Below are 72,089 nucleotides of genomic sequence, written 5' to 3'. Positions count from 1 at the left end.
AGAGTGATGCTGGAAACCTGTTGCTTTCACATGAAACTCAACTGTTTTAATTCTTTTTGCTACTGCCAAGAACCGCCAAATTAAGAGGAAGCCATGAATATACGTGTCACTAGTGGCTTTTAAGTATCAGAACATCGCCAACATAAACAGCGAGGGTCCTTTAATATTCATTTTTCTCTGGGGCACTTCAAGCCATATCTACCTCTTGCAACACAAGGAATGGATAAAAACTAAGATGACTCAGCCTTTTCTCCCGGACCTCTGTTGAGCGCGGCGCTGCCGATGTGTCACTGGGGCATGCAGGAAACGACTGTGTTTGCACTGCACACTGAACAGACCGCAGGAAGCTGATTTGGAAGCCTCTGTGTAAATATGATGAAAAAATGTCATTACATTTTCTTCATAGGAAACAATTTGAAAATAAAAACAAAATACAGAGCTTCAAGTGTAGCATTTGAGCTGGGCAGGGAATGCGCCATTCTGATCCTTCTTCATGGACCAGGCTTAACCCTGCAGGAATTAGACAGTTTGGGCTGACAGCTCCTTCAGGGATTGCCTCAGCTTGCCCACAGGCACACTGGTCCGTGGGCAGCCCATATCTAATGACCAGTCAAGCCAAGGACCGATCAAGGACCCAACCATATTGGCCCAACTGGGAACAACTCTGAGAGTCCTCGAAGGTCAAGAGGTGGGGGTTGGGTAATGGTGTTGACTCAGACTTTGAACTAACTGCAATCCAGTCTCCTCTGCCCAATCCTGCTCCTACCCCCTTCTCTCCACAGGGGTTGATCCCTAATAAATACCCCACCCCCAAAACTCCATTTCAACATCTGTTTCTGAGGAAGCAAACCTGTGACAGTGTTCGAAATGGATGTACATGAAATTTCAAATAATCTTTTCAAAACATTAAGGTGCTTGAGTTTGATTTCCTTATTTCACCTTTTCAATTACACCTTTTCAGTTATCATCTTTGCTTACAATGGCTCTTTATAATTTTATCAAACTTTAATAATGAGCTTTTCAAATACTTGTTGATCCCATCCAAGAAATCTTTGTTCATACATGTAAATAAAATGTTTAAACATTTTATAACATTCAGAAATGTGCAATTAATGAAAATATTTCTTGAGAGTATCTTTTCACCCTCACAGGTGTGGCTCAGTTGGTTGGAGCACTGTCTTCTATACCTAAAGGTGCAGGTTCGATTCCTGGTCAGGGTACATACCTGGGTTGCAGGTTCACTCCCTGGTCAGGGTGTGTGAGGGAGGCAACCAATCAATAATTCTCTCTCACATTGAACTTTCTCTCTCTCTCCCACCCTCCCTCCCCCCATTCCCCTCTGTCTAAGATCAATAAGCATATCCTCAGGTAAAGATTTTTTTAAAAAAGGATCTTTTCCTTTTCCTTCATTGCAATAAGTAATACTGAAAAAGCTTGTGAAATATTTTGTATCTAGTCAAGTAATTCTTCCTAAATAATTGAAAATAATGACAGCTCTTGTAGACAGCACCCATATTGTTAGAACTGTCATCAGGAAATTCAATTAGATGTTACTAAAGCAAACAGAAGGTGCACAAAGGACACCAGTTATCAGATATAAAATCAGAGGTTCAGGACTGCTCCTGATAATGATGCTCATCATAAGACCCCATCCCCGACCGGCAGTACCCCTCTTTAGGCTTGTGGGACATGAACTAATCCCTCAGCAACTCTGGATGTAGCCCTTGAGCAGGCTGCTCAATGATAAAGCCCCTTCTTCGCAGTGATCAGAGTATCCCGGTAGAATTGCAAATGCCCAGTTTTGCCCATAACCCTGACCACCTGGGTTGACTACTGGATTGTGACCAGATCTCACTCAAGCCGTCCCCTGCAAGCCCTGGAGGAGGCTGCTCAAGGCTAAGTGTGCCAGAAAAAAATATAGGGCACCCAGTTAAATTTGAATTTCAGACAAAGAATAATTTTTTCCCAAACTGTTTATTTGGAACAACTGTTTCCCAAATATTGTATGGAACTTAATTGTACTAAATATACATGTTTGTTTTTATCTGAAACTCAAATTTTACTGGGTGTCATGTATAATTACTTGCTAACCCTGGAAACCCTACTTGAATTCCTGAAGGCTCTGGTCAGCCCAGGCCCAACCTGGTCTGGGATGAGCTAAACAGATTGATATCTCTTTACATACCTATAACTTATTTTCTTTGTGTATCTTGGAAATGCTGTTACCAGATTTGATATTGTCGATTCCTCCAGTTTTTTAAAGCATTTCTTTGCCTTCCTTGATATATTATCTCCTTTCTTTTACTTCTAATATCTGACTAGTCATTCTCTGGATTCTAATCCTTCCCCCACTGTCTAAAGCAGAGGTTAGTCAACATTTTCTGCAAAGGGTGAAGAGTAAATATTTTAGGCTTGAAGGGGTACACAACATCTGTCAGAACGACTGGACTCTGACCTTGTAGAGCAAGTGCAACCACTGACATGATTGAGCATGGCTGCACTCCAGGGAAATTCGATTTATACAAACAGGTGGTAAGCCCATTGCCCATCCCTGCTCTAAATTTGCCACCCTCTGCTCCGAATGCAGATGTACCTGGTGTCTCTTCTCTCTCCATTTGTCCCCTTGTCGATCTCATCCAAATACATGACAAACACCACATGTATTTCAGTGACACCCACATCTGCATCTCAAACACTGACCTTTCTCCCAGTCTAGTCTTATATTCCAAAAGCATGCAAGACAACTCTTCCTGAGTGTCCTATAGGAACTTTAATCCCTCAATCCCAGCTTCCCTTCAAAGGCATCTCTTGTTCCTCCTTAAAGTTTTCTATTTCTGTCAATGAAACTATTAACCTTATGGCCAACTCAGTTCAAAACTTCCACAAAAAAATTTGGTTTCTCTCTTCCAAAAGCTACTTATATTCATTCAGTTGACAAGTTCTGTAAATTCAATACAAGAAGCTTTCTGTAGCTCACTCAGCCTATTGCAATAGCGTCCCGATGGCTCTAGACACCAGCATCCGCCTTTTCTAATCAAATTTCTCCAATGCTAGCAGATTGCCTTTCCTTAGAATGGCTCTGATTTTTCTTTCTTCCTCAAAACCTTTTGAAGCCCTCCTAATGCTTTAGCATTAAAGTCCAAGTTCTTTAACCTGACATCAAAGACCCTCTGTGAGCCAGCCCCCCACTAATGATCCAACTGTTTAATATTGCACAGCATTAACAGTAGTCAAAGGAACTGTGTGCAGTTCCCTAGCCACCAAAACACTTTCTTATCTTGTTCACTTTCCTATACTTTGGTTTTTCTCTGCCCTGCCCTTCCCAACCCACGGTCACTTAATTCCTCCTCAGCTGAAATGGGTTTTCTCCACAAAGCCATCCCTAACCTTCCAGCTAGAAGTATTTTCATATTCAGAACTCCTAACTACAGTTAGATTAACCCTCTCTTACAGCTATTATAATTTTCTGCCTTGCATGACACTTGGTCCTGCCCTGTCTCCCCTTATACACTGTTAGAAAACTGAAAACAGATTCTCTGAATCTTCTTTCTTTCCTCCAAGCATTCAGTTATAAACCTTCCAAATATCTTCATTTTAGGTGTTCAATACATACCTGATAAATGAATAAGAAATAGAAGATTAGTATTCTGTACGCCAAAAAAACAAAACAAAAAAACAAGACTACATGAATGTAAGTGTGTGTGTTGAGAGGGGTGGAGGGACTCCATCAGTGGTTAATTTTAGCTCATTCTTCTTTTTGCCACCTTCCCTTCTTATCATTGTGGGGGAGGGAAGAAGGGCACAAAATCAACGTTATTTTAAATTCTACTCAGTAACCTAAAATTCAGTTATAAAAAAACACGTTATATTTTACTGGTGTCAATGATTGCTGCTGTTTTGTTTTATTTTGTTTGTCTACATCTTTCCTTAGGGTTTGTTTGTCTTGTTTTGTTTGAAGAATATAGTTTTTCTGGAGGATGGAAAAATGGAGGCGGAGTGAATAGAAGCTATGCAGACAATCTCCCAGGACCAAACAGGAATTACAACTAAAATAAAGACAAATCCTTGGAAGAAAGCAACAGAAAAGCAGCAGGACAGGACCATATAACCAGGGACACTGGTAGGATCTGTGGAGGCACGAGAGGGTGAAGGGCTGGGAGCCTAGGGACAGCAGCAGTCTTAGCTGTGAGCAGCACCCTTGGGAAATAAAGACCAAGCCCGCTCCACAGCGCAAAGAGCCAGGACAGGGCACTAAAATAGCCACAACCACTTACCTGGGGCTACAGCAGAGGGAGGGCAGAATGGACTGGAACTCTGTGGGGACACCAGGAAATTGGACGGCACTCAGAGTTTTTGCTGAGTTGTGGCCACAAAGGATGGTGGCCAGTGTGCTCATTCCCAGAGCTGTGGGGAAAAGTAGCAGCCCCCCCCCCTTGGAGATTTAGCCTTTCCCAGGTGAGGCAAAGAAATGTAAATTGAGGCTCGTTAACAGCCAGCCTCTATCCCACCCTCTGGAACTCCTCTTATGCAGAACACTAGGGCTACATTCCTAGGCCCTGAGTAACTGAGACTACTAGCCACCAGGAAAAAGCTATAGAATACCTGAACCTTTCTTGGGCTTGCAAATCTACCCAGGAAAGTAAGATTTGACAGTGGTGTTTAACGTGGGCCTGCCCAGGCTCATCCAAACCCAGTAGAGGGAGCCACAAACAGCAGAACAACAACACCCACAGGGATAATTTGACAGGCTCCAAAGCCCACTGAGATAGCCAAAATGATGAAACAAAGAAACAAATCCCAAATGAAAGAACAAGAGAACTCTATCGAAGATGAGATCAATGAACTGCAGCTAAGCAAATTATCGGAGGTAGAGTTCAGAGCCATGATCTTAAGGAAGCTCAACAGCATGAGTAAGGATATCAGGACCATGAGTAAAGATATAGAAACATTGAAAACTAACCAAGTGGAAATGAAGAATGACAGAGCAGAAATTAAGAACACATTAGAAGGACTAACCAGCAGAGTAGAGGAAGCTGAGGACCGAATCAGTGAATTAGAAGACAGGGTAGAAAAAAATCAACCAATCAGAAAACCAAAAGGAAAAAACAGTTAAAAAACAGGAAGACAGCTTAAGAGAACTGTGGAACAACTGGAAACGTAATAATATTTGCATCATAGGAGTACCCAAAGAGGAAGAAAATGAGCAAGGGTTAGAGAATATATTTGAAGAAATAGTGATAGAAAACTTTCCTAACTTGGTGAAGGAAGAAGGCATTCAAGTTCAAGGAGCACAGAGAGCCCCAAGTTAGAAGTACCCAAACAGGCCCACACCAAGACACATAGTAATTAAAATGCCACAAATTAGAGACAAAGAGAGAGTCCTAAAAGCAGCAAGAGATAGGCAACAGGTTACCTACAAAGAAACCCCCATAAGGCTCTCAGCTGACTTCTCAACAGAAACACTACAGGCCAGAAGGGAGTGGCATGAAGTAATCAAGGTCATGAAAAACAAAAATCTGAATCCAAGACCACTCTATCCAGCAAGCTATCATTCAAAATAGAAGGTCAAATAAAGAGCTTTCCAGACAAAAAAAGGCTAAGAGAATATATTATCACCAAATAAGCATGGCAAGATATGTTAAAAGGACTGCTATAATTTAGAAGAAACAGGAAGAAAAATATAACCACACTACACAAAAATGTCAATAAATAAGCACATATCTATTATCACCTAAAATGTGAATGGTTTTAATGCTCCAATAAAAACACACAGAGTAGCTGACTGGATAAGAAAGCATGACTCATCTATATGTTGTTTACAGGAAACCCACCTCACAACAAAACACTCATATAGGTTGAAAGTGAAGAGATGGATAAATTCAAGCAAATGGAAAGCAAAAAAAGTTGGCGTAGCAATACTCATATCTGATAAAGTAGATTTCAAAATGAAGGCCATAACTAGAGACAAAGAAGGCCACTACATAATATTGAAAGGATCTATCTAACAGGAAGATATAACCTTGGTAAACATATATGCACCCAATATAGGAGCACCAACATATATTAAAAATCCTCTGGAGGACTTCAAAGGAGAAATCAACCGCAATACTATCATAGCAGGAGACTTCAATACCCTGGTGACATCACTGGATAGATCTTCTAGACAAAAATTAACAAGGAAACACAGACTCTAAATGAAGTGCTAGAACAAATTGATTTAATAGATAGCTACAGAGAATTACATGCCAAAACTGCAGAATTCACATTCTTCTCAAGTACACATGGGACAGTGTCAAAGACAGACCACATATTAGGGCACACACTAAGTCTCTACAAGTTCAAAAAGATTGAAATCATATCAAGCATCCTCTCAGATCACAATGGCAAGCAACTAGAAATCAAATGCAACAAGAACGTGCAAAGACATTTAAAAACATGGAGGCTAAATAGCATGTTATTGAACAATGAATGGCTTGCTGTGGAGACCAAGAAAGAAATTAAAAACTTCCTGGAAACCAATGAAAATGAACACACAACAACACAAAATCTATGGGATGCAGCAAAAGCAGTTCTGAGAGGGAAGTTCATAGCACTACAGGCCTACCTCAAGAAGCAGGAAAAATTTCTAACAGACTATTTAAACTCACAACGTAAAGAATTAAAAAGCAAACAAAAAGAGCCCTGGCCGGTTTGGCGCAGCGGTTGGAGCATCGGCCTGCGGTACAGAGAGACCCAGGTTCGGTTCCCGCTAAGGGCACGTACCTTGGTTGCAGTTTGTCCCCAGCCCTGGTTGGTCGTGTGGGTGGCAGCCACTCGATGTGTCCTTTCACATCGATGTTTCTCTCTCTCTCTTCCTCTCTCTCCCTCCCGCTCTATCTGAACAAAAAATGGAAAAATGTCCTCGAGTGAGGATAAAAAAAAAAAAAAAAAAAAAAAAGCAAACAAAAAGAAAACCCCAGAACAAGTAGAAGGAAGAAAATAGTAAAGATCAGAGGAGAAATAAATGACATGAGATAAAAAAAAAAAAAAACAATTCACAGGATCAATGAAACAAAGAGCTGGTTCTTTAGAAAGATAAACAAGATTGATGGACCCTTAGCTAGATTCACCAAGAAACAAAGAGAGAGAACCCAAATACACAAAATCAAAAATGAAAGAGGAGAAATAATAACTGACACTACAGAAATACAAAAAGTCATTAACAAATATTATGAGCAATTATATGGCAACAAATTTGACAATCTAAGCAAAATGGACAAATTTCTAGAAACACATAGTCTCCCAAAACGGAAACGGGAAGAGATAGAAAACTTGAACGAACCAATAACAACAAAAAAAATTGAAGATGTAATCAAGACTCTCCCAGCAAACCAAAACCCAGGCCCAGATGGCTTCATGGGGGAATTTTACCGAACATTTAAAGAAGAACTAATATCCATTCTCCTCAAATTATTTCGAAAAACTCAAGAAGAAGGAAGACTTCCAAATTCATTTTATGAGGCCAGCATAATTCTAATTCCAAAACCAGAAAAAGACACTGCAAAGAAAGAAAACTACAGACCAATATCCCTGATGAACATAGAAGCCAAAATCCTGAACAAAATACTAGCAAATCGAATCCAGCAATACACCAAAAAAATTATCCACCATGACCAAGTGGGAATCATCCCAGGCATGCAAGGCTGGTACAATATTCACAAATCCATAAATGTGATACACCAGAAAAATAAAATAAAAGATAAAAATCATATGATCATATCAATAGACATTGAAAAAGCATTCGACAATATCCAGCACCCATTTCTGATAAAAACTCTCAGCAATCTGGGAATAGAGTGTTTATATCTTGACAGAATAAAGACCATATATGAATGACCTACAGCCAACATCTTACTCAATGGGCAAAAATTAAAAGCATTTCCCTTAAAAACAGGAACAAGACAAGGATGCCCACTTTCACCACTCTTATTTAATATAGTACTAGAAGTCTTAGCCACAGCAATCAGACTAGAAGAAAAAATAAAACGGACCCAAACTGAAAAGAAGGAAGTGAAACTGTCATTTTTCGCAGATGATGATACTATATGTAGTAAACCCCAAAGTCTCCATCAAAAATTTACTAGACTTAATAAATGAATTTGGCAAAGTAGCAGGATACAAAATTAACATCAAGAAATCAATGGCATTCTTATACACCAATGATGAACTCACAGAAAGAGAAACTAAGAAAACAATCCCATTTATCATTGCGGCAAAAAAATTAAGATACCTAGGAATAAACTTAACCAAAGAAGTAAAGGACCTATTTGCAAAAAACTACAAGACATTGAAAAAAGAAATAGTGGAAGATATAAAGAAGTGAAAGCACATACCCTGTTCATGGATTGGAAGAATCACATCATTAAAATGTCCATACTATCCAAAGCAATCTATAGATTCAATGCAATCCCCGTCAAAATACCAACGGCATACTTCACAGAACTAGAACAAATACTTCAAAAGTTCATATGGAACCAAAAAAGGCCTCGAATAGCCACAGCAATCTTGAAAAAGAAGAACAAAGTTGGTGGGATCACATTACCAGATTTCAGGTTATACTACGAAGCCACTGTAATCAAAACAGCCTGGTACTGGCACAAGAACAGGCATATAGACCAGTGGAACAGAACTGAGTACCCAGAAATGAACCCAAGGCAATATGCTCAATTAATATTTGACAAAGGGGGCAAGAGCATACAGTGGAGAAAAGACGGCCTCTTTAATAAATGGTGTTGGGGAAATTGGACAGCTACATGAAAAAAAAATGAAACTAGACCATCAACTTACGCCATACTCAAAATGAATAAAAGACTTAAATGTGACTTGTGAATCTATAAAAATCCTAGAAGAAAATGTAGGCAACAAAATTTCAGACATCATACGCAGCAGAATTTTCACTGATACATCACCTAAGGCAACAGAAACAAAGGAGAAACAAAGGGGACTACATCAAACTCAAAAACTGCTGCACAGCAAAAGAAAATACAATCAAAATGGAAAGGCAACCCACTGTATGGGAGAGCATAATTGCCAATGATATATTAGATAAGGGGTTAATTTCCAATATAAACAGAGTGCTCATACACTCAACAAAAGGAAGACAAAGAACCCAATTAAATAATGGGCAGAGGAGCTAAATAGACACCTCTCCAAACAGGACATACAAATGGCCAAGAGATATATGAAGAAATGTTCCACATCACTAATCATCAGAGAGATGCAAATTAAAACAACAATGAGGTATCACCTCACACCTGTCAGAATGGCCACCATCAACAAATCATCAAACAAGTGTTGGCGAGGGTGTGGAGAAAAGGGGACTCTAGTACACTGTTTGTGGAATGGAGACTGATGAAGCCACTATGGAAAACAACCTGGTGTTACCTCAAAAATTTAAAAATTGAACTTCCATTTGACCCAGTGATCCCACTTCTAGGAATATACCCTAAGAAACCTGAAACACCAATCTGAAAGAATATATGTACCCCCATGTTTATAGCAGCACTATTTACAGTCGCTAAAATCTGGAAATAGCCCAAGTGTCCATCAGTAGACGAATGGATAAAAAGGCTGTGGTACATATACACAATGGAGTATTATGCAGCTGTAAGAAAGCAAGATCTCTTATCCTTTGAGCTGACATGGAGGGACCTGGAAAGTATTATCCTAAGTGAAACAAGCCAAACAGAGAAAGACAAGTATCGTATGATCTCACTTATCTCTGTAATATAATGAACATAACAGTCTGAGGAATGGGTTAGTCCTAGAGATGTGGAAGTGGGGTACAGACTGACAATCCCCAGAAGAGGGGGCAGGGGGAGAGATAAATCACAGAACTTATATGCATGTATGCATGAACAACAAACATGGACAACAAATCTGGGGATAGCGTAGGGGTTGGTGGGGGAATCAGTGGGGGGAAAAGGAGAAGCATCTGTAACAAAAATAAATAAATAATTTTTTTGAAAAAGAATATAGTCTTTTCAACATTATAATGAAAAGGGATTACAACTTTTTAAAATAGTTATCATTTATTATTTCCCCTGTGCCAGGCACTGTGCTAAGGGGTTTATATGCTTTATCTCCTGAAATCCTTTCAACAGTACTTCTTCCTATTCAGATAAGAAAACTGAGGTCCAAAAAGTTTCAAACAGTTATAAAGAGTAGCAATCCAACCCAACAGTCTATTTCCTTATCTACTAAGACACACTGCCTCTGGGGGCATATTTGTAATACTCTCAACAATAAAGATTTAAAAAAAATTAATAGTAATCTGAAAGTAAGGATTTAAGATTATTAGTAAATGTATGATTTTATTGCATGTGTATTAAGAAGTGGATAGCTGCCTTGGCCAGTGTGGCTCTGTCAGTTGAGTGTCACCCCATGCACCAAAAAGTCACCAGTTTTATTCCCAGTCAGGGCACATGCCTGGGGTTGTGGATTGATCCCCAGTAGGGAGTGTGCAGGAGGCAGCTGATCAATGTTTCTCTCTCTCTCTTTCCCTCTCTCTCTCTCTCCTCCCCCCTTTCTTTCTTTCTCACTAAAATCAATAAAAAAAAAAAAAAAAAAAAAAACAGTTTTTTATAAAGAAATGAATAGCTAAGGCAGAGTAGCAGCCAGGGTCAGGTCAGGAAATAGAAACGATACCAGTTATTTTAAGAAAGAGAATTTAATGTAAAGAATTTTAACTAGGTATAAAGTTGTAACTAGATAACTAAAAAGTTACAAAGAGAACCCTAAGGTATCAAAGAGGTGGTGACTGAAGGAAGCAGTTACTATCCCTTGGGCCAGGGAGAAAGAAAAGGAACAGGTTGATAGTACCCAAACTTAACTTTAAAGAAGGGCCTCATGGAGCTGACACTAATTCTGAAAAGAGGGGCCCTGTTTAGCTAGTGTTGAAAAAAATACTGCAAATGAATTCAGCTGCATCATCAGGAAAGGCATGCTGCTCCCAGGGAGAAGAAACTTGCTGGGGAGATGCTCACTGGAACAGGAAGCAGACAGGAAGGAGCAAATCCCTTCTTCCTTGTCCAGCCCCTCTAGTGACCCCTACTGGCAGAGCCTGATATAGAAGCAGCTGGCTAAACAAGTCCACTGTGCAGAGTCCCTGCCCCAGCAGCTCAGAGATATAGAGTATAGAAAGATGAGTTTAGAAGTGAGAGGCAATAACTTAAGAAATGGCACAGAAAAGATAAATATGAGGAGAAATCTATTGAAGTGTGACACTTGTGAGCTTGAGAATGAAATCAAATAGGCCAAGATAAGCAATATGAGACAGATTTCACATCTATTAAAAATAAAATTGTAAAGACCTCTAGGTAGATACCTCAAGGCACATGAAAGAAAAATATACAGATAGATTTCTTGACTTTAAAAATCAAATAACAGCGTAGGAAAACACCACCAAGACAAATTACCTGTGATCTTGAGGACAAAAAAGAAAAAAGCAAAACTGTCATAATTGGTAAAGTGCTGTTAATTCAAACCCCAAGGAATGCTAAAATGCCATCATTTCACACTAGAGGTCACCCCCGGTAAGAAAATATAATTATACCATCCTTTATTGTCCCCCTGTAGCTGTTACAATATTGGAGAGCTGCTTCTTATTGCAAAGAGATTGGATTTTTATGAGACTGACATGCTAAGCAGCTTTCTAGCCTAGTAAAAGACTGCATTAAACAGAATTTACTTTCTTACTTTAGTGAAAAGCAGATATATTGAACGGATAGTACAGGAGACAGTATCCGTTACATGCAATCACTGACCTATTTCTAAGGTATCCACTTTAATCAGAGGTAGGTCAACACCGTTATCGAGAAACAATACACTGTATATAACATTCAGACTGATTTGGAGTATTTTTTTAATTGGGAAAAATACTTCCTCATGTCAACAGAAAGCAGGTATATTACATGAAATAACTACACTAAATATTTTAACAAACTCATTAATTTGAGAGTTTATTGCATTAAAGGCATTTACACTTAGGAAATTAGAATGTCATTATCATTTTATGTCAAATTATAATGATTCAAGGACATCTTACAGAAATGACATTTGTTATTCTTAACAGTAAGGACTATTTTTATGTACATAATTCTAATTTTTAAAATTATTTTAATACGCTAGAAATAAGCAGATCATTCTTTAACAAGATCACTCATTGATATGATGCGGAGGGCAGCGTTCCTTTGATATTTGTGCTCCTGGCCTTTACTACCCACTAATTCTCTTTTATTGTTGTTATTTTGTTGTTGTCTGTTTACTATTCTCTACCAACATTCTGGTCTTGCTATGTCATTTGTTGAAAATGTTAATCCCTGACTTTTTTCTTCATATCTACTCCAGTTGACATTCTTGGAGACATCAATGACCATGTTATTTAAACTATCCAAGAGCCTAACTTTTCATGTCCTTGGTCCCTTCACTCACTATGGTCTGCTCCTGTACCCCATTTCAACTGCCACCTCACATGGTCACATCAATTTTCTTTTCATCAAATCAATGCACCACTTCAAAACTTCTGCTACCTCTGCTTGTTCTTCCAGTGCTCTTGTGATAGGTAGATGCTATATAAATAATAGTATTATACTAATATATTGTATTAATGTGTGTGTGTGTGTGTATATATATATATATATATACACACACACATTTTATTCACTTATTCTTTAGCCTCACCAGTACATTCAACCCCTGACACTTCACTTTCTCATAATCCACCACGTCTCATGCTGGTGCCGCCCCTCACACCCTGTTTAGAAACCCATGGTGTATCATTATAGTCACTCACTTGCTACCCACTCAACTCTCTTTCTCCACTTTTCCTCTATTAAATCCCAAACTTGGTTAAATCCAACTATTTCCCCATTCTATATTTTTCTCCATAAAGTTGAATGGTACTACAGAATAAACATAGAACCTGTCAGTTCTAAATTTAAACATCATAACCACAGTTATTTGAAAATAATAACCAGAGAATCAAAAGGTCTCTTGACAATCAAAATATACTTCTATGATATATTTGCTCACTCACCGAAACAGAATTTTAATGTCTTCTCTCTCCTCAAAACTCTAGCATCATTATTCCTTCAAGACACATATACACATCTACTCCCAACTAATGATGTCACCTCGGATTTGACTGATAAGATGGAAGCAACTAAAGAGAAACGACCATATCTCATCACCACCAAGTCCGCTGCCCTCCCTAGACCTGTGCCCACAGTCTCTGGCTGTCCCTCCATCATGGTGGATGTGCCTTCTTTGGGACTCCTCACCAAAGTACACCATGTTTTCAAATTTATTTGACATTCATCTTTCTTCATCTTAATCAAATTCTTGGCAATATTAGACACTGTTGGCCACTCAGTCCTCCTCAAAACATACCATTAATTTTTGTGACTCCACGTGTTACTGTTTTTCTTCCTTATACACTAAGCACTTTGTCTCAGGCTCTTTCTCTGCCCTACTCCCTTCAGTTCAAACCTAAAGCTGAGTGCTCCAGGGTTCCTCCAAGGCTTCACGGTTTCCATCTCCAGTGTTTTCCTTCATAAGCTTTTATATATTCCTATAATCTGAAATACCATCTGGGGATGACTATCAAATTTATATCTCTATCACTGACCTCTTTATTGAGCTCTAAACTCACTTCCTTTCATCCCTCCTCCCTCGCATGCAATCCCTTAACAAGCTACACCAGACTCATCTCCAAAACAGATTGTAAATCTATCCACTCAGTTTTATATCTCTGCATCAGATACTTCAGTTGCAATCATTATCACCTACACGATTGCTGTGGTCTCCTACCTGGTTGTTTTGCTTCCACAAAACATCTGAACTATCCTTTTAAAATATAAATCCTCTCATAGAACACAACATACCCTCAAAACACAGAAACACACACACACACACACAGAGTCCTTACCACCACTTACTAAAGCAGTATGACATGACCTAGTTCCCAGTTTCACCCTCCAGCTTCTGGACTGACCACTCTCCCCCTAGCCCATTATACTCAGGCCCAATGGCTTTGCTTTTATTCCTCAAAGTCACCAAACTTTCTCTGCCTCAAAGCCTCTGCCCTTGTTATTGCCTCTGCAGGGAAGACTCCACTGCACCTTTGTGTGGCTGGCTCCTTCCTGTCGCCGCTCAAACTCCATCTTCACAGAGGCTCCCTCAGTGTGGACTAGAGCACCCCACTTCATGTCTTCATAGCAATGAGCACTCTCCGAAACTCTCTTGCCATCTTTGTTGTTGGGTGCTTGTTTCTTTCACCCGTCAGCTCTCTACAGGCTTTTCCCCACTATGTCTAGAGTCTAGACTATCTAGAACAGCAATTCCCAACCTTATTCATCTCATAAAACACATAAACTAATTACTAAAAATTCTGCAGCACACCAAAATAAGTAAATTTTTTTAACCAATCTGACAAAAAAAAAAAAGTAGGTATAATTTTTATTTATTCACACTGAATGGCTATTGTGTTTGCTATCGTCTTTTTCTCTTTGGCAATCTAAAGGAAAAGAGGTCAGTGCCCCTAAACAGTCAGGTATCGCAAGCTTAAAAACTTTTTGCAGCACGCGGGTTAAAAATCGCTGGTCCAGAGTATAACAGACACTAAGCAACTATGTGAGGAGGGAAGGAAGAAGTGGAAAAAGAAGGAAGCAAAGAAGAAAGGCAAAAGGAAAAGAAGAGAGGGAGAGAAGGAAGAATTAAATCAGGCTCAATGATTTTTCTCATAAACATGATGATCCAACTACTTGTTCTTAAACATCTATCTTTCCGACTTGCCCGACTATTTGTCATCTCTGCGAGTTTATGTGTCACCACGTCCAGCGCACCGCTTAGCTCAGAGGCATGGCTCTGTTAAATAAAACTAATCTGACAGGATTAGACCACTGGGGTTTGGTCATTCACATTCTGGATGGCTGGAAATGATAATGTGCCAAACCTCCTTGGGTACTCAGTGAACCACACTCCCCACCATCTCCCTACACACTCCAGGCAATTACCCATCTGGTTTGACCGGCTCACCCAGTTGTGTTTGAATGAGGTTTTTCAGCTGAAAGTGAATGGTGTGTGTCCGACCTGAAAGGCAGCCTCTGGCAGTTGCTGCATCCCAGGCCCACTTCCATCGGCAGCCCCTCTCCAGCAGGAGTCAGAATCCTCCCCAAAGCAACCGACAGTCCGAGACGGAGGAGGGGAAGGGGGCCCGAGGCAGGAGCCAGGAGACCGGGGTTCTAATCCTCCTCTGCCTCAGACTATGTAACTTCCCAGAATCCTTGTTCTGCTTTGTGTTTGTTTCCCCAGCTGCAAACTGCAGGGTTCATACTAGGTAATCTCGAGGAATTTCTTCCAGCTCTCACATTACAGATTTATAAACCACCAAGTGGGCAGCATTTGCTGGGCTGCAAATTCTCCAACCCAACAAGCCAAGGTCCAACCTGGGATGAGTGGTGACATTACTGTCATTTGGGGTTTTTATATTTACCCAGAACCTCATAATTACGAGGTTGCCCTCACCACAGATGGTGACAAACACTAATTACCAGCTTTGCTGGAGGAGGAAGGGAGGCACAGGGTGATTGACTCACCCTCTGTTCACCAGAAGCGGGGGTCTGGCAGAGACCAGAAATCCACGAACGTCCAAGCGGTGGACCTGAGCTCAGGACACTACGCCACAGGCCTCTGCTGGACATACTGGTACTTTGCTTTGCTTGTGTTTTACCCTGAAATAGATGGGGCAAAAAAACTCATGATTGCATTATTTTTTTCTGAATCATTCACTGCTGTTACTGCTAATGCAATTGGATAAAAGAAAGAAAATTGTATTTACTTCAACGAATAAACTAAGAAAACGGCAGGAGGGTAAAGTAGGGGCGAGGGGGAGAGTATGGACTCTGAAGTAAGAGACATCGTCCTTGTTTTGTGAGCAGATGTTTTTCCGGGTATTAAGAAACCACAAAAGTGATAACGATGTATAAGACTCGAGACCACTCATAGCTCCGCAAGATACATATTCTCTGAGCCGTGGTTTTTTTCATCCATAAAATGTGACTCATAGAACTTGCCCACAATATTCTTACAAGGATGGTATGTGATAAGATGAGGCAGTTACTTCCAATGCAATTCCTTAATTAATTAGCACCTTTCCCTCTTTCTCATCCTCCCTAAGAAAAGCAAAATTGGGTGCTTTCTACCCACTCATTATACACCCATCTACACCAAAGCCTCCTGCTGCTCACCATCAATGCAGGACCACAGGCTACTAAAGCAGGAGGCCAGTTGTCCATGAGGTTAAGGGATCTCCAGTTCCAGCCTCACGAATGATATGCTGACCTAGTACCTCCACCTCTAACATGGGGCTAGCCAAACCGTCCCAGGGAACAGTCTGAGCACCATGAACTAAGGGTTTGTGAAATGCTTATAAAGCATTAGATATGAAATCTAAACTGAGTGCTGTGATTCTTTGCGGGCAGCCTTCACGTTCGTTACTCCCAAATATCTCTACTCTTCTGAATAGCAACTTCAGCCTCCTTGCCCAGCTGCTGGCCACTGTCATTCCACCAGCAGAGTCTGTAGATGCCAGAGGATAAGAACAAAGAGATACAAAAGAAGGAAGGAAGGAAGGAAGGAAGGAAGGAAGGAAGGAAGGAAGGAAGGAAGGAAGGAAGGAAGGAAGGAAGGAAGGAAGGGAGTTAGTTCACTAATAAAGCAGATTTCTTATCTCAGCTTGTTCCCTTTTCTTACCTATCAGAGATTGAGAGAGTAACATTTTCCCTCCAAGGTTTGTCCCTACACAGTAAAAACAACGAACTTAAAGCAGGATGATGAACAGGAGACAAGTTTACATTGAGGTGGTCTGTGAGTCCTTCTCACGATGTAGGAGCCCTGGTGCTGAACCGTGCAGCCTGCACTCAGGTCTGCCCCCACTACAGGTGGGCTGCACGACAGTCTGTAGGAGAGTGAAGTCTGGTACTCGGTTCCCCCATCTGTGTACCAGTGTGGTAGGAATACATTGTTCCCAGCATGCTTACAAGCACTAAAGTCCTATGCATCTTGGAATAACATACATGGAAGCGGACGCACAAAGTCTACACTTGCCTTATATTCACAGTGTTGGGGACCTGTGGGTCTCTGGTTTCGTTACTGTTTTTGTGGCCTTTAACATAGCATTGGTCATTTTTCCTTTGAAATGAAAAAAATTTTGTCTTCCAGAGATAAATATAAATGTATGTAGGAACTATGTATTCCAACACATCTGTATCATTACCAGTTTCCTAGGTATTTTAGATTCAAAAAAAAAAAAAAAAATCTGAAGACCACATTTTGGGAAACTTTGCTTAAGACATACATATGCCAAACTATGAACTGGGGAAAAGGCAAAAGACAGGAAAAGGCACTTCTAATATTTGCTCCATTTATTTGTAGTCCTAGAAATATGCAGTTGTAAACCAACAAACATGTATCTGTCTACTAATTTTCCAACGTATAAAGAAACCATTTAAAAGTGATTATTCTCGCCCTTGCCAATTTGGCTCAGCAGTTAGAGCATCGGCCCACAGACCAAAGGGTTGTAGGTTCAATTCCCGGTCAAGGGCATGTACCTGGGTTGCAGGTTTGATACCCAGCTCCAGTTGGGGTCATGCAGGAGGCAAACAATCGATGTGTCTCTTTCACATCAATGTTTCTCTCTCTCTCTCTCTCTCTCTCTCTCTCTCTCTCTCTCTCTCTTTCCCTCCCTCCCTTCTTCCCTTCCACTCTATCTAAAAATCAATGAAAAAATGTCCTTGCGTGAGGATTAACAGGAAGAGAGGAAGGAAGGAAGGAAGGAAGGAAGGAAGGAAGGAAGGAAGGAAGGAAGGAAGGAAGGGAGGGAGGGAGGGAGGGAGGGAGGGAGGGAGGGAGGGAGGGAGGGAGGAAGGAAGGAGATTATTCTCAAACTGTATAGAAAACTTTTTGAAAATACAGATTCCTGAGCCCTCCTCCTTATCTACTAAAGCAGAACTCTCAGAAGAGAGTATCAGTGAATGGCCCCGATGCAGGTATCTTTGCAAAGCCCCTAAAGTGCTGCTGCTGATTGCCCAGGTTTGGAAATCACTGTTGGAAAGCAAAGCCTCCGCAGCCAAGTCTGGCAAGTAGGGCTGTCCTTCTCCTCAGCGCCCAGCAGAAGTAATCTCTTCGCTCACTTGTGAACACCTGTGATAATCATCGGAGAGCGCCAACGTGTTTGTTAATGGGGGGAAGAAAAGCTATTTACCTAGTTTGCAAGCCAAGGAAGAGCTTAATTAATGTCAGAGCAGATACGATTTCTTCTCTCTCCTTGCCCTAGGAATTCACAGGGATGATGAGAGGATTTTTAATTAATGTTTGAAAAGCATTGTGAGATCCCTGGGCAAGAGGCACTGAAGAAGGGCACAACATGATTATTGTTGTTATTAATAGTCATTATATTAATAGAAATAATAAAGTTCTCAAAAGTGATTTTTTAGAAAATCTATGACATCAATCACTAGTGTGCATCTATGGCAAGAATTTTTGGAGAAAATTAAGAAAAAAGGAAAAAATATAAGAAAAAAATATTAAATGTTCTTTTCTATTCTTTTTTTTTTTTTCTGTCATTAGAACTAGATAACATTTTGAGGTTCTAGCAATAATAACTTTATGAAAAGTTCTCCTTACATTTTTCCAAGATAAATTAAAATACAACTATTAATTTTTATGTTATGAGTGAAAGATTCCGGACATAGTTATAAAAGAAAAAACTCAGAGTTGGGAAACAGAATTTCTAAATTTGGGGCTTGTCATTTGCTGTTTACTGACTTACCATTTACTAGTTATTTAACCCAAGGCAAGTCACATTATCTGTTTCTTTATTGGTAAAACTTGGAGATATTGGATAATGGTCCACATGACTCACTGATTAATGAAGATAAATAGAAACAATAAATGTGGAAAAATCTTGTCTGCAGGTTGTTATACAGATATTATTTATGATGATAATGATAATGCTGATAATAATTATGACAATGAGTTCACTAAAAACTCAAATTGCAAGATAGCAGAAATGAATGTACATTATTTGTGGTGGGTTTTTTTTTAAACATAATTTTTATTTTACAAAGTGAAACTGTTCCACAAGGCTTACAATAAAAAATAGTTTTAAGAAGTTTAGACAACTAAAGAGTTCTTTAAGGCTCACAATAAAAGGCAGCTGCCCCCTATGCATTCTTTCCACCCTAGTCCTTGTCCCCAAAGATGCTCCTTTTAGATTCTTCAGTTTTTCCATTTGATGTTTACCTTTATATTGTTGATTAATGTGGTTAAACTATTATATCTTGTTTTGTAAAAATTTTAGTTATTCTTTATTTCTTATTATGAAATACATTCATTCTGCTATACTACCAACTCCACTTATTCCTCCTCCTTTCTACAGAAATAATTATATTTATTTTTTATAAAATTAATATTTATTATTCATATTTTTACTGTGGCATAGATATGTTTATTGCTGAACCAATTAGTATAGTATGTTTACATTTCCTTTCTTATACAACTCTTTGTTTTTCCTAGAGTTATTAGTTGCCTAAAATTTACTTAATTTGTTTAGATGTCTATCAACTTCATACTGGTTCTTTTAATATATTTGTGCAGATCTATTAACCTCCTCTTAATTTGATGGTATTTCCACACCATCAAATGCATCAGATCATATATCATTTTTTATCTTAGATACTTTCTTCCTCTAGAACCATGTCTTCTGACTATAACTGAACAATACCATGTCAGAGACCATGAAAACAGTAATAAATACTTGAGCCTATGGGCCCCCAATACTGTGAATATAAGGCATGTGTGGATTTTATACATCAGCTTCTCGGTATGTTGCTTCAGGATTAATAGGACAAATGGCCAACAAGTACATGAAAAGATGCTCAGCATCACTAATCATCAGGAAAGTGAACATTAAAACCACGAGATATTACTTCACACCTGTTAGAATGGATATTATTAAAAATAAAAGAGATAACAAATGTTGAAAAGATTGTAGAAAAAAGAAAACCCTGATGCACTGTGGGTGGGAATGTGAGTTGGTACAGCCACTATGGAAAACAGAGTGGAAGTTCCTCAAAAAAATGGAAGGTAGAACTACCAAATGGTCCAGCAATCCCACTTCCAATATATTTCCTAAGGGGGAAAAAACCCACAATCTCAAAGAGACATCTGTACTCACATATTCACTGCAGCACTGTTCACTACAGCCATAATTCACAATATCTCATGCAACATTAGTCATAGGACATGGATACAACTTAAGTGTCCATCACTGAATAAATGGAGTTTAAAGTCAGCCATAAACTAGAAAGAAAACCCACCATTTGCAACAACATAGATGGAGCTTTATGGCATTACTGTAATTAAAATAAATCAAATAAAGACCAATACTGTATAAATCTTAAAAAGCTGAATTCATAACAACAGAGAATAGCATGGTAAAAACAAAGAGTGGTTACTAGTGGCTGTGGGTTGGGGAAAATGAGGAGATGTTGGTCGAAGTGTATAAACTTTCAGTTATAAGATAAGTTCTGGGGGACCTGATGTAAAGAATGGTGATTATAATTAATGATACTGTATTATATATTGAAAGTTGCTAAGAGAGTAGGTTTAAGTGTTCTCCCAATAAAAGAAAATGGCAATTATGTTAGGTTATGCATGTTTTAACTAACCTTACTCTGGTAATCATTTCATGATATACACATGTATCAAATTATGACTTTTTATAGCTTAAATTTACACAATCCTATATGTCCATATATCTCAATAAAGCTGGAGAAATTTTATTATGATGCTACAGTAATCAAGATAATGTGGTACTCTCACAAGGAGTATACACACACACACACACACACACACATCAATATAATAGAATTGAGAGTCCAGCAATAATTCCTTACATTGTAGTCAACTGATTTTTGACAAGACTCCCTGATCAATTCCATGATGAATGGTAGGTGTTGGGAGGAATAGTACTAAAATAACAGAATATCCAAATGCAAAAGAATGAAGTTGGACCTTTTCCTCAAAAAATATACAAATATTCACTTAAAATGGATCAGAGACCTAAATATAAGAGCTAAAACTATAAAACTCTTAGACAAATTCTTCAGAGTAAATCTCTCTAATCTTGGATTTGGAAATGATTTTTTTTTTTTTGGATATAACAACAAAATACAAATTGCACTTTATAAAAAATAAAACCTTTTATGCATCAAAGCACAGTATTAAGAGAGTGAAAATACAATTCACAGAAAGCAAATCTTGTAGCTGATAAATGTCTTTTATGCAGAATATATAAAGAACTCTTACAGATCAACCATTAGAAGACAGCCCAAGCAAAGGATCTGAATAGACATCTCACAAAGAAGATATCTTTTCAAGGAATGCTCAACATGATTAATTATCATGGAAATGTAAATCAAAACCACAAGGTACCACTTTACATCCACTAAGATTGCTAAAATAAAAAAGGCAAACACTAACAAATGCTGTCAATGAAGTAGAGACACTAGATCCTTCATATGTTGCTCATTATGGAACTGTAAAATGACGCAACCACTTTGGAAAAGAGTTTGGCGGTTCTTTAAAAGGTTAAATTAAACATAGTGTTGCCATGTGACCCAGCACTTCTATTCCTAGACACATAGCTAAGAGAACTGAAAACATGTTCACACAAAAAACTGTACACAAATGCTAATAGTAGCATTTTTCATAACCAAAAAGTGACAACCCTGGTGCCATCATCAGATAAATAAAATAAATCATATTCATACTAGGTAATATTATTCAGCCATAAAAAGGAACAATATATTGATATATGCTATCAGTATTTCAATGATGAACATTGGACACATTATGCTAAGTTAAAGAAGCAAGTCACCAAAGGTCATATATCATATATGTATGATTCCATTTTTACTAAAAGTCCAGAGTAGGCAAATCCATAGAGAGAGGAAGCACATTAGGAATTGCTAGTATCTAAGGAAAGAAGAAAATGGGGAGTTACTACTAAAGGGGTTTCTTTTGTGGCTAATGAAAACATTCTGGAATTAGATAGTGGTAATAGTTTTACAACTCTGTGAATACATTACAACCAGTTAACTATATCTTATCATATGCTAGATCATATGTCAAAATCTATTCAGAAATTATGGGAAGATAACAATATGCTATGTTAATAAAGATATAGAATAATTACTCTGTGATAAAAATTAGTTTCTTAGAAACACATTAATTTCCAATATTAAAATGATCACAATAAACATCTTTTTAATGTAAAACACTATTGATGTTGAATAAGTTTGTCTTATTAAATTATAACTTCTTTCATTTTTATTATCTAGATCTTTTCTGACAACATGTTTGGAAAAAAGAATTTTCATCTTTAACTTATCCTTATTAATTGCCTCACTAACTATGTGTGTGTCTGTCAGTGGGTATACTGTCATAGAACAAGAAAGAAGAGAAATTCACTTTATAGTGTTACTTATTTACCCTAAAACTTGACATTTTCACAATTTTTCAGGTATTCACTGAAATAAATTTGGGGGTTTATTTTGGAGTTGTATGGAAATAGCACTGAGTTTTAAAACAAAATGCAATTCTTGGACACAGAACTCGGGGATTTCCCTTCTCTAAACGATTTTACATCATAGAAGAACAATGTTCAGGGCACAGTCTGTGTTTGGATAGTTTCCTGCAGGTATAAAACATTCTAACTCATATTTTCTCAATAATCCCTTGTAATCTTGATCATTGTCTGAATTCCAAAACCAAATCTAAACGTATGAACTCTCATCCAAAACCCTCGGTAGTGAGTTTAGACTCAACACATACTGACAGATAGAAGACAAGGAAAAGAGAAAAGAGTAAAAATTCGAGGCATGTTCACCACTGCAAACAGCATTCTCAAAACTAAATTACAAAAGGAAAACAAACTTAACCACCAAAAGTAATAAGGAGAAATAGTACTATGGTCATCTAGTGGTTATCATGCTCAAATGTTAGCCCACTGAATGGTGTTTGATATACACTGAGAATCTTGAGGGTTTGGGCTCCTCTCGCTCTTCAAAACAATGACATCATCTCACAAGAGACAGAAAGGAAATGCCACCCATGGAATTATAGCCTTTATTTAATATCCTAAAGCTAACTCAATATTACTGTGATCATTTTGTTGTACTACTAGTAATAACTTGCATTTTTACCATGCTGTGTTCAAAGCACTTGCACATTTATTTAATTTTATTATCACGGTTATTATCTAAAGTCAGAAGAGATTATGTATTAGTATCATTTTCAAGACAAATAACCGAATTACAAATTTAACTTCTTGGCTTTGCAATCTAGTTTTCACCAGCTTCCGTACTTTTCTTGAGCCATTTCTTTGTAAAATAATCACAAACACATTGGAAACATAAAACAGTGACTTAGCATACATGATTTAACCTATTCCTTAATAAGCATTCACATGATTTTCAGACTGGTTCCTTAGAACAATGCATAATGCTTTCTACAACTAATGTTTTTATAATAACAAAGAAGAATGCAACAACAGCTGAAGCCCAGAGTATGTGTAACATGCACTGCCATGAAGACTCGATACCTGACCTTTTAAGAAGTTCAAAAGAAAAAAGTTAGCCATCAACTACTGAAAGCATCATCTCCAACTTGTATTTAAGCTTATCTCTTACATAACACTCTCTTGTGAGGCATTCTACACCAAAGATTATTTGTACTTTTTCTTGTGAAAATGGGTGTAGAAGGTGACAAAATGTGATTGATACCACATTTAATAAATGTATTAAGAAAGTATCTAAAAATTGGGGAGAATAAGAATGAAAGGGTACTATGTCAAGTCTCCTTTTGGGATAATTTTTGCTAACATATCAGATAAACATTATTATGCAAAACATTTTTTTTGCATTTATTATTATTCAGTAAATAATTATTATTGATCTCTAACCACATGTCAGATTTATTCTTGGTTCGAGGGATATAGCATTAAACAAGAAATAGAAGGTCTTTGCCCTCAAGGAGCTCACATTACAGTAGGCAGAAAAATAAAATAAACAAATATAAAAATTTTAAATATATTGGAGCACAAAAGACTGAACTAAAATAGGGCAATGTACAAGAATAACTGAGTAGGCTTCCAGTCAAGATGCCAGCGTAGGTAAACGTGGTATCATGTCCTCCCACAACCACATCAAAGTTACAACTAAACTACAGAACAACCATCATTCAAAACCGCCTGAAATCAAGCTGAATGGAAGTCCTACAACTACGGAATTAAAGCAGCAGCCACATCCAGACTGGTAGGAGGGGCGAAGGCGGGCAGGTCCCACACCCACGTGTGGCGGATAAAAATGAGGAGGACACCTCAGCTGGGAAGGTCCTTCCTGAGGACTGAGGGGTCCCCGTCCCACACCAGGTTCCCCGCTCAGGGTTCCAGTGCCAGGAAGAGAAGCCCCCATAACTTCTGGCTGGAAAAACCAGCGGGAACTGAGGCTCAGGGAAGCTGAAGCGGCTGGAGCCCCAGGCAGCTCCTTAAAGGGCCCGCACACGGACTTATCGGACTCTCTCCCTCTAAGCTCGGAGGGGAGGCAGCTCGAGGGGCACCAGAGACACACAGGGGAGAACTGAGCTGTTTGGCACTGGAGCGAGGGCTGGAGAGGGGGCTTTCTCCAGGACAAATGTGCTGTCAGAGGCCTTTGTTCCTTTCGTGAGCCCTTCCCTGGGGCGGCAGACAGCCACCATATCTGGGACTCCAGCAACCTGGCTCACACTGGTAGCCCCACCCTGGTGACTCCCTGAGGCCCTGCCCCGCCCCACCCAACTTTCAGGCCCACCCAACTTTCAGGCCCACCCAAACTGTTGCCACTTGCTTAACCATAGGATTGGCCTGTCTTGGATCTGGCTTCAGGTTTTTCCTAAATTCTTTCAAACGAGCAGCATCTGGTCTCAGCGAGCCCCATACCTCTCGTTAAGTAATACACAGAAACAAACACAGGAAGGCAGCCAAAATGAGGAGACAAAGAAACAGGTCCCAAATGAAAGAACAGAACAAAACCCCAAGAAAAGAACTAAGCGAAATGGACATAAGCAACCTAACAGATGCTGAGCTCAAAATACTGCTTATAAGGATGCTCAATGAACTTAGTGAGAACCTCAGTGAACTTAGGGAATGCCTCAAGAGCATAAAACAGGACCAGTCAGAAATGATGGATGCACAGTCAGAAATGAAGGAGGCATTAACTGAAATAACGAATAATTTACACAGATTCAGTAGTAGAGTACGTAAATCCAAGAAGCAAACCATTGATTTGGAATATAAGGAAGCAAAAAATGCCCAATCAGAACAGCAAAAAGAAAAAAGAATCCAAAAAAATGAGGATAGTGTAAGGAGCCTCTGGGACAACTTCAAGCGTGCCAACATTCGCATCTTGGGGGTGCCAGAAGGAGAAGAGCGAGAACAAGAAATTGAAAACCTGTTTGAAACAATAATGGCAGAAAACTTTTCTTACTTGGTGAAGGAAACAGACATACAAGTCCAGAAAGCACAGAGAGTCCCAAACAAGATGAACCCCAAGAGGTCCACACCAAGACACATCATCATCAAAATGCAAAAGGTTCAAGACAAAGAGAGAATCTTAAAAGCAGCAAGAGAAAAGCAGTTAGTTACCTACAAGGGAGCTCCCATAAGGCTGTCAGCTGATTTCTCAAAAGAAACTTTGCAGGCCAGAAAGGAGTGACAAGAAATATTCAGAGTGATGAAAAGCAAGAACCTACAACCAAGATTACTCTATCCTGCAAAGCTGTCATTTAGAATCGATGGCCATATAAAGACTTTCCTAGACAAGAAAAAGTTAAAGGAGTTCATCACCACCAAACCATTATTATATGAAATGATGAAGGGTCTTTTTGAAGAAAAAGATAAAATATATGAACAAACAAAATGGCAATGAATACATATCTATTGACAATGGAATCTACAAACAAAATGAACAGGTAGAACAGAAACATTCTCATAGATACAGAGAACATTTTGTTGGTTGCCAGATGGGAGGGGGTTGAGGGAATGGGTGAAAAAGGTGAAGGGATTAAGAAGTACAAATTCATTGCTAGACTGACAAACTTCAAAGGGAAAGGGTTTGGGGGGTGGGAAGAAATAAACCAAAGAACTTATATGCATAACCAATGGACACAGACAACAGTGTAGGAAAAGGTGGGAGTGGGGAGGAGGGGGTCAATGGGGGAAAAATGAGGAACATCTGTAATACATTCTACATTCAACAATAAAGATTTTTTAAAAAGAAAGAAAGAAAAGAATAACTGAGTAGATATTTTTGATTGGATAGTCAAGGAAGGCATCTGCTGAAGGTGATAGTTAAGCTGGTATTTAAATGACTTAAAGAAACAAACTGAGCAAAGATGTGGAAAGAACACCACAGTTTTTAAAATGAAATGAGTTGTAGCTTTTCTAGAAATAGTCTTTCAGTTTCTTTTGGGTGTGTGTGTGTTGTTTGAGTTTTATTTGTTTTGTTTTTTTGTTAATTCCCCCATCATCTTTTTATTAGTAAACTAATCCTTTGTTTAAAACAATGTATGGCAAAGTTGTATAATTTTCTTTGGAATATAAAAGATGAATACATATGTGAATTTAAAAAAACACAAGAAAGCCTGACTTGGTGCAAAACACAGATAACCTTATAATAGCTAAATGATAGTGGTTACCCAATAATGTTGAAGAGCTAGGCAGAAGCCAGATTACATGGGATTTGGTAAACCAGAATTAGATATAATTGTTTACTGATGGGAAAGATCTGGCACAGAAGGAGAAACTGATGATGACGGCTAAAGGAGCTTCATAATTCAATATGATTCCAGCTTTCACTTGGCAGTCTTGTTTTATGCACTATTTTGGAGGTGACTTAACTGGAGGTACAAGTATACTGATCACCCTATAAACATAATAATGGTGAAGATTTCCAGTAAAGATAGCTGCATTAGTTCTGACATTGATGCAACATTTCTATGCCAAACAATGAGAAAAAAATACATAAAGATAAAAGTGGAAATACCAAAAAAAGGTATAGACATCTCAAAAATCAAGATAAACATCTCTTGAAGGAGAAAGGGGAAAAAAAAAAATGGTCAGTTGGGCTGAAGCCATAAGCTGTAGACCTCAAAGTCTGAAAAAGATGGTGCAAGCCTGCAGAGAGAAAAAGACAGGGACTAGATTTATGACTTGAAGCAAAGGGCTTTGATGGAGTATCTCCCTTTGGGAATAAAGGACTGAAATATATTTTGCTCATTTGTTTAGAGCACTGGTTCTTCACTAGAGTTGTTTTTGTGCCCCAGGGAATATTTGGCAATGTCAGGAAACATTTCATTTGTCAGAACGGGGAATGTAAAGATGCTACCACATCTACTGTATAATGCTAGAGATTCTGTAAAACATTCTACAGTACATACACACACAAACACACACACACACACCTCCCACAACAAAGAAATACATGGTGTAAAATATCGATAATGCCAATATATAAGTAGTGTAATACTGAGTACCAAGTCTCAATAGTGAGAAACCTTGACCTAAAGGTTTTTATTCACTTAAAGCCTAGAGACATCAGTAAAAACAGGCAAATTTTCTCAACCAAAAATTAAGGCAAGCTGTCCACTGGGCTCACTGACTCAATGTGTCAATTCCCCAATATGGCTTAGAAGCAGGAGCCACAAAATGAATAATGAGACCTAGTTATGAATTGTAGTAATTGCATTTTACTAAATTACTAAATTACTAAACCCATAGGAAGGGAAAAGTAGAAACTGAGTAGTGTGAAGAAACACCAACTCAAACTGAATCTTTTAATCAAAATCCTAAAACGTGAAGAAATGTTAAGAAAGTCAGATAATAAAACTAACAATTAGAATTTGAATGCACTTAAAATGTAATTAATTTTAAGAAAAAATATGATACAGATGATAAATAAGTATACTTATAACGATCAACAGGAAATATGATGTATAAATACCATCAAAAAGAAATAAAGTAAAACAAGAAAAGTTGAAATAAAAGGAAATATCAGAACTGGCCAGCATGGTTTTGTGTTTAGAGCACCAGCCCATGCACCAAAGAGCTGAAGGTTTGATTCCTGGTCAAGGGCACATACCTGGGTTGCAGGTTTGATCCTCAGCCCTAGTCGGGACATGTGCAGGAGACAACAAATCAATGTGTCTCTCTCACATCTCTTTCTCTCTCTCTTCTCCTCCCCCTCCCTGTACCTTCCACTCTAAAAACCAATGGAAGAAATATACTCAGATAAGGATTAACAAGAACAACAAAATTCATGAAATGGAATTCATACTAGACTGAACAAAGAGAACTAGACAAAGAGAACTCGACTATAAAACTGTAGAATTTGCCCTGGCCAATGTGGCTCAGTTGGCTGGACATCATCCCACGCACAGAGAGGTCGCCGGTACAATTCCCAGTCAGGGCACATGCCCAGGTTGTGGGTTCTGTCTCTGGGTGGAGGCAACCAATGGATATTTTTCTCTCTCTCCCTCTTCCTTCTTCTCTCTCTAAAATCAATAAAAACATGGAATCTGTAGATTGCTTTGGGTATTATAGACATTTTAATGATGTTGATTCTTTTAATCCATGAACATGATATATGTTTTCACTTTTTTATATCTTCTGCTATTTCTTTTTTCAATGTCCTATAGTTTTCTGAAAACAGATCTTTTACCTCCTTGGTTAAGTGTATTCCTAAGTATTTTATTTTTGTTGTTGTTGCAATGGTAAATGGAATTGCATTTTTAGTTTCCCTTTCTGAGTGTTCATTATTGGTGTATAAAAATGCCATCAATTTATGGATGTTAATTTTGTATCCTGCCACTTCGTCAAATTTATTTATTAAATCTAGTAGATTGCTGATGAAGTCTTTAGGGTTTTCTCTGTACAATATCATGTCATCTGAGAATAATGACAATTTCACTTCCTCCTTTTCAATTTGAATGCCTTTTATTTTTTCTTCTTGTCTAATTGCTGTCGCTAAGACTTCCAGTACTATTTTAAAGTGGGCATCCCTGCCTTGTTCCTGTTCTTAAGGGAAATGCTTTTAGTTTTTGCCCATTTAGTATGATGTTGGCAGTAGGTTTTTAAGTGTCTATACTACCCAAAGCAATCTACAGATTCAATGCAATCCCTATTAAAGTACTAACAGCATATTTCACAGATCTAGAACAAATACTCCAAAAGTTTATATGAAACCAAAAAAGACCCCAAATAGCCACAGCAATCCTGAAAAAAAAAGACTAAAGTGGGAGGGATCACAATACTAGATATCAAGTTATACTACAAAGCCATCAGAATCAAAGCAGCCTAGTACTGGCACAAGAATAGGTATATAAATCAATGGAACAGAATAGATAACCCAGAAATAGATCCAAGACAGAATGCACAAATATTTGACAAAGGAGGCAGAGCATACAATGGAAAAAAAGACAGTCTCTTCAGTAAATGGTGTTGAAAAATTGGACGACTATGTGCAAAAAAAATGAAACTAGACCACCAACTTACACCATACATAAAAATAAACTCAACATAGATAAAAAAATTTAAATATAACTTATAAAACCATACAAATCCTAGAAGAAAACATAGGCAGAAAAATCTCAGACGTCATACACAGTTGAATTTTCACTGATACATAACCTAAGACAAGAGAAACAAAGGAAAAAAATAATAAATAGGACTATATCCAACTAAAAATCTTCTGCACGGCAAAAGAAACCAACATCAAAATGAAAGGAAACCACTCTCTCAGAGAACATATTTGTCAATGATACATCTGATAAGGGGTTAATATCCAAAATATATAGACTACTCATACAACTCAGCAAAAGGAAGACAAAGAATCCAATTTAAAAATGGGCAGAGGACCTGAATAGACTCCTCTCCAACAAATGGCCAGGAGACATGAAAAAAAGCTCAACATCACTAATCATCAGAGATATGCAAATTAAAATGACTGAAATATCACCTCACACCTGCCAGAGTGGCTGCCATCAACAAATACTTAAACAACAAGTGCTGGTAAGGATGTGGAGAAAAGGGTACTCTAGTACACTGTTGGTGGGAATGCACACTGATGCAAAGCCACTATGGACAACAATATGGTGCTTCCTCAAAAAAGTTAAAACTGGAATTGCCATTGGACCCAGTGATGCCATTTCTATGAATATATCCTAAGAAGCCCAAAACATGAATCAGAAAGAATATACTCCCCTAGGTTCATAGCAGCTGTCTTTATAGCTAAGATCTGGAAACAACCCAAATAACCTTCAGTAGATGAGTAAATAAAAAAGCTGTGGTACGTTTACACAATGGACTACAATGCAGCTGTAAGAAAGAAAGGTCTCCTACCCTTTGAGACAACATGGAAGGACCTGGAAAGTACTATGCTAAGCAAAATAAGCGTGTCAGAGAAAGACAAGTACAATATGATCTCACTTATTTCTTTAAAATCATGAACAAAATAAGCTGTCGACTAAAATAGATCCAGAGTCATTGAAGTAGAGAACAGAATGACAAACCTCAGATGGACAGGGATAGGAGGGGTGGGAAGAACTAAACCAAAGAACTTATATGTATATATGCACAATCAATGAACACAGACATTAGCAGGAGGTGGGGCGGGAGTGCGGAGGAGGGGATCATTGGGAAAAAAAAGGGGGTGACATCTGTAATACTTTCAATAATAATAATAATAAATACATAAAAGTAAAATCAATAAAAAGATTTTTAAAAACTGGAATTTAGAGTACAGCTAAAGGAAATAAAAAGTAATAAAATTATTTTAAAAATCAGCTAGGGAACATAAAGGATAAATTTCATGTTTTAAAATATGTAAGAATTTCAGAAGAAGAAGAAAGAGGATATGGCTGAAATTCAATATCTATAAAGAAGAGCTGAGAATTTTCTAAGATTAGAGAAAGACACAAATCCTCTAATCAAAATGTATTCCAAATTCCAAGCAAGATAAATAAATATGAAACTATTCTTAAATATCTAATAGCAAAACTGGAAAACATCTAGAAATATAAAATCTTAAAAAATTAACAGAGAAGACAGTATACCAATCAAAGGCAAATACACCTATATGAGATATCCAGTGAAAATTAAGTATTTCAAATATTTTTTCATTCCTATCAATTTAGAATTTTATACTCAGCTATACTATCTTTCAAGAGTGGAAGTGAAATAAAGACTTTTTTATGCATACAAAGACTATGAGAGTTTATTTCCCATAGACCCTCTCTAAAATGAATACTAAATGATATTTTTTCAGTAAGAAAATATTTAAATAGAGGACGTTCCTTGGGTTTCAGAATTAATGTAAAGTGAATATAGAAACTACATTTTTTAAATAAAAGACTTCACTCAAACATATTCATTTTCTGCATAATAAGTAAGATACCTTTAAGTTTGGTAAAAGACCTTAGCCTCTCCCATAAACAAATCTCCTATAAACTCAGTCAAAGATAAGTAATATTCAGAAAGGTATTGTCACAGGATCTACCCAGAAATATTATAGGACAAAAAATTATAAACAGAAACCGAGAGAAAAACTAATAAAAAACACTCACTGAAATGCTATGATCATGTATTTTCTTATGACTTTTAACTTTTTTAATGAGTTCTATAAATCTAGAAGGCAAAGAAGATCTATAAGAAGTTGGAGAAACGATGTCAAAACAACAAATAGTGAAAATTTGAATCTGCAAAGATCAAACAGGAAATTAATGAAGAAAAGAAAATAACAACAAAGCATTTGGAAGTAACAATATTGGTACATGAGTACACAAATCATTCAAATAGAATTGAAAATCAAGAATTGGACCTAAATATAATCTAGTATATAATAAATGTAGTATATAATAAATGTAGATATTATTTCAATGAGATATTATTTCAATGAGATTATTCAATAAACTGTTTTGAGCTATCTTGGTTACCTACCTGGATTCCTATCTCACACTTATAAAAATAAATAAATAAATTTCAGACAGATAAAAGATCCAAATATCAATTTTGTATAAAAGTACTACATGAAATTATGGGAGGACCTTTTTTCTATATCATTTTGGAAGAAGGACTGTCCAGGTGCGACACAAAACTCAGAAGCCCTAGAAGCACTGATTAATAAATTTATTAAATCAAAGTGTTTTTAATTGTCTGCTTGCCAAAAAAAATAATGAATTATATCAAAAAGTAATTACAGATGGAGAGAAACATTTGGTGTTATTTCATAAAGGGTTAATTTCTAATTTCCTTATACCTTGAGTGCCTTCAATTCCAGAAAATGGTTAGTGATGCAATGAAAAAATTCTCAACCTCATTGAAAAGAATTTTAGACTATGCCACCACAAAATATGCATTTGGGCATATTGATTATTTTATCCTGAAGACTAATGAGAAACAGCAGATACAAGAAGAGCTTCCTGTTCTTTCCCTACTTGCCTAAAGGCAAACCGTAAGTTTCTTGTGAGAAAGGTGTTCTTCTGTACCAGAAAAAAAAAAAAAAAAAAGGACACCCTTGTTATCAGAGATAAGAAGTCACACTGAGATGAGTGTGCACAAATAGACCTTACCAAATAGCCCTTATCTTCCAGATAAGTTCCCTCAGATACTTTCTAGATTCCTTCATATACTTCTTAGTCACTTTCCTAAAATATATTGGCCTTAGAAGCCTCAAACCCTTTTCTTTTGTCTGGTCACTTTTCCACAATTTATTGTTCTTTGTTAAAAATGGTATATAAACTCCCAAATCTGTTTCTTTGGGTTTTCATTTCTTTTCTGTGAAGCCCATGCACATACAAATATTAAAATCTATAAAAACTGTATGCCTTTTCTCCCGTTAGACTATCATTTGTCAGTTTAATTTGCAGGCCCCAGCTACTGAACCCGAGAGTAGAGGAAGCATTTTCCCCCTACACCACTCACACGCACACACAAATTTAATTTAAAAATACCATTTTTACTTATATTGACCAAGATTTTAAAAAACCTTGATAACGCACTGAAATAGTGAAAAATTGGAAGCAGGTAGGCTCCTGCTTTGGTGGATATGAATAACCTCAATAAAAAAAAATGGGCCATCTCTCTTAATATTACAAATGAATACACTCATTTTTTTCACCAATGTTCCTCCTAGAAATTACTCATAGAAATAAATTTGTACATGTTAAAATAAATCATTTATAAGGATATTCACTGAAGCATTGTTTATAATAGGAAAATGTTCATTAGGGAACAAACTAAATAAACAATGTGAAATCTCATAAAATGGAAAAGGACGTAGTCACTTATAAAAGTTAGTAGGCTCGCCCTGGCCACTTTGGCTCAGCGGTTAGAGCATCGGCCTGCGGTCCTGAGGGACCCGGGTTCGGTTCCCGCTAAGGGCGCGTACCTCGGTTGCAGTTTGTCCCCGGCCCTGGTCGGTTGTGCGGGTGGCAGCCACTCGATGTGTTCCTTTCACGTCGATGTTTCTCTCTCTCTCTCTGTTCCTCTCTCCCTCCCACTCTACCTGAACAAAAGATGGAAGAATGTCCTTGGGTGAGGATTAAAAAATAATAATAATAAAAAAATAAATAAGCCCTGGCTGGTTTGGCTCAGCGGTCAGAGCGTCGGCCTGCGGTCCTGAGAGACCCAGGTTCGGTTCCCGCTAAGGGCATGTACCTCGGTTGCAGTTTGTCCCCAGCCCTGGTCGGTTGTGCGGGTGGCAACCACTCGATGTGTTCCTTTCACATCGATGTTTCTCTCTCTCTCTCTGTTCCTCTCTCTCCCTCCCACTCTACCTGAACAAAAAATGGAAAAATGTCCTCGGGTGAGGATAAAAAAAAAATAATAATAAATAAATAAATAAATAAATAAATAAAAGTTAGTAGGCTCAAAACTGACTGATAAGAAGTGATTCTTAGGATACATTTTTAAGAAAAATGTTCAGTTTCTATGTAAGAAAAAAAAATATATATATATATACATGTGCTCATATATGTATAGGCATAGCATATCCCTGGAACAGTCCACTAGAAATAGTAGTGAAAAAATGGTTGCTGTCATTGAGGACACTGAGTACCTGGGAAATATAAGATTTTTTTTTAATCCTCACCCAAGAATATTTTTTTTTAATCTTCAGATAGAGTGGGAGGGAGGGAGGGAGAGGGAGAAGGTGAGGGAGAGAGAGAGAGAGAAACAGAGAGAGAGAGAGAGAGAGAGAGACAGAGACAGAGACAGAGAGACAGAGAGAGACAGAGAAACATCGATATGAGAGAGACACATCTACTGGTTGCCTCCTAGAGGACCCTGACCAGGGTCGGGGACCAAGATGCATGCCTTTGACCAAAATCGAACCCAGGACTCTTTAGTCCAAGGGCCAACGCTCTAACCGCTGAGCCAAACCGACTAGGGTGAGATATTTTGAATTTTGAATCATATTCACCAATTTCCTATTCAGAAAACAAAATTTAGAATATATCATATATGTAATGTGTATTGTAAGTCTTTATGTGATGTTTTTGAAATGCACTTTGTCATGGAGCCATGTTTCAGTGAGTAGATAGAGGAAATAGTCACCTCTTGTCAGTGTCTTCTCTAGTAAGAAATGATCTTTCCTTCCTTTCGCATTCATCATCCAGCGTGTGCTGTGGCCACACTCAGAAAGTGGGACTTGTTCTCACCTATATTTATGTCTGCTCCACCCCTTCCAATCTTAAGTTCCTTGAGGCCATCCATAGTGCCTTACTCATCTCTGTACTACCAGCATTCTTCACAGTGCCAACACACAGGAATTTGTTAAAGTGACACATCCCTCACCCTTACATTTTGCATTGGAAGGGGCAGTCCTGGGAGGGGGCACAGGGGTGCCCCAGACAGGAACATATGGCACAGCACAGTTAGGCATGGATTGCCCATCCACCCAGAAGAGCTCTGACTGTCCTGTCCCCTGGGTTACTCTGACTGGTCACTTGACTATTCAGCTGCCCTTATTATTGTAATCCCTCAGATGGCCATCTGCTCCGCTCACGTGGGAGAGCTGGCCCCTGGGAGAAGTACTCAGCTGCCCTGCATCCTCAAATCAGGTCAATTACACCACTGCTCCTTAATTGCTCATGACGGGTTGGCTATTGTGTACGAACCATCAGTAATTTCCAGTTCACTGTGGCTAAAGATTCTGGGCTAATGAAGGTTCCAACCTGTCCCCCGGGTCCCTGGCACCACTCGGCTTGTACACGCTGCACAGCATGCTGGTTTCCATTTCACACCCTATCAGCTGCTGAACTTCAAGCAAAACTGCAAGTTAAAATAAAACCATACCACAAAGGGTAAGGCAAGAGAAGTGTCATGTAAAGACAGTGGCTCATTTTCAGTGAAAAGGAACAGGGAGAGCATAATCTTGACAATAGCCCTAATCAGACCTTTCAGCAGCAGCCTGCAGCCCTAAGCACAGGTCATTAGCGTTGTTTCATCTGAGGAATGACCAGTCCCACAGGTGATTGATGTGAGCAACATATTGGGCCAAGTTTAGGGGCTTTTGAAAAATTTCAGAAACGTAAAATTATCTTTCCAAGACTTCTCAACTAGAGTTGAGAAACTCTAGTGTTCATTTTTCATCTTGTCCTGGTATAAATGAATAATCTCCCTGAAAAACCATGACACTATCAATAGTTGTGTTCCTTTCGTCCGATGGTAAACAAAGAAAAAGTTAACAGAAATGTCCCAGGTGGCACATTTGAAAAGGCTGGATTTAAAAAAAAAACAACCACCACCTCTTTCTAGCCCTGAGTGATACTAAGAAATTTAAACCTTAAAGCTCCCCAATTTCTTTCTCTTACCCCCTCCCATATGATTATATATAAAATCAGAATCAATTGCATGTTGGAATACATTCTTAATGTCAAGGAGTCATTGATACCATATTTGATAAAGTTACTAACATAGAGTGGTTGTCCTGTCAACTTAACTTCTGTTTTCAGACAACTGTACTTGGAGTTTAGAGTCACAGAGATGCTGCTTCCAACATGTATGGCACGAAGCCAAAAAGCCAGCCTTTGGCTGTCAACTCACAATATTGCAGCTAACTATTTTAAATCCAACATTCTTTCTTGGATTCAAGAAATCTTCCAACTAAAAGGGAACTTCAAGGCCACTTTGCCCAAAACCCTGCCTTTAAAACTGAATAATCCAAATAGTTAGATGTGTTTCCGAGTCACATGGTTAGATAGTGCTGATCACAGATCTAGCATCAAAATCTCCTCTCTCCTAGGAGAGCACTAAGCCTCACAGAGCTTACATTTGAGTAAGAGACCCTCCCCAACCCCACACAGAGTTATCTAGTGTTTCCATTACCAAATGAAATCATACCAATTACATTAAGATAGTCAAAATTTGTTTCTTCTTTTCTTTTTCCTGAATGTCACTTGGAGGCTAGATTAGAATGTAATAACTTTGTAAAATATTTCATTCAAAGAAATTTTGAACTGCATTTAAAACACACTTCCTAGGTCTTAACATGCAAAATGCAGTCTAGAGTTAAAACATGTTTTGCAGAAAATTCAGATAAGTGGCTTAGAAAAACGAAATGTCGTCCCTTAGAGGTGAGATTACATTTAAATTATCCTCTGCAGAAAAGAAATTAGTATACCCTGATGGATATTCAGAAAGAAAAGCTCACAACCTTTCCTCATGACCCACCTTTATAATACTGTGATGTAGGGAACGCTGAACTAGAAGTAAGAAGACTGAGTTTTAATCAAAGCTATGTTTACTCCTTACTGGAGGTATGACTCAGAACAAAGACCTTCTCCAGCCCTCATTTGTAAATGACGGCAGGTCCTTCCAACCCTGCCTCACTGATTTCTATGGTCGCATGGCTTTACTCCTTAATTTTATACTTTATGACACCTTTAGCACTTCTATACAGACCGTATATACATGTCCCAAAAAGTAAATAAATAAAGGCTATAGTAATGAATGAGATATGCATTGTTTTATTGGGTTTTGTAAAAAAATCATCCCAGTAGTTATTTTTCAGACAAGCATTCTCCCCTTTTAAGTGATTATCTTAAGAGGTTATATGGCCTCAAGTCCATGCATATGGCACTCACAGAACTTTACATTACCTTAGAACTTCCTTTCATTTTTTTTTAACAGCAGTGATTTTTGCCTACATTACTCAATGTATTCACCAGATTGGCCACAGTAACTTAATATTGTTCTTCCAAATCAGAATACCATAGAAGGATGAAGGTGTGCCATCACTGAAGATGCATCAAATAATAGCCTAATATTTGAATAAGAACATGCCTTAAAAATCAGTTGCATGGAATCAAATAGAGAGCCCAGAAATAAACCCCTACATGTGAAGGGGTTTAGAACGTGCCACCCCAAAATATGCTGCTCTCACATATTGATTATTTTGAGTTGAAGGCACTTGAGAATGAAACAGCAGCTGTTGGAAGGGTTCTCTGACCTCTCTCTTTCTACCTAAAAGCAGGTCATAGTATTTCCCATCAAAAAGGTGCTCTCTCTGTCTCAGGAAGAGAAGAACATCCTTATCACCTGAGCCTGGAAGTCAACACTGAAATGAGCCTGTACAAACAAATCTACTAAAATAACATTTATCTTCCATTCATATGCCCCTTATCATTCCCAGTCACTGTTTCATAATTTACTGTCCCTAGCCGAAGCACCTGTGTCCTGTCACACTCCCACAATTTATGACATTTTTATTTTTAAAAGTATATAAGATTTTAGGCCTAACAGCTTCTTTGGGTCTTCATTTTCATTTTGAAGACTCCTATGTACACATACAAATATTAAGGAAAATTTCTATAATTTTCTCCAGTTTATCTTATGTCAGTTTAATTCTTAGGCACAGCCACAGAACCTAATAGGGTAGAATAAAGTTTTTCCTCCCCTACATATATGAGCAAATAATTTTTTATCATACCAACACCATGCAATAGGAGAAAGGACAATCTTTTCAACAAACAGTACTGGAAAAACTGGATTCCACATGCAAAAGAATAAAATTGAACCTTTTTTTAACATCATAAATAAAATTTAATTAAAAATGGATCAATTGTAAGAGCAAAACCCATAAAATTCTTACAGGAAAACAGAGTAAAAGCTCACAATGTTAAATTCGGCAATGATTTCTTGGGTATGACACAGGACGCACAGGCAACACAAGAACAAAAGAGATAAACTGGACTTCACCAAAATTAAAAACATCTGTACATCAAAGCACACTATCAAGAGAGTTGAAAAGGCAACCCACATGGTGGGAGAAAATATTTTCCATACATATATTTGATAAGAGATTATATCCAGATTATATAAAGAACTACAGCATATGCAAAAAATAACAACCTGATTTTAAAAATTGGCAAAGGACTTGAATAGACATTTCTCTACAAATATACAAAAAGCCAATACATGGAAAGATGCTCAACATCACTGATCATTAGGGAAATGCAAATCAAAACTACAATGGTATACTATTTTATACTCATTAAAATGGCTATTATAAAAAAACTAAAATAACAAGCGTTAGTGAGGATAGAGAAATTGGAACTCCTGTGCATTTCTAATGGAAATGTAAAATGGTGCAGTCACTGTGGAAAACAGCATGGTGGTTCCTCAAAAAATTAAACATAGAATTTTGCTTGTAAGTATATACTCAAAATCATTGAAAGCAGGGACTCAAACAGATATTTATACAACAGTATTCACAATGACCAAAAAGCAGAAATAATACAACTGTCTATCAACATATAGATAAACAATATGTGATATATGTATACAATGGAGTATCATTCATCATTGAAAAGAAATTAAATTCTGATATGCGGCAACATGGATGTACCTTGATGACATTACGCTAAGTGAAATAAGCCAGACATCAAAGCACAAATATTTCATGACTTCACTTAGACAAGGTACATAGAATAGTCAACTTTATAAAGACAGAAAGTAGAATGGGGGTGACCAGAGGTTGAAAAGAGGGGAGAATGAAGAATTACTGTTTAATGGGTACAGAGTTTCAGTCCTGGATGATGAAAAAGTTCTGGAGATGGATAGTGGTGATGATTATACAACAATGATGTGAATGCACGTCATGCTACAGAACTGTATATTTAAAATTGTTAAATGGTAAATCTTATGTCTATTTCACCACACACACACAAAATCAGAAGCATGACTTTGAGGTACATGTCAACCATGGAGGTGGCTCAGATCACCCAACAAGAAAGAGTGTGCTATTCAGCTCCAAGGTGTGCAGGTGGTTGAAAGCCTCCAGCTGTCAGCACCCTCAGGATGCACCTCCGCTTTCAAACTGAGACCCACTCCTCCCAGACAGACTCCAGCCAATGACCGAGCAAGCAGGGCTATCAGGCCTGGCAAATATATGCTTTGACTCAATTTTTAAAAATATATTCCCAGAAGTACATATAAGTACTATTGACAGCAAATTTATCTATAGTATATTTGTTACAGCATCATCTATAATAGAAAAAACTGAAAACCACCAAAATATCTAAAAATTGGATTACCAAATTATCATGAAAAATTAAGTTTTAGTAGCATTAATAATGACATAGAAAGTTGTTCATTATCTATTTAATAAAAATTTCAGGTTACAAATTATATTATCCAATTGTTATTGTTTAATATATGTATATGCATATTCATAAAAGCCATGAAGATTTACACCAAAATAGCAAATAACTGTCATATCTTAGAATGATTATGTGCAAAGGTTTTCTTCTACTATAAATTACATTAAAGTAGTCCCCCCTTATCGACAAATGATACGTTTCAAGATCGCCAGGGTATGCCTGAAACCACAGATAGTAAAGTTTAATTTATAAATTAGGGGCTGTAAGAAAGTAACAATAATAACTAATAATAAAATAGAACAATTATAACAAGATACTGTAACAAGAGCTGTGTGTTCCAGCCAGTGTGGCTCAGTGGTTGAGCATTGACCCATGCACCAAGAGGTCTCCGGTTTGATTCCCGATCAGGACACATGCCCAGGTTGTCGGCCCAATCCCCAGTGGGGGGCATGCAGGAGGCGGCCAATTGATGGTCTCTCTCATCAATGTTTCTATCCCTCTCTCCTTCTTCCTTCGTCTTTCTCTAAAAAAAAAAAATAATAATAATAATAATAATAAAGGGAAAAATAAATAAATAAAAGTTGTGTGAATGTGGTCTCGCTCTCGCTCTCTGAAAATATTGTGAGGTACTCACCTTTTCACGTGCAGGACGCACTTCATCCCTTCTCTTTGGTGTGTTTGAATTACCAGCATCACTACTTACGCTTTGTGGCCATTATTCAGTGAAACAGGATTACCTGAACACAAGCACTGTGATGCTGTCACGGTCGACCTGATAACCACGGTGACTACTAAGTAACCGGTGGGGAGCGCATCCAGCAGGGAGACGCTGGACGAAGGGACGGTTCGGTTCTCTCCGAGAGTTCACCGCTACTCAGAGCAGCACCCAATGTGAAACTTACGTGTTTATGTCTGGAATTTTCCATCTAATATTTTCTGGCTGAACTGCAGTTTACCATAGGTAACTAAAACCAGGGAAAACAAAACTGCAGGTAAGTGGGGGCAACTGTATTAGTAAAATAATGAAAAGGTCTTCAGGTTTCTAAAAAGAAAAGAAACTTCATGAACTTTCATTTTAAAATGGCACTAGCAGATCTTGACATAGCTTTCTCTGGGTTAAATGCTAAAATATTGATGTAGAAAAAGGGAACTACATAAAACAAAATAAAATGTTAGGGTAGATCAACTACTGCCCTAACTTTTGGAAGAAAAGTCAAAGAACATAGTTGCCAGGGCAATTTGAGAGAAATCTAACCAGGCTCCTGCTCAGAAAACACAGCCCACCTTAATTAAAGAAAAAAATAAAGATGCTTTTTATATCTCCATATTGTCTAACCCTTGATTTAAAAATGAAGGGACTAAATAGAAAACTAAGCAGTCATCTACATACTTTAATTATTAATATTTTTATTATAAAAACTTCCACCTTCTTTTTGGGGTGATAAATAGTCCTGGAATTAGATAGTAGTAATCGTTGTACAAAATTGTACATGTACTTAATGCCACTGAATTGTGCTCTCTACAATGGTTGAAATGGTTTTATGTTCTTTTACCACAATAAATATAAATCAATTAATAATTTCACAATAAAAGAAAAGAGTAAAATAAACCCCCATAGAGCCATCACCCATCTTCAACAATTACTAAACCACAGCCAATCTTATCTCATTTCTATTCTGTTCCTTCTATCCCACACTGAATTATCTTGAAACAAATAAATCCCAGGCAGCATATCATTTCATCCATAATTATTTCAGTATGTTTCTCTAAAGGTTAATAACTATCATCACATCTAAAGTTAACAAGAATAGTTCCTTAATATCATCAAATATTCCATCAGTGGCCAAATTTCCTCAGCAGTATCACAATGTTTCTTGATTTGAAACAGGATTCAAACAAGGTCACATTGCATTTGTTTGCTATGTCTCTTCTTTCACTTTCAAGCTTTTTAAAGAGTACCCTCCTTTTTAAGTTTTGCTTTAACTCTTTTCCCAGTGTAATCATTGAAGGAAATGAATTGTTCGTCCTGTAAGGCTCTTTTTTTTTTTGCTGATTACCTCTTTATGGTGTTGTTTAACAGGTTTCCATATCCCGTTTCCTGAAAGCCAGTAATTAGATCTATAGGCTTCAGTAGATTTAAGTCAGATATTTTTAGTAAGAATACTTCAAAGTTGTGTTGTAGAATCCTGTAATGAAGTATGTAATGTTGGGTTATCTCTTTTACCATCATGCAAAAATTGATCAGTGGGATTAGATGTTATCAATCATAGCCATCCTTACAGAGTTTTCTATCAGCTCTTTACCTAATAGTGTTAGCAGCCACTGATAATATTGCCTATACCATTACTTCCTTAGAGGCTGCAAAATGCCGTATTTTAATTCTGTCATTCTTTCTTTTTCCATTAGCTGTAATGCATATATGAAAAAGACTTTACTTTGTCAACTCCACTAAGGTGGAAAAACAGGAAAGACAGGAAAAATACTTGATTTCAAGGCAGTAAAAGCACGATCCCCGAAATCTCCAGACCTGTCCAAGAGTACTAATGACTCAGCCTTTAAGAATCCCCAGCCTGTTTGAGAGGGGATAACTCTTAGGGTAGAGAGTGGTGGGAGGTGGGGACGAGCTACTGAAGTTTCTGCTTAAACAGGGACTACATTCTCATGTTATGTGAGTAATTACTGTTCAAATGACCCAATCACTATCGATGGGCTCATGAGGCATGAAAAAATTCACCTTATATTAGATTTTAGTATAATATCAAATTAGTGAGGAAGAGAAAAGTATGTTTTAAATTAGACTAAGACAATTAGAAAAATATTTGGAGTTTTCAAAGTTGTACTATCCTTTACTCATGTTACACCAGAAAACACTAGGTGAATTAAAGAGTTAAATATAAGAAATGAAACCAAAGAAGCATGGAATTTTTGGTAAATATTTATCTGACTTTGTATTAAAATTTCTAAGCATAACAAGAAAGGAAAATACTACACTGGGAAAACCTGGATATATTTGATTTCACATAAATTTTAATAGGTTTGTCAACTCCAACATAAAAGATAAATGACAACATGGGGAAAATGATAAACAATATCCTCAATATATAAGAAGCTCTTATCGGCTAGTCAATAAACAAATGGTGAATATTAATAGTAAAACAGAATATATGCATAAGTCATTCAAAATAAAATACATGCAAATTAAAATAGGATAAAATTCTATTTTTTTCCTTTAAAACTGATGTCAGTTTGTTTCTCTAATGTTAAAACTTACCATTGGAACTGGTACAGGAAAAAAGAAACCCATATTCTGCCGAGGGAATCATATATCAGTATACTTTTTTAAGAAGAGCAACTTAGTATAATAAATAAAATCTTTTTCTTTTCTTTTTTACTTACATTCCATTTTTTAATATATCAAAAATGTTTCCAAGGCTACATTAAAATTATTTCTATAGTCTAAATTGAATTCATTATATATATATATATATATATATATACACACACACACACACACACACACACACATATCTATATATACAAACACATAAATGTATTTTATATAAGCATATGCATGTATACATATATAAATATATGTTTATGCATGTGTCTATGTGAGAGAGAGAGAGAGACTGGAGTATTAACTATTGAGTTTAAGGACTTTTTTCCTTCTTTATAAATTTGTTTTTATTTATGTATTTCCCAATGAAACATCATTTCATAATCTAAAATAAAGAAAAGTTAATATTGTTTTTAAAGAAGTTTGTTTGAATTACTCAGCTGCATCTAGGTACCTTCATTTCATCACCATCAATTTTACGAACCTTTTCTACTATGTGCCAGGCACTGTCAGTACTGGGATCCATGGGGAAGAGGGCCTGGCAATCAGACAGTATTGAATAAGATGCTGACCTTGACCCTAGGTCAGAACATATTCTGGTAGAAAAGCAAATCTTTACAAAACTAAGTGTGGTGCCTGCATTCAGTGCTCTAATAAAAGTATCGACTAAGAGCAAACAGCTGTTACATGACCCAAATTCTTTTTTGCTTCAGTGTAAGTTCTAATTGGAGAAAATAGATGTATTTCATGTATTTCAAGAACAATTATCTGTGTAGCATAGAGTCCCTAGCAAAAGGAAAGTACAGAAGAATGCAAAGGACTCATTAGTACTTCACATAAACAGTGTCATTCACTGTACCTAGAGACAGAACTATCAGTCCCATTTTTGTGGCAGTATGGTTCTGGTTTTCTCTTAAGTCATCTCTACCTTTTTAGTGGAAAGGGTTGCAACAGTTCAAGATTTTCCCATTAAACATGAGAAATGCTCACCAGCCATGCTTGCTTTTCGCAGCCTCTCTGCCCTGTTCCGCATCAGCTAGCACCAGGTCCCAGTCCAAACCAACCTTGGAGGTTTTGCTTCACAAGTTATGTGGGCAGAGTTAATGGAGCTATCACTTGCTCTTGTCTGCAAACAAGGAATGATGGATGGCTATCTGCTAAATGTATTAAACTTCAGTCCAAGGGAGTTGCTCCTTAGCATGCAAGAGAAAAAAAAGAGAGAGATTTGTCCATTTCTTCATTCACCTCCTGCATTCTAGAAAGATAATTCCCTTCTCATGCTAGTCACCAACATAACTAACAAGTTACTCGGTGGCAACCCCCATACACAGAAAATTTATTTTAATACACTGCATCCATTCATTCATTCTACAAACATTTATTGAGATCCCATTAAGTGGTAAAGCTCTGTGGCAGAAGCTGGAGATACAAAATAAATAAAACATAGTGCTGGTTCTTGGGAGCTTATGATATAGTAGGAGAGAGAGACAGACATTATAAAACAAATCATTGAAATGAAGTATTATATGTTCTAATGAACAAAGTAGACAGAGTAACAATTATAAACCTCTTTTATTGAGAACTTTCTATATAGTTACTCTGATAAATACCTCATATGCATTAAAGTCACTCAAGTATTACAATAAATATCCCTATGACATATGGATACTTCCCTGACTCTGTGCTATACAATTCTAGGACAATATTTTTCTGCTTATTTGCTAAAAAGACTAGGACCAAGTAAAAGGAAGTAGTTTAGTTCCATGAAATATTTGCTCCTGGAAGATACAACAGTGACCCAATTAAAACAGCTTACTTATCAAGACTAAAGTCAAGACTAAAGTTGCTCATCAGGGCTTGCTTTAAGATTTTGCCTTGCCATGTCCTTTGATTGAAAATAACTGAATCACAGACACTGCCCAATCCCAACCAATTCTGTGCCTGAAAAGACCCACCTTAAAATCACACAGTTCAGGCCCTAGAACACCATACATGTCCTCCCCTCATTTATTCATTCTGTGACACTGTTAACGTTGTCAAACTGGCCTTCTCCCTTACTTCAGAAGACCTATTAAGCTTAGCTTTGCTTGATCAACGGGTTTTTCTGGGATCTGTTGAGAGATCAATGATCAGCAATTGATATTATAGTCATCATTTCACATTAGTATCAGGATTTATGCGACTCTTACCTAAACCTTATATTTCTGTCCATTCTCCCATTTATGGAGGATTAAAAGAAGTGATGTTTTACTGAGAAGTGCAGAAAGGAAGGGTACAGTGGAGGTGTTATTTGAATGGAGTTTTAAAGGACAAAGTATTCAACTAATTCTCAGGAGAGGAAACATTATTTGGGTGCAGAAAGACAGACGCATGAATTTGTGAGATAAATGAAAAGAACTTAAAATCACAGAAAATGGCTAGAACCAATAGCACACAGTGGACGGTCTGCCAGGAGAAGAAGCTGGAAGCATGGGTGGGGCCCGATCACAAAGGGACCTGTTGCCCTCCCAAGAGTTTTCGTTTTATCTTGTACACAGTGGGAAAACACAGAATTATTTTTTCACCAGGGAGTGACATTATTAGCATTATATTTTTATAAAGGTCATTCTGGCTGCAGGGTGAAAAACTGATCTGGAAGACGTAAAACCAGAAACAAGGAGACTCTTTAGGAAGTTACTTAGATAACCTAGGAGGGATTCTGGTGACCTAGATGACGTCAGTAGCAGAGGGATGAAGAAGACGAGACCTACGAAGGAAACAAAAGCAACAGGATTTGAGTGTCGATGAGATGTTGTTAGTAAGGGTAAAAGAAGGGTCTGGGTGATGCCAGGTTTCCAGCCTCGGTCAATGGATACAAAGTCACACCATTTCGAAGATGGAAAATTCGAGGAGAAAATCTCTTTGGAAAAAATAAAACAAATATGTTCAGGTTTGAACATGTTTTTAGATCTATTGGGTTCTATGGAATATCTGGACAAGAAGAAGTTGGATAATGTTGGGGCCTCTGAGAGATCCAATAAGTAGCACCCTTTCTTCCCTGAGAAAATAAAGAACTAAAATAGTAGAGCAAGACTGATGAGAGCCCGGCTGGTGTGGCTCAGTGGTTGAGCATCAACCCATACGCCAAGAGGTCGCCAGTTTGATTCCTGGTCAAGGCCCATGCCAGGTTGTGGGCCAAATCCCCAGTGGGAGGCATGCAGGAGGAGGCCAATCAATGTTCTCTCTCATCGATGTTTCTATTTCTCCCTCTCCCTTCCTCTCCCCACCCCCCAAAAAAAGACTGATGAGAGACTTTTCTACCAATAGAGGCCAAGAAGGAAGATATGACCTTAGGTTTGTTACCCAAATGGGCCTGCTAACAGAACCACACAAATAGGTTGACACACCAACCCTGCCATAGGCCCTGAGGCCCATGAGTCAGGCAAAGAAGCTGAGAAAGGCCAGTCGCAAGTAAGTTAGAGAAGCCGAGAGAAAGAGGCATCACAAAAGCCAGAGCAGGAAAGAATTCAGAAGGAAGGAAGACGCAGTATAGGTCAAGCAAGATGAGGTCTGGAGAAGTACCATGGAATTGCACGTCCAGGACATGGCAACCTGAGAGCGGGTGCTAAGGACTGAAAAGCCAGGCGATCTCATCTGCAAGGCCATGAAGGTATCGAACAATCCTGGGTCTCATACAGAGCAGCTACTGTAGAATATATGGGCCAGTCATGGCAGGATCTTGGTTAATTCTCACACCTTTCTCTTATATATTACATCTTCCCAAGATAGAAAAGTTGGAAGAAGTTTATAACCAGCTCTCTTTTCCTTATTAATTGGGTAAGAGCAGATGATTATAAGGTTTGGTACCAAGCTACTTCTAAAGCTCTAAGAATTTATGAATGTAATAGCAAATAAATATTACTAGAAAGAAAAAGTCCCCAGAAGTGCATCTGAAAAAGACAGAACCATAGGCTCTTCTTTGAGAAAGGTGCAATTTAGGGAAGGTGATACTCACAGCATTCTCTTTGCTCTAAGACAGGTGCCTTCTCCTTGCTGCTTTGGAAAAATGTCTTTAGCCTGACATGCAAGTATCACCCGATAGGCCTCTGGTCTACTTACCCCACCCCTGCATCCTTATCCATCCTATTTTCTAACCTATAAGTCAGCAAACTGCGGTCAGTTGGTCAAAATGAACTTCCACTTGCTTCTGTAAATAAAGTTTTATTGGGAGCACAGCCACATCCATTCATTTAGGTACTGTCTATGGGTATCTGCAACACAGATCATGTCTTGCAAAGCCCACACATTTGCTACCTGGCCTTTTACAGAAAAAATTTGTTGACCCACGAGATCTAGCAAACATGTACTTTATACTTTGATTTCCTCCTTTTTACCTTTGCTTATTCTATTCTCACTTTGTGGAGTGCCCTTCAAATACTACATATCCTTCAGGAGCTAGCTTCTTGTAATGCCATTTCTTCCATAGATCAATAAAGATGGGTTCCCTGATGCTCCTCCTTGGAAGGCATTTCTGCTGTTTCTGAATTCCCACAATATCTGAAGTGTCTGGCATGTACTGAGGAATCAATCAGCAACTGTTGAATGAATGGAGGAAGGGGTCTATTTTAGGGTGTTGTCCGTTTTGGCTATGTAGGCGCACATCTCTAGCACCTCTGTCTTGATGGTAAATCAGTCAGATTCTTCTTAAGGCATTTAAACCAATACCTTAAGCACTGTATGATGTAATGAGTATTCATTGACTAAACAGCTCAGAAGCAGGATGACAGGTAAAGCATAAATTAGGCAGTGGATAGAATTTCTTAGGAGCTCCCGCCATGCTAAATGTTGAATGTTTGTCCAAAATAAACACACATTCTACAATCTTTGCAGGACCCTCACATCATTAGCTTTTATAAGGATTTCTGCAATGGAAACATTGCCTGCTCTTTATTTTGCTCCCTGGTATTTGAAACGGCTGAGCAGGAATCATGTGACAGAGAAATGAGAATTAATGAGAATACTTGGGAGCTTGAGACTCACAAGTGAGCTGAAGAGTCCGGGGATATATGAAATACGCCACATCCTCATGGGTCATGAATCTAAAAACAAAACAAAACTACCTTTGGGTTGGATTGAGCAAAGCCTAAATATAAAAACTAAGACCTGAATTTTTTTCTTAATTTTATTGTGAAATATACAGAAGATAACATTTTTACCTTTTTAACCATTTTTAAGTATACAGTTTAGTGGCGTTAAATATATCCACACTGTTTCACAACTGTCACCACCATCCATTTCCAGAACGCTTTCATTTTCCCCAAACTGAAATATTTAATTTCAACAGCGGATTTGCACATTTGGAATCTGGATTTTCTCAAATATTATCATGGGACAGTCTGTGGCCTCATCACTTCATTAACTCAAGTGACTCAGTAACTCTCCCCAAGTATAACTCAAACATACAGAAAATGATCTAGCTGCTTGTTTCAAAATCATTCAAGACAATGAAACTTTAGGCAAAATAATTATTCATTGTGCCAAGGGTCTAAGGAGATTCAGAGGGTTACACAGTCTCCACCATTTCTCAATGGCTAGGGTTGTGGTTGTTTTTTTAATTATTGAACAGAATTAACAAAAAACATATTTTATGGAAGCATCTGTTCCTTTTTTTATCAAAAAGCAGCAGCAGCAGCAGCTACTCCCCAAACCATCCCCAGTACCCAGCTATATTCATTTCCTGCTAACAGATATTCCCATGTGTCGAACACATAATCCCAAGAGAGGATTCTGTATCTTCCATCCGAGCATTTCCAGAAACACAATCTTCTTGGTTAACATGGCAATCGCTGCAGGGTGTCCCACAAGGGGGCCACTCTTCACCTTGTAACGTCTAACCGCTGGAGTGTTTGTGTGGCGAAGATTGATTTACAAACCAAGGTGTCTGGTCCCCACGGGCCACTCGCTTCACTCTAACCTTCAAGAATCCTATTTCACAGTCCCGGATAACCCGCTTGGGTAAACAATCAAATTGAGCACCAGCATTGCCCAGGAAACAGGTTTGTTAGCCCTACAATTGGGATGTAGGCTCCGGGGCTTTAAGGCGGGGTAGATGTCTCTGGAGGTAGAACCCATCTTGAGCTAGGTTTCTTGATTGACAAGTGCTTGGTTTCTGGTTACTGTCTACATCATTGGACAACCCTGGTAGTTAATCACTTGCTAGGTTCCAGTCTTTCATCCGTAAAGGCCGTGTCTATTAATCAGAAAGCCACATTCTGGAAGGAGCAGGTTGGAGAAGTGTTCAGTGGTTTTTCCAGTGCTAGGGGTCTGTGGACAGGGCTTGGGCGCTTTGCATGGATCAAGGAGAGAAGATTGGCTTCCATAAAGCCCTTGCTCCTCTCAACCCCAGGGTTGGGCCTGGTGCAGGGGCTGCTTCAGACTAGAATAGGGCACCTTTTAAAGGTGGTTGACGGAAGCCAAGCTGGGGAAGTGCCTCAGAGTGCTATGAAGGCTGCCAGGGGGAAGCCTGAGCAGACACCATTCCAGGTTCTAAATCTTCTTCACACAAAAGTGTTTTATATATGTTAAAATGATTAAAGAAAATGTACATGATGCATTAAATATTATTCAGTACTTCATGAAGTGAGTGGACAGTCCCCACTCTCAAGGATCCGGAGAACAGCAACCAAGGGCAGAGGACAGGCAGCTTTTTTAGGATAAAGAAAGAATAGGAGGAAGGAAGAGAAAAATATAAAATGAATAAGGAACAAAGAAGTAAATCTAGAGCCCAGAGTTGGCTTGGCATTAGGGGACCAGCTGATTGGATACAGTGAACTTCTGGTCAAATGGAACGTTTTTAGAGTAAGCTGTATAAATTGTTCTCTTTTTCCAGAAACCTACTGCAAAACAAGCAAACAAACTAAACCCTCTGCTGAAAAAACAGAGACTCCTGGTGCAAAAAGACCCAGCAAGTCCATGGGTACTGAGTGAAGTCCGAGACTAGAATCCACGTCCTCCTACCTTCCCACCCACCGGTTCTCTCCACCCAGCTGCCTGCTTCACTGTGTGCCCTTCAACCTCAAGACACAACATTCTCGTCTTCGTTCTCATTGAGGGTGAGCAGCAGGAAAAAAATAAACCTTTGAAAGAAGCAAAAAGATCTGCCTGTGGACATCCTGGAAATCAGTGGCAGACCCAGAACCACCACAAACAGCCTTGCCTCAGAATCCACTGCTCTCCGCCCTGAACTCATTTTCACCTGCCGTGAGTCCTGCACTGTCTTCAATATTTGTGTTTCCTGATTCTTCAGGTGTACAAGGTGACTAGGAAAATTCTGACACCAAAATTCCCCTAAAATTATCCCTACACCTGTGCCCCAAGGAGCTCTGGGATTTCAATGTCTTCCCAGATAGTGTATTTTTTTAATTGATGACAGAGAGAGAAACATTGATTTGTTGTTCCCTTATTTATGCATTAATTGGTTGATTCTTTTTTTTTTAAGATTTTTTTTTTATTGATTTTGAAAGAGAGAGGAAGGGAGAGGGAGAGAGAGAGAGAAACATCGATGAGAGAGAACATCGATTGGCTGCCTCCTGCAGGCCCCTACTGGGGATTTGACCCACAATCTGGGCACGTGCCCTGACTGGAAATCAAACTGGCGACCACTTGGTACATAGGTCAATGCTCAACCACTGAGCCACACCGGCCGGGCAATTGGTTGATTCTTATATGTGCCCTGACCGGAGAGCAAACCTACAAACCTACAACTTTGGTATATCAGGATGATGCTCTAACCATCTGAGCTACCAGCCAGGGCCGGCTGGTATATTTTTAAATGCAGATTCTTTTTTTTTTTCCATATAATTGAGAGGCTAACACTTGAGACAGGGAACACCTGCCCTATTGAGATGTTCCTGCTGATCCCTGAATAAAGTGTGGGTGCTCCCCGAATAATTAGTATTCAATACTATGGTCAGTTACTTAGAGCAAGGAGGAGATGTTTCATAAGAGTATTGCCCTGTTCTTTCAGAAAAGGAAAGAACCTCATAGACAGTGGTTCCCAGGTCCTTTGTACTACTTTACTCTCACAAGTCCAAGTATTTTTTTTTTTTTTGAGTAATCTGTATAAATTGTTCTCTTTTAAACAACTAGTATGAGGCAAAATATGTCCCCAAGAATCTTTTCTCCCACTCAAGTAAATGATATAAGGATTCAAAACAGTAGCTCCCAAAGAGACAATAAAGACTTAGTCCAGTTCTTTGATTTTTACAGTCAGGTAAGCTGAGAATTATGCAAAGAATTGAAGTAGTTTATGGTAGAACCCAGCTCCCGGTTGCATGCTTGCCACCACACCTCATGACAGGAGCAGGCCGATGCTGTCTCCCTGTGTGCCTGGGACCATCTTGGACGGTATCTGTTGTCCCCATGTAGTTACTAATAGTGTCTCTGCCACTCTCCAGAGTGTTCCAGTGAAGACAATAAATGACATGGTCACATCTCCGGAGGCTGTGTGCCCACTGGGTTTCTAACCAAGAGAGACAAAGCCAGCAGGAGGAAGTTGAAAGTATACAGAGCATTAGCCCTTGGACTGAGCACTCGGAAATTTTTGTATTGGCGGCTCCTGATAATTCGAGATATGCAAGGGGACTGGGGAAATTCTGACACCAGAACCCCAGAATTTCCCCCAAATTATCCCTCCACCTGAGCCCAAATCTCACGTGCATGTGCTTGTTCCTCAAACTCTCAGACATCCGAGATCTAACGTTGGCGGCAATCCCTCATCCAGTTATGGCCCCAGTCCCTGGGCAAACATCCTGGAGACACTACGCCGGGCAGCCTCCCCTCTTCTCTCCTCACCAAATCGTTCCCATGAAACCCCAACCTTCCCAAACGAGCTTGGCTCTTGTTTTAGTTTTTGTACTAACTCCCTAGGGCCTCGCGCCTTGGCAAGATTCTGTTAGGTTTGTCATGTTTCGGAGGTATAATGATTGGGACTCACGGAGAGCAAGGGACTCGGAGGAGCAGAAAAGCAGAGGAGGTGTGGGGAGGGGAGGCAGGAGGAGAGCTTGGAGAGGACGCACAGAAAGAGGAGGAAGTATTGTTAACAACAGGACCACTGGGACAATCAGCCATGGGAATGATTTCAGTTTAAGCAACAAAGACTGTTTTGTTTCCCGAACTCTCAACTGAGCAGCAGTTGGCTGCGACAGAAAGGGGGGTCCCTGGGGAAAGTCGGAGGCTGGCTGTTCGGCTGACTTCCTCCTCGCCGTGGGCTGGCATCTTGTCAGGGCTCATAAACTCGGCAGAGCTGGGTTCAGCCTCGCCAGTGGGGAACCGCCAAGGGAGACCTGAGATGCTCAGGTGTTTGGGGCGCTGTGGAGGGGGTCTCTCTCTTCCCTCTGAACCTCTCCGGGAGAGTCACCCTCCTGGAGATGCTGCCTTCTCTCACAGAAACATGAAACAAGGTTCAGACTACTTGGGATATTAAAATCCCAAGGCAATGCCTGGCCAGTGTGGCTCGGTGGATTGAGCATCATCCCAAGGACTGAGAAGTCCCGGTTCGATTCCCCGTCAGGGTGCAGGCCCCCTCCCCAGTAGGGGGCGTGCAGGAGGCAGCGGATCGATGTTTCGCACATCCATGTTTTTATCTCGCTGAAACATTCTCTCTCTATGAAAAATCAATTAAAATGTATTTTTAAAAAATAAAACCCCGACGCAAAGAGGGTGTCGATGGGAGAGGAAAAGAGGGACATCTGTAATATTTTCAACAATAAAGATAAATTTGTTTTAAATCCGGAGGCCACTTGCAGAGGTAAGAAAGTAGCGAGCAGAGATGGGCTGTTAGCTGCAGGCCCCAGGAGCCAGAGCTGGCTCAGCCATCCTCCTTCAAAATGAAGCAGTGCTCACTTGGAAAGGGGGTGCAGCTCCCCCTGAAGGGCGCGGCGAGGGCTGGGACCCTGTCTGGCGCTCACAGGCACTGATTGGCAGCTCTCCTCAGTGTTCTGCGGACTGATTTTTTTCAGAATAAAGTAAATAACTTCTTTCATGGGGTACTGGCCTGTCACCCACAAACCAGCAGCAGTGATGTAACAAAAAGCAGCCGGTGCACAGGCCTGCGCGGGGGGCGGGATGAGCAGCTGATCAGCGCCAGCGGCGGGGTCTCCGTGCAGATGCACAGGCCGCAGGGCCCGGGCTGCAGGTCTTACCCAGGAGAAGCCCGGCTCGGGAGGCAGGCCACCTCCGCTCAGGCAGGGGAGCCCCGGGACACTCTCCCTTCCCCTCGCATGCTCCTACCTCCCTCTCACTCCGTGCTGGGACCATTCGCACCCCTCTCGGAGCGGGGGCGCTGCCCACGACCTCTCTGAAGGCCCTTGCTTTGGGCTGTGGAACAGGTCCCCGCCGCCCTCTCTGGAGCACCGTTCGTTACTGCTCCGAACAGGCTGGGACTTGCTTTCAAAAGGCAGCGGGGCCTGGGGACCATGTTTCACTCCTTGACACCATTAATTGGGTTGTGAGCCAGAGCCCTAATGAAGACAAGTTTTGGTGTCTCCTGCCACTGTCCTGGGAAATGCACACGCACAGGCCCGAAAGCCTCAGAGGGAGGGAGAGACGGACAGATTCGCTTTGTTTATCGGCCCGCACGGTCACCAGATAAATGGTCAGCGCCGTGGGACTCCTCTCTGGACAGACCTACAGTTTTTCTGCTGTTCCCGGAGGCACTTAGGTGTCAGTCTCTCACCCAGCGTGGCTCATTAGTAACAGGAGGAAGTGGGAGGAGGTACAAGTAGATTCAAAACAAGCTACAGCTGAGGCTTAAAGGAGGCAATAATTTGAGAGCCTGTGATGGCGAATGTGAGGCAAGAGCTGGCCTTCCATGCAACTCAGGCCAATGCACATTCAGGCAGGAGCCCAGCTCCCTCCGTGGAACAGCAAGGACGCGCGCTCAGCAGTCTATGTCAAGGAGCAAACCTCGGAAGGTTTGGTTCGAAATAAACAGCCGAGGCTTACCAATCTTGCAAAGAGCCAGCATGCACCATATCCCGAGTCTGTTCAGTTAGGCAGCATAAAACATGCAGGCTGGTAAGTCCATCGCCACAACTAATTCGAAAGTTCAATTACATTTACAGGGCTGTTGGCCTCTCGAATACCTTCATGCAACTCTATCAAACTTCATTTCATCACCCTGCCTTCTGGGTTATATGTTTGCAGCCCCAGCTGCAATCTCTCTTGGATTCTAAAATCCCCTCGTCTGTTGTATTGTTTACAACTAGCAGGAGGCTCATGCACGGTCCTTTGGAGAGGATGCATCATGACATCATCTAGGGGAGTTACGATGCACACCATCTATAGGGTCCCCCTGAAGTCCACAGCTCCAGAAAAATGTCATAAATCCCAGCATTTTACAAACCAGACTATAGAAAGGCACAAGGTCAGATAAAGATGATGGTTCTGAAACAGGACTTGGCACCTCTTCTAGGGGCAAGGGGGTAGACTGTACAGTACTGTTTGGTTACCTGCTCCCAGTCTCGGGAAGGTCCGAGGCCAGCGGGTGGGTGAGCCAGGCCTGAATGCTGCCCCAGGGAGTTTGCGAAGCACTGAGAGAGGTCGAGTTTGTGTCTCTGAAACCACACATGTAGAGGTTCATTCTGAGTGCTCTGGAGTCAGACTGCCTGGTTGGGAAAAGAATCCAACTCATCTTTTGTGTCCTTGGGCAAGTTTGCCAACCACTCCCTGTCTCTTCTTTCTCTTCTATAAAATGGAGAGAATAAAAGTGCTTGCCTCATAGGACAGTTGTCAGGGTTACAGAGGGTCACATATGTGACATGCATAGAATGATGCCTGTCACAAAGTAATTGCTCTGCTCTTACCACTGGTATGACTTCTCCGAGCACCTGATCATGCTGACTTTGTTATCTCCAAAGGAGCTAGAAGTTGCAGGCCCTGACTCAAGAAGGAATGAGCATTCACCCAGATAGCCCAGGCAACCTAAAATGTGGTGGCACAACTGCCATTGCCTGTTTCTCACTCAGGAACCAGAGGCTTTCTTGTTGGAACGTCCCAGAGACAATACGACCAGGTGAGCCTCGGTGAGCAGCCTTACATTGTGCTGCCAAACATGGAATCGAATAGGGGATGGGGGGCTGAAACCTGGGCTCTGAACCATAGTGCTTCTGAGAAGTACCAATTACACAATTCCTCAACGTTAGCAAGCGGCAGGCTGCAAAATCTGAGTGCGTTTTCAGGCAACAAAAAGGTAAGTATTCCCCGATATCCTCAGTTGCTTATTAAACCTCCCATCTTGAGCACTGCAATCTCCCCTAATAACATGGTTATTTATCCCCAGCCTGTGTGCCCTTATTCATTATCTGGCATCTATCTTACAGGAAGCTGCCATCCTGGGAGTTCCCAGTGCCAGGGCTGAACCCACAAGATTGCTCACTCAAGTAAAAGTCTGGTACAGAATCGCTGCATGAAACCCCAACCCCACCGAAACCCACCACACCCCAGGTAGAAGTACGATTTAGTAACTACTGTCACCAAATGCCATGTTCAAGTGTTAATGGTGTTTCCATCTAACTTGGTCTGAACTGCCTGTATTTCTGGGCTCACTTACCCTTAAAGACAACCCCAGCACTTCACACTGAGTTGAACACTCATTGACACCGCACACGGTGCCAGAGTGTAACATGGGGAAAATAACTTGGAAGTGAAGGAGACCAAAAAGGCATAATTACCCAAAGCAAACTGTTTTGTTCATTCAGTGATTACAGTGGTTTTAAAGCCTTATAATTTATCATAGCTCAGAACAATTTACATCTCAGCTGTGCTCCTTTGAGAAACGGAGACACTTCCCTCTTTATTCCTTCTTGGCAGGCTATTCTTTTTACCAGCATCTCAGTTCTAAGATGGCATCGACGGACCCTGCCCTACATCACATGCAGATGAAGAAAGCGGACAAGAGACAGGCTTGTACCTTTGCATCAGGCTGCAGTGCACAGATCACCGAAAAGTATACCAATTCCAAATGGGTGTCATTTCTTTCAGGTTCAAGTATCAGTTTGCTTGTTTTGCCTCTGCTAATCACCTCTTAAACAAACAATTGCTTTATCTGTGTACTGTGCCTCATTTCACTTTCAAATTATGTGTGTGTTTTGCTGCTAACAGCTTATTATGATCTATAATTAACAATTTTGCTGAAAGCAGAGCCCTGTATTGAAGAGAGCCCACATGCTATCTGAGAACCTGACACAGGCGGCCTTTGTTTCCTTCGCGAATTTGGCGAGCAGAAGGCACCTCCCTTCCCGGCGGGGCGCTGTCTTCTCCGGAAGTCCAGGGGTGAACAGGCAGAAAATTCAAAGGAAGATCTTGAACTCTGGCAAAATTTCAATTTTCTATCTTTGTATCTAAATAAACTCGGCATTCTCAAGTTTTGCCACAATTTAGAGTCACCGAGGGAGATTCTCAACTGTCTTCAACCTAGCCCTGGCCTGTTTGGCTCAGCAGTTGGAGCATCGACCCACAGACCAGAGAGTCCTGGGTTCGGTTCCCGCTAAGGGCATGTACTGCAGTTGCAGTTTGTCCCTGGCCCCAGTTGGGATTGTGCAGGTGGCAACCAGTTGATGTGTCTCTCACATCGATGTTTCTCTCTCTCTCTCTCTCTTCCTCCCTCTCTCCCTCCCGCTCTATCTAAAAATAAATGCAAAAAAAATGTCCTTGGATGAGGAATAAACAAACAAACAAACAAACTGTCTTCGCCCTAGATCGGAATCTCTGGGGGTGGACCCAGGCCTGAGTGCCGATTCATTTCCAGAGGATCATAAACTGCAGTGAAGACCGAGAACTATCATGGCAAACTCTCTAGCCTATTCCGCAGGAGCCCAGAGGAAAAGGTAACTCCAGCAAGACTTCAGTGGTTAAATATTGAACTTACCCGACGACGCTAAAACTTAGATTCTTTTCCAGGTGCTTGGAACACCTCCAGTGTAAGTGACTTGCGGAAGATTCTTTGGGCTCATCTCAGCGTATTCAGACTCACCCAGCAAACGGCAAAGCTGTGTAAAGATTCCCCTCATGGAAGCAGGTCCTTGAGACAATGGAATGGAACATCGGTGGGGAACAGATTTCCCGAACAGGCCACCTGCATTTCTCTTGTGGTTCAACCATGTTAGAACTTTCTCTTATTCAAGACGCGGCTCCTGAATTCTTGAGTTGAGAGGTCTGGGTACGGTTCTCCACTGTGAAACTGGAAGGAAACCGGTTTCTTTCATGTGCCTCGGAGGAGGCAGGTGTGGGCCTCCGTGGGAACGAGCCGTGAGCACTCTGTGGATGGGAGTCTTGCTTCCTCGGACCAGCATGGAGCCAGGAGAGCTTCTCCTGCACCCAAGACTAAATGTGCCACTTTCGTTTCCTGTGCTCCACTCTGCCCTCTCTGGAAACTCCTCTTTTATCTCTTGTTCTACTGGACTGGGTATCCTCTCATCGATTCTCTTTGATGCACATTCAAACTCAAAGAGCTAAGAAGGAATTCTAAATTGAATACTGCACTTTTGAGGGGAGGAGGCAACTTTCTCCTTTCGTACTTCTACTCAGCTCTTTCTTTACCAAACACACCCACGAGTCTGTTATCTAATCCAGTGGTCCCAAACATGGCTGGTCACTGGACTCAAGGAGGGAACTTTAAAAATGATAATTGCCTGGGCTCCACTCCCAGATTCTGCTTCAGCTGGTCTGGAATAAGGCCCAAGAACCTGTATTTTTAGAAGCTCTCAAAATGATGCTCTCCATCATCCCTATTTGGAAACCACTGGTCTACTTCCTAGGAGAAGGCCAGGCCAGACTGAGGGGGCAGGGAAAGAGCTGCCCCACACAACGGCATGGGGAGAGGTGTTCAGAAGCAGGCAAAAGTGTGGGGCACATCTTCAAGGCCGTGATGCAGTCTGGCCCACACAGCAGCTCTCCGAGTCTGTGCTGAAATGTGCCACTGCTCAGAGTGAGCGGCCGGGCTGTGCCATCTGTCACCAGCACTGTCCCCACAGCTCCCAGAGGTGTCAAGGGAACAAACGACCTTTGGCCATAATTAAGATTCTCATTTTCTCCCAGCCGGTGTGGCTCAGTGGTGGAGCATCGACCCATGCAACAAGAGGTCTCCGGTTCGATTCCCAGTCAAGACACATGCCCAGGTTGTGGGCCCGATCCCCAGTGGGGGGGCATGTAGGAGGCGGCCAATCCATGTTCTCTCTCATCGATGTTTCTGTCTCTCTCTCTCTAAAATTAATAAAGACAGAAAAAATTTTAAAAAATAAAAAGATTCTCTTTTTCTAAAACCGATCCTCCATGTAATAAGTGAGAAAGCATCTGCTGTAGCAAAGGGTCTGCTCCTCAAACAAAACCTCCAATTAAACATTAAAGAGGGGACGAGGGGTTGGGAGGAAGGCTGAATTGGTAAAGGAGAAAGGAGGTTTGTGAGAGGGTTAAAATGCATGAAGCATGGCGGACAAGAGAACTTACATTTTAAAACCACTTTAACAAAAAAAAAAAAAAAATTTCTAAAACGGTGGAGCAAGTAAGGGATGGGAAGCTAAGGACCTCATCTGAGTGTCTCTCATTGGCTGGTTTGCCTCACAGATTCTCCTCGTGGAGAAAACATTCTGCAAGGCAAGAAATATTGTGACTTAAATTGCATTCATGAGATTCTCTGATAAAAAAAAAAAATCAATGTGTCAGATCAATCTTTCTTAAACAAGTTCATCATCCTCTAGAGTGATCAATAGGGAATGTTTTTCAGCCGCTTCCCAGCCTTCCCACTTCAATAATTGCTAGAATTTCATATCGACAGGCCATAGGATGCTTTGAAGGCTGAATTGATCCATCAGCCGGTGGTGCTACAAGGCTGGGCCACAACAATAACGCTGTCTCTTCCCAGGGACAGGGCCGAAGTCAAACAGGAGGTGAGCCATTACATTATGGATTTGACTCTCCAGCTTCTATTTGCAAACAGGGAAGGAGGAAGAGGAAGAAGAATGGAAGAAGCGAGAAGAGAATGGGACCTAGGAAAAGAAGCAGCAGAAACTGGGAAGGAAGGAAATGCTGAGAGAGCCACAGCCTAGTTATAAATGGCCCCCATCGGAGAGGAAATGCTGTGTGGCCGGGCGAACCCCGTATGCTAGGCTGATGCAGCCAAAAGAAAAAGAAACTTGAAAGAACTCCAAAAGGGAAGCTAAATGATGCTCACCAGTATCATTTTGGTCCTGAACCTTAGCTCTCTTCTGAATCACAGCTCTTGCTTAACAGTGATGTGAATGATGACTCGTGCCGGGGGCAAAGGAGAAAGTCTGTCCGAGAGTCCGGCCAAGGAGAGAAGGGCAAGAACCGGAGAAAACTCTTCCCTGCTGCCAGGAGGTAAAATTATTCATCTTGTGCCAAGCTGATGTAGCTCAGCGGACTAAGCAGAGGTCACCCTTTGGGTTCCTGGTCAGGGCACATGCCCCTTTGCTGGCCACATTCCCAGCAGGGAGTATGCAGGAAGGAGCTGATCGATGTTTCTCTCTCCTCAATGTTTCCATCTCTCTCTCCTTCTCCCTTCCTCTCTCTCTGAAAAATCAGTAAAAACATATTTAAGAAAAAGGAATGTGACCATTTTTTTAAAATTATTCATCTTGTAATCATTCCTGGACAGCTGTACTGTGCGCTGATACAACTCACTTGCTCAGCAGGTTATCATAATAAGAATTACAATACAAAACGCATCTCGGAGAAATCAAGGCTTGGTTCACCATAGGGAGGATGTCCCATAGGGGGCCAGGTCAGACTGCCTTTTGCAGCACAAAATCCAATTTTGGTAACAGGAAAGTAAAATCTGACAGTCAGAGTGTCTTCTAGTAAGAGGCCCTGATTTGCCCGTTACAAAGCCACAGTGAATCTATTAATCCAAGAACTGTTCATTAACCATCCTACACACACAGCTACATGGGCTTCTCCGAAACCTGTTGGAAAGCAGTGTCTGCGGAAAGCAAATTTACACATCAGATGAGAATTGCCCACCACATGCGAGCATGGTTAACCTTCAATTTTTATGAGGAAATTAGGTATGCCTTATTAAAACTCAAAAGCCAGAGTTTTACTGCTCTCAAATCCAAGCATATGTAGATACCAGCAGCACGCGCACAGTTCTGAGTGGCAGGCTGGCATATATTAGCTGCTGCATCAGGCCTCGCCGGAGGATAAACGGACGTGTTCCGTGCTGTCACACATCACTTCCTGCACGTACTAGACGTCCTGAAGGATGTCAACCTCCTTGGCAACTCACCTTTTTTAGTTTTCAAGAAAACCTCCTGGAAGGAGCCCTGTGGGTATTTGCTCAGTGCATTTCACAGAGTTCATCCTGGACCATATGTAAATAAAATTAATCTGCCCGCTCTGAAGAGATAGCCGCGGTATCACCTATGCGGGCTTTTTTATATAAGAAGTTAAATATGGGACAAATAAAATTACAAAAATGATGACTCTCTCAATTATAGGCTTGTTGAGTATGTTACTAGATAAACTCATTGAGAGAGTTAGGTAATATGCAGCTAGCAATATATTTGAGCAAATCTACAGTGAATTATGAAAAATGAAAACATTACTTCTAGAAACAACCACAGTGGCCCACAGTGGCAATACCAACCTGGCTTCTCACTTAGAGTAACACGGGCAAGCTTGTCACCCAAATGTTTGCTCTCAGAGCGTGGTGCTAATTCTTGCACAGGGCAAGGTGGACAGGCCACCTCCAGGCAGGCTTCTGTGCCATGCCTGTCAACGTCACCACTGCAATGACAGAGAAGACTGTCTCAGGAAGTAAACCTCGCACACACCCTGTCTATTAACCAACTTTATCCAAACGACTGTGGATAAAATGTATGTGCCCAAGCTCTACCTCCAGAACTTGTAACTCACTAAATCTGAGGTGGCGTCCTGGAATCTGTCCTTTTTAAAAGTTGTATAGGTGACTCCAAAGGATAAGCTAGAGTGGGAACCAGTCTTACATCTGGCCTTAGGTGCTCAAAGTCCTTTCTATGCAAAGCATGTATGAACCAGTGGCATGTTAGAAATGCAGAATCTCAGTCCCCACCTACTGAATCAGAATCGACATTTAAACAAGATCTCCAGGTATTCGGTGTGGATGTTAAAGTTTAAGAAGCACTGCTCTAAATGTCTGCACACCTATTTAGCCCCTTGAAGTTGTTCACCTAGTGCTCATTGGATTGCCTCCACCTTGCTTCATATGCAAAGACATGCCTTAACTAAGGTGTGCCGTCTATTTTGATGTCGCATGAAGAATATTTCTGGTTTTTAGTAAAACTATTGTTTAAGGCTGTCAAACATCTCACATTAAAGGTCTATGAAAAAAATTATTAGTTTTTAATTTTTAAATATGTTTTTATTGATTTTAGAGAGAGAGGAAAGGAGAGAAGAGAAGAGAGAGAAAGATCAATGTGAGAGAGAAGCATTGATCAGTTGCCTCCCATACACACCCTGCCCAGAAATCAAACTGGTGACCCTTCAGTGTGTGGGACGATGTTCAATCAACTGAACCACACCAGCCAGGGCAGGAAATTTATTTTTAATGAAAAAAATATAAAATAAAACACAGAAAGTGATAGATGTATATAGACATTTGCATGAGAAAATATAAATAAACAAGAACACACACAACAAGTGAATAAAAGCAATCTATGACTCCAGTATCCAAAAAGAGATACTACTGATATTTTGTTATAAAATATATGTACAAATTCTGTGTTTCATCACAAAAATTTTCACAGACTGTAAAATAGTCATTTCCAACATTGCTTTTCATGCCATCATAAGATTCTATTAGTTGAACACATATACCATTATTCCTCAGTGTTTTCTTCCAGTTACTTTTTTGCTAGAATAAGCAATAGTGTAATAAACATCCTGAACATCAGCATTGTATTTGTATATACCTGAGAATAATTTTTAAATATATAATACCTATAAAATCAATTGGGTCTCCTAAGGAAATGCTAAGGTCACATTTTTTTCAAATGAGAATTATAGTGAATTGAGTTTCCCTTTTTGCTTTTGCTGTTGGGAAGCTCAACATAAAGTGAAATGCTCAATCACACTGATTATACCAACCTAGATTTTGTATGCATATATAGTTTTTGATAGAATGAATAATATACATGTTTAATAAAATTCATCAATCTTTTAGAACAGTAGGGTAGTTATCAATTTAAATAAATGCAGTTAGTGCTCAAAAGAATAGAGTCTGAAGCTGACAGTGTTTCTTTTAATGTATGTCAATAAAATTACAGTTAATTTAGAAAGATAAAAATCAGCAAACATACTTTAATTAAATACCAACAGAAATTTTTCTTGCTCTTCTGTTATTATAAATTTATTTCTGTATACCTTAAAGGAGCAATTTTCAATCTCATCTCATGGCACACATAAACTAATCACTAAAATTCTGCAACACACCAAAAAATATGTTTTTTGCCAGTTGGTCTGACCAAAAAGAGTTATAATTTTTTGTTGTTCACACTGGATGGCTATTGATGTGTTGGCTGCTGTCACATTTTTATTTGACAACCTAAGAGAAAAAAGATCAGTACCCTGACTAAATAGTCAGGTGTTGCATGTTTTAAAAATTCTTGGGGCACACCAGTTGAAAATCGCTGCCTAAATCATTCCCTTATAAAATGCTTAAATCCATGTTAAGTGAAGGACAATAAATTCAGAGCAGATTGCTGCAAAGGGGAAAGAGGTGACTATAGAAAGATGATAAAAAGGAACTAACAAAAAAAAAAAAAAAAAAAAAAAAGATGGCCACAGGGGGGCTTTGCCCCATGAAAGCACCTACTTTGGCAGATTCTCATAGAGTGGGTAATAATACAATTACTTCTAAGGGAAATCAAGCTTTAATTCATTGTAAATATAGATTACCACACAAGGATTGGGTTTCTTCTGCAAAGAGAAAGTTTAGATTTGCTCAGATTTAAATGCAAATACGTGATAAGATTAAGGGAGAGAAAGGAAAAAAGTGAGAATTACTTTATCCATTTCCAGGATCCAAGATATGAATGTGAGATACTGTCAGACAGAAATCTGTCTGCTCAGATTTGAAATGCTGAAGACGGGGGAAGGCAGGAAATGTAGACAACTGAGCAGTTCCCATAGCAACTTCCAGTGGTTCTTAGGAGATTTGACCCAAAGCCTTGTCTCACCAATAACTGACTTAAGCCCAGAGGACAGAAATTGAAGGCTTTGTAACATTCTCTGCCTTCTAGGTGCCTTCTTGCTTGCAGTTAGTTAATGCTAGGAAAACTTCCCATTCTTCAAGAATGGTAAAAGTAGATAACCTGAAACCACAAAATAAATTTGAGACAGACGATTTGATGTAAACCTTAAGAAAACAGACAGACCTTCCAAGCCTCAACCTCATGTTACATCATAACCAAGGTAGAATCAAGCTCATGAACAGAGAACACTATAGCCCTGCAGCGGGTCTATTCCTGTTGTAGGTGAAATAAGTGGCTTTCATTTGAGGATCAGTTTAACTCTGGAGTAAATTATTTTTGTACTAAAGTTCAACCAGTGGAAAGCATCTATATAAAACAGGTAAGCAATTAATCCATTTGCAAACAAGTGAGAACAATTTTGCTTAGCTATCTCAGAATTAGAATTTGCGAGCTGAATAGGATAGAACAAGTGCTCTCGTCCAGTGGTTCTTAGTAAATGAAAAACCTGATGTGGCCCAGCCGGTGTGGCTCAGTGGTTGAGCATCAACCCCAAGCACCAAGATGTCACCAGTTGGACTCCCGGTCAGGGCACATGCCCAGGTTGCGGGCCAAATCCCCAGTGAGGGACATGCAGGAGGCAGCCATTTGATGTTCTTTCTTGTCGATGTTTCTATCTCTCTCTCTCCCTTCCTCTCTCTAAAATCAATAAAAAGAAAAAAAAAATATTTCTTAAATCTGATGTGGTAGGCAGAAAAATGGCCTTAAAGATATCCACTTCCTAATTCCTGGAACCTACGAATATGTTATGTTCCATAGCAAGGGGGTATAAAAATTGCAGTGAAAGTACGGCTGCTAATCAGCTGACATTAAAATAGAAAGATGATCCTTGTTTATCTGGTGGACCCAGTGGCATCACAAGGGTTCTTTAAAGTGGAAGAGGGAGGCAATAGAGGAGGTCAGTCAGAGAGAGATTTAAAGGAGCCACACTGTTGAAGATGGGGGAAGGGGCCATGCCTAGGAATCCAGGGAGTCTCTGGAAGCTAGAAAAGGCAAAGAAACAGATTCTCCTTCAGAGCTTCCAGAAGGAATATAGCTCAGCCAACGAGCGAGACCCATTTCAAACTTCTGACCTCCAGAGCCGTAAGACGATAAGTTTGCATTGTGTTAGGCTAGCAGGTTTGTGGTGATTGGTTACAGGAACAATGGGAAAGGAATACAGCTGGGAACTTGGTAAAAATGAAAATTCTACCCCAAATCCGCTGAATCAGAAACTCTGGGGGTGGAGCTCAGCAAACAGCACTCTAAGAAACCATTGAGATGATTCTGATGCATGTTCAAGTTTGAGAACTACTGATCTAGTCCAACTTCTTCTGAGCCCAAAAGAGTGATTGATTTGCTAATATGAAGGGCTCATTGGTGGCAGAACTAGAACTGGACCTACATCTTTTGGGGGTTTTCTTATATCGGTTATTTTATTGCCTTTTTATGCATGTACTATTATTTAGTCTATACCAGAGTTGTTTCATCAATGAAAAGAGAATAAGTCTGTTTAGAAAAAAAAATTTAGGTATTAAGTAGATGAAAATGCTTTGAACAGAATAAACTGTTTTTCTTTTCTTTTTTTTGCTCTGGCCAGTTTGCCTTAGTGTTTAGAGCACTGGCCCATAAATCAAAGGGTCACAGGTTCCATTCCTGGTCAAGGGCATGCACCTGGGTTGCAGGTTCAATGCCCAGCCAGAGTCAGGGTTGTGCGGGAGGCAACCAATTGATGTATCTCTCTCACATCAATGTTTCCCTCTTTCTCTCCCTCCCTCCCTTCCACTCTATCTAAAATCCAATGCAAAAAATATCCTCAGGTGAGGATTTACAAAAACAAAAACATGACCTGGCCGATTTGGCTCAGCGGTTAGAGCGTTGGCCTGTGGTTAGAAAGTTGGCCTGCGGTCTGGAGAGACCCGGGTTTGGTTCCCACTAAGGGCACGTACCTCGGTTGCAGTTGGTTCCCGGCCCTGATTGGGTTGTGCGGGTGGCGACCACTGGATGTGTCCCTTTCACATCGATGTTTCTCTCTCTCTCTCCCCCTCCCACTCTATCTGAACAAAATATCAAAAAATGTCCTCAGGTGAGGATTAAAAAAAAAAAGGTATATTTACTAAGCTGATTAGTGGTAATACTAAATGGAATTTATACAGGACTGGGGTAACCATTATTTTGGTGTGCCCAGTAAGCTATTCTATCTCTTCTCATACTAATATAATCACTCTTTCCTTAAAATGTCACCCATGGATATGCATATAACCACACAGAAGCCCTTTCCACCATGCTTGCTAAACACTGCCATTTAGAGAAATTCTACCTGCAGAACAAAGCCCTGCACAGACAGACGTGACAGCTGGATGGATGGATGGATACGTGAATGGATGGATAAATGGTTGGATGGATGATGGACACGTAAATGGATGGATACGTGGATGGATGGATGGATACGTGGATGGATGGATGGATACGTGGATGGATGGATGAATAAGTAGATGTATGGACAGATGGATGAATGGATGGGTGAAATGGGTGGATGGATGGATGGATGGATGGATGCATGGATGCATGAATGCATGGATGCATGGATGGAGATGGTGGCAAGAAGCAGAAAAAGACTCCTGAAGTCAAGTGCTTGTTTTCAGTTCTTGAGGCCCTGGGTCCCATACTATTACTTAAGCCCTATGAGCTTATACCTATTTCTTTCTAAGCTATATGAGCAATAAATGCCCCTTTTTGCTTAAACTGTCAAATTTGTGTTTCTGTCACTTGTAGCTCAAAGAGTTTAAAATATGACATTCTTCTTAAATACAATACTATTCTTTAACACCAAAAGATTGCTTTTATATGACAATTCTCTTCATCAGCACTTCGTACCAGTTTCAATCTGTACTCCCACCATCCTTGAAAGGTAACATGCTAAGAATCAATTTCCAGACTTCTGGGCCTCATATGACAGTCCTTCCATTTGCTACCCCACTCCCCAGAGCTCCCACTTGTCTTCCTTTCCCTCCAACTGCATCAAGACTTTCCATAGTCAATAGCTCAATGGGTCTGGCACTAAACTTTGCAACAAGGTTTTTCTCTGTCTCCTTACAACAAAGTGTTTCTCTGTCTCCTTAACACTTCCACCTATGAACATTTCTACAGTTCCCAGTGATGTCTAGAAGTATACCTGCAATTACTCCTTGACAACTCATTGGGCATCCTATCTTCAGAAAGTTCCTCTGGGCCTTTTAAGTTAAGAGAGGTACCAGTAAGAATCACAGCTTTTCTATGTCATTTAGTTCAAATTTGACTCAAGGCAGATGCTACTTCAAACTGAAGCTATAATGATGCTTGGATGATTTCCTACTGTGTATATGAAACAAAGTTATGGTTTGGAAATTATGCCTACTGGGCAAGTGCTCATGTAACAGAGATCATCATAAAGCCTCTCAACTTATGGGGAAAGAACTGAGTTTAGAAATAATGTGTCTAGTAGAAGGCAGGGAGGGAGGGAGGGAGGGAGGGAGGGAGGGAGGAAGGAAGGAAGGAAGGAAGGAAGGAAGGAAGGAAGGAAGGAAGGAAGGAAGGAAGGAAGGAGTCCTTGCATTGGCCAAGCAAAGAAGAAGAGAATGAGGAAGTCTGCTTCTTTATTTAGGATCCTAAATAAAAGAAAAGATCCTTATAGACATGAAATGTTTTCAAGGAGAAGAAGGAGTTTCACATTTTAAGGTGGACACTAGAGAAGGGTAAATTCACCAAAAATATCAAAACAAACATGCCATACAGAACGGTGTGGTATAACACAGCTACCTTCTAGACTGAAGCAAACGTTTGTCTTAATTAGCCAAGATCATGACACAGGGAAAGAATTTATACTGAGCCATCTCCTCTTATAGCCCATGTTTGAGAAGGCAACAGTAGCTTTCCCAAGTCTAGGGAGGACACATGTCTTTTGGACACAACATCCATTTCTCCAACCTGCTCCTTGGACCTAATGAAAAGCTGCATCTGCCACGTGTCTGGGTTCACCTCAGCAGTCTGCATCGTCAAGAAGACTTCTTCCATTACAAGCCTGTCTCTAAAATATGGTTTCTAAGTCCTGAGGGCTAATTAAGCACAGCTGGGTCTACATCCGCCTCACTCAAGTGTGACAATTAAGCTGGCAAGAAAAAAATCAATCATCATTAATCACTAAGTCCGCGCAGTGACTTTTAGAGGTGCTAAATAGGTTGAGCAGGGCAACCGTGATGCTTTCCTTGGGGGACCAGATGGCCAGAGTGAGAAAGAGCTTGCAAGCCTCCTGACATGCATAACCTGGGTGGGGACATCAGACGCTCATGTGTTTACAGAACAAGAAAATCTAGTTAAAGTGGAAATAAAGTGTTTATAAATTCCCACACTCTGCACTCTCTCCAGTTTTGTCTCACTGTTAGGACCAGAGCAGGGTGCATCTATAACAGTTGCCACCGCTTGTTATCACCTGGATGGGGCCTCTGTTAGAATGTGATATCTCTCTTTTAGAGTGAATATATGTTCACCTGCAAAGTGTTTTCAGTGAGCAGACTTTTCCCCTTTTAGTGGCCTATTCCCTACAGCCCTCTGCCTCGCGGTACTTGGAGAGTTTATGCCTTTTCCAAAAATAGTCTTCACCTAACCACTCACTGTAAAGTTGTCTGGTTTTTACCAACTTCATGTAATTTGCCAAAAACGTTCTCTTTTTTAAGGAAGGTGGTGTAAAGCGTCCAGCCCTCCAGGGGGAGAACAATTAGCACTAAGCTTATTACTGCTTTCTATAATGTTTTGGTGTAAGTTTATTTTCCTGTTTTTAATTCCCTTCTGTTTCCCTAGCCAAGGACTGGGGAAGCTGTGGAAATATTTTACTGTGTGCACAATGAGAAGAGTTCAGCAAACAGAGGAGCCCGTCTCTCGTTTCATCGCTGGATGTTAGTTCAGAAACCATTTGTCCTGTTCCCTGTGGCAGAGAACACAAGCCAGGGTGTGCCTGTTTCCCAAACACGAAGTGAGCTCTGGTGTTCTTTCTGGTGCAAAATGAGTGCAGGGATTAATTTGGGCAACAGCAAACTCCACGCCACTCTGTCACACCCCCGCTGAAGGCAATAACAGCATAGGGAACTCATTTACAGGCTAGTTTGAAAAGCAAGAAGTACAATATGGGAAAACAGCCTTAAGCAGGTGAGGCAATTCTCACTTTGCCTCCTGGAACTGGAAGGTCTGTGTCCACTATAAACTCACCATGTGCTGTGTCCTGTGCCTGGACCACTCTGTGAGGATCCTTCACCGGGGAACTAGCCTGGGGGAGGGGAGGCAGAAAACCCAGTGCTCTCACTTGCTCTGAACCTTCTTTCTTTCGACCCCAGGGCGTGGTCACGCTCCTCTGTGAACTTTGGAATTGCTTGGAGGATAAAAATGACTAACATCTAAGGTCAAATTTTCTTCTCCTTTTAAAGTCAGACTCGCAGCCCTGGCCGGTTTGGCTCAGCGGTTAGAGCGTCGGCCTGCGGTCCGGAGAGACCCGGGTTCGGTTCCCGCTAAGGGCACGTACTTCGGTTGCACTTTGTCCCCGGCCCTGGTTGGTCGTGCGGGTGGCAGCCACTCGATATGTTCCTTCACGTCGATGTTTCTCTCTCTCTCTCCCTCCCACTCTATCTGTACAAAAAATGGAAAAATATCCTCGGGTGAGGATAAAAAAATAAAAAAAAATAAAGTCAAACTCGCATACGGAAAAAATGAAAGACGTGTGCTTGAAGGGTCTCCAATTCCCTTTCTCCTGCTGGAAGCAGCCACTGTAGAGAAAGGACGTATAAGGGGACGACGTGGTGGCGGAGATGGAGGAAGAGAGGCAACGGGACCAGGAGAAGATGGAGAAAAGCAGGGATGACAAAAACGGGCAGGCAGGGGATCCTGGAAATCAGACATGAAGGGGAAAAGCCTAGACGAGATCACAAAGGAAGGTAAGGTGGTGTTCGGTTTCTCAGTTCTCTCACGCTCCCCTCGTTACTCCCAGCGATGCTCAGGCACCCAGCTGTCTCCTCACACCCATCCAGTCCCACTGCGGACCACACCCCTAGCCCTCAGAGACCCCCATCCATACCCAAACATTATGCACTTTGTCCTCTGTTCACCAGACTGCATCCTCGTGGTCTAGCTGACCTCTACGTCCCCCACAGCCTCCAGCAGGCTGAGGACACAGCAATACTCACTGTACACGTAGGGGAAACCGGACTAAATCATGAGGATGGTGGATTGCTATGGAGCTTTAGCAGGATTTATGAGGATTTTTATACTTCATGACCCTGATTCTCCTGGAAGAAATCATAGGTCATTGGCAGGCACCGGTGTAGACATCACGGTTTGTTCAGGGTTTGAGAGCATCTTCAATTTCCACCAAGGCAACAACCTACTCACCAGCCATAGGGGAAAGGAAGGCAGTAACAGCTTGACTTGTATAATAGTAGGTGGCTAATTCTGAGCCAGCACCCCCCCACACACACACACTATCCAGTTCTCCCCTATCACACTGGATTGATGTCAAAAATGTAAAAGCTATGTCACTGGAAGTTTTGAACACCCTGGGACTGCTCACACCTTATGTTGTCAGTCATGCACAGTAAGTAGTGTGCGTGTGCGGTCCCTAGGCCTGTTTTGATAAAGAGGATGGAAGTGAATAGCAGGTCCTCTCAATCTAGAGTCAGAGAGTAATAGGTTAGGACTCAAGACAAGAAAAGAAAAATGTTCAGATGCCCTTCAGGCAAGCTCTCCAAGCATCATCTTCCACACGAGGAAAGCTTTGGCTGGTTAAAGCCAGTTCTCACCCAAAACCTGCGAGGCTGACACTCGTTCAATCACGCAGAATGGCTGTTTGTAAGTCTCATGAACAAGATGCCTCTGTGTTCCTGGCAGTGCAGGTGACCCACAGGAAGAGGGCCAGCTGTGGCCAAAAGCTGCTTCACCATCTGAACCCGTGTTCTCCATCAGCAGGTTTTGCCAAAAAGCTCATCTCCCAGGGCCTAGGCCTGGCACCAGGTAAGCAAACACAGGAAGGAAGGGAATGTGGGCAGTGGGTGAACTAAAGCAGAAGAGAGTGATCATGGATATTGGCCAGACTGGGTTTCCTGAAGAAAACACCACCAAGATTCCAGCCTTTGAAACAGAAAAGGCACAGATGAAAAAAGGCACACACCCAGGCACACACACAGACACACACACACACACACACCAGGAGAATAAGAACAGCTCAGGAATAATGAGAACTTGTCAGTGTGCACAGGTGGCCAATAGTAAAGTCTTGAGGCTTGAGATAGAAACCCAAAGCCCCCAGAGATCTATGGCCAGTAACAAGGATCTGACCACCCACAGCTCAGCTCCCAGCCAGTGGAAGAACCTATTGACCAGCAAGTGGAGGAAGAGGACACCATGGCTGGGGCATCCAATCCAGATGCTATTTTTAAACCTGCCCCCAGTGCCTTCCTTGGTGAGTGCTGCAGGGTGCTGGCCACTGATGTGGGTGCTCAGAGAGACAAGTATAACAGAATGTTAGAATGGGGCCCTTCACACCTCATTTGTCAATAAGGGACTCATATGACAAAATACCAAAGCTAACGTGAGATACAACCTCCTGTAAGCACAATGTGTAATAGCCATATAGGAGAACCTGTTCCACCAGTCTTGACCCCAGCCACCCACTTTGAGAATATAACAGGGCAGGAAAAGTAGAGAGAGGGGGCTAGTGAAGGGATTTTGCAGGAGAAAGTTGCTCCCTATAGGGCACGCCCATCGCAGGCAGAAACCCACTGCGCAACCCAGCGGCATCAGCCCAGTGTCGTTGCGTGTTCTGTGTCTGGAGTGCCAGGAGCTGCGGGAGACATGGAAGGAGATGTGAGCGCTGTTTCCATCCCCTACCGGCCAGCACTGCGAAAGCCACAGCTCGGTCCCAGCATGCCACACGGCCCTTAGGAGAGGTCGGGGCCGCTGGCTTCTCTCCGCGCAACTAGTGAGGGAAGGTTCCCTTCATGGAGCTTTGAAATGGATTTCCTGCTGCTGAGACACAAAAAGAACTACTGCCTGATTCAGTCCCAAGAACGACAAAGCAGACTGCGCCCTGGAGCCCAACTCTAGCCCAAAAAATCAAAAGGTGAGGGGGTGTGACTGGCAGAAGCACACAGCAGCATGGAATCCATGTGCAACCCCACACTCATCCCAGCGAGCGGGGCGCTGCAGGGAGGATATCAGATTAGGCAAAGAGGGCTGTAGACAAGAGGGACATCAGACAACCTCCAAAGTTCCTGAAAAATGCCCATAGCAGGGCCAGCTGGGACCCTCTGCAGGCCCAGAAAGAAGAAGCAACCACTAAGTAAGACGTGTCCTACTCCTCATAGCTCCTTGCCCTGTTCTCCCCCCACCCCACCCCACCCCACCCCCACAGTATAACATGAGCTAACTAGGTGTAGAAGATGAGCCTGGAGAGAAGAGCAGGAAAGGCCAAGAGGCTCCCCTTTCCCCCTGAAGTGTCTATCCGAGGAAGGGGAGATTTAAAACTGTATTGGTTTGCTACTGCTGCGTAACAAATTACCACAATTTCAGCAGCTTAAAACAACATCCGCTTATTACTTCACAGTTCTCTGGGTCAGAAGTTCAGCACGGCTCAGCTGGGCTCTCTGCTTAGTCTTACAAGGCTGAAATCAAAGCGT

This window comes from Molossus molossus, unplaced genomic scaffold (genome assembly GCF_014108415.1).
Source record: "Molossus molossus isolate mMolMol1 unplaced genomic scaffold, mMolMol1.p scaffold_m16_p_14, whole genome shotgun sequence".
NCBI lineage: Eukaryota > Metazoa > Chordata > Mammalia > Chiroptera > Molossidae > Molossus > Molossus molossus.
This window is presented reverse-complemented; position numbering follows the sequence as displayed.